The following is a 72,089-nucleotide window of genomic DNA, read 5'->3' on the forward strand; positions in this document are numbered from 1 at the left end:
TGGAGAACCCGGAGGACAGCCACACCGAACAAGCACAGGGAGAACATGCAAACTGCACAGAGACAGGCAGGAATCAAACCCTCAACCCTGGAGGTTCGAGGCTGCTGTGCTAAAAAAAAAAAAAAAACACTATGCCAGCATGCTGCCCACTGCAAATCAATAAAAAGTTATTCTGACTGTTCCTGTTATAAACCAGTGATGAGAGGATAACTTCACCCCCAGACACAAAGCTCAAGGACAGACAGAATGGTTTAATGAGCATAAACATGATGTAACTTATATCCTATGGCCTTCACAGTTACAAGGTCTCAACCAAGTGGAACACCTGTGGGAGAGTCTGACATGATGTGTTAGACAGAACATGAATTATTAAACATGAATCAATGCAATATTTTTGGAAGATAGTTTTTAAACATATTATTGATTTTTTATTTTATTTTTTCTTTAATTTTTAATTTAATTTTTTCTATTAAGCTTTTTAGTTTAAATGACATTGTACTGCCAATACAAAGGCAGCAATGTTTCGGTTATTGACCCTAAATTAGAGGGAGCTTAATTTAGACTATTATATGTACACAGAACTATAGCCAGTTACCATTATATTCTCACTGACAGCTATTTTCTATTTTATTTTTTACAATATACTGTAGGTCATCTTACAAAAAAAAATATGACTTAATTGACATTGACAACATACAATATTTGTTATATTGATATTATTCATTATGATGCTGGACATCTACTTTACAGGCTGTCCCCTACTACGAGTTCTGTTTCAGGAGCACGCTCGTAAGTTGGATCTGTTGGTAAGGCTGACAAAGTGAGTCTTATACTCCTTTGACATTAATATACAATATAAAGTATACCAATTCACTTAATGGAGTTATATCTAGCCCCTTTCCCAACACTGCCTTCATGTGGCCAAAAACTATAACCGCTATAGTTCATAAGGAAATGAATCTCACAGTAAAATGTTGTCTCTGCACCTTTAAATTACGAGGGGAATCCCAGACGCCATTTTGTCTCTGGGCTAATTTTCCCATGAGAAATAATGGAAACTTCAATGATGCGTTCCACAACCCAAAAATGTTCGTATAAAAATATTTAATAGAAAATATAAAGTAAAAATTAAACTAAACCTGCACTTTACCTGTTCACACACACATGCACGGACGTTGACTTTACTTAGACTGCAAAGTAAATTACTCGCAATGCAAGGTTTTACTGGTTTGTGAAATATAACAGTAATGTCTCTGCGTCCTTTAAATTGCGAGGGGAATCCCGGGCGCCATTCTCTTAGCTGTTTTTGTACAATAGCAAAGGTATTCATAACCCTTGAAATTTTCCACATTGCGTCAAATTACAACTGCAAATGTATTTTATTGGGAATTTATGTGATAGACCAACACAAAGTGGCACATAATTGTGAAGTAGGAAAAAATGATAAATGGTTTTAAAAAAAAAATTTACAAATAAAAATCTGAAAAATGTGGTGAAGTTTAAGAGGTATGAATGCTTTTACAAAGCACTGTAACTAAGCAAATAGATAAAATAATTCCATTGGATAATTACTGCAGTGATTAATATGTTTCAGCTGGGAACAAGTTATTTAACCCCAACTAATGGAGTAAGAAGTTTCTAATTTCTTAAACAACCATGTTAGAAAACATAACCAGTGGTTACAGCAAAGATGTTACTCTGTTTCAGACTAAAATTGGATTAAGAACTGTAAAACACATTAATAAAACCTGGAAGGATAGTGATGAACCATTAACTTCGAGGAAGAAACACAGTCAGGAAAAAAAAATCCTGAATAAGTGTGATGAGATATTACACAATTTTTAAGAGTGAAAGTAAAAGTATTCCCACACACACAATGTGAAGAGAACATATGGGATTGGGACTAAACAGCTGTGTAACCTTAAAAAAAACACTTACTGTATCAGTGAGGTAAATTGGAAACAAGGCTTCAATTTTATAGGGAGCATAAAGAATGGACTGTGGAGCCTTGGGGGAAAAAGTATTAGAACATTTACCCTGTTCCAAAGTGATGAGTGTATCCAGGTAAAAAGAGAGGCAGATGAAGTGATGCACACATCATGGTTAGTGCCTATCATACAAACCTGAGTATGACCAAGATTTTCCATCAGTGGATTTTTTTTCTTCAGTGGTGGCACAGGCATATTCATCATGACAATGTCAGGATTAATCTGACTGAAATTGTAAAAGAGTGGTTCAGTAAGCAAAAGACAATTTTCACACATGGATTGTCCACCACTGAGTCCAGACCTTAACCCCATTAAAAATCTTTGAAGGCTTTATGCAGCTGTCTGACTCTCCCATCATCAATACAGTAGCCTATATAATCTTGGAGAAAGATTAATACGACTCTGGACTGAAATAAATGTTATGACACTGCTTAAGCTAATTAAAAAGATTCCACGGCTGCATCAAAGCAACAGGTGGTCTAACAAACTATTACAGTATTTTGCAGTGTATTTATCAGTATGATTCTATAGGGAAAATTCGGACCAACATTAACTGTCCATTAATACGAATGTGATATGCGCTGCACACACTGGTATTTAATTTGGATGCAATTTTCCCAGTTGCAAATCATTTCTTTGCATCACAATTCATGCCTTTCTGCCCTGTAAAGTATATTATTTGGGCAAAAAGGAATATATAGTGCTAAAAATAGGACACAGTATAGCATATGAGCAGTTTGGCAGGAGAATAGGTATGAAGAAGGTGTTTGAGGACAAGCCAGAGGTATGTACTTACGTGATCTTGCCAGTGAGCTGTGCATGTAAGGAGTGTGTAAGATGAATTGAACAGAAGATGAGCAACAGGGGTGGAAACAAAGCTGGAATTTCATATTTTTTTGTTATACTTGAAGAGTCTGCTTAAATGTCTACACATGTTCCATGCTGGTCACTATGGGCCGGGAATGTCCATACACACTCATCATGCAATTTCGAAGAGGACGTTTATCTAACAAACAAGGACCTACTCCATGATCATTATTATCGGTGGGTTCGGTGCATTTATGTTGGACCAAAATCATCTAAGTCAAACAATTTCTTGGTTATGAAATTGCAGTTAGTTTTACTTTGCAGGCATTTCACAGTTAATTAATGTGATGTTCACAGCAGCTCACCACCCTTTTTACACTTGTTACACTTGCTGAACTGCCTACACAAACACACCTAAAGGGCTTTTTTTAAGAAGTAGAAATGCCAAGAGGATGTCAACAAGGGCCTATTGAAGTATTTTTTTTTTTTTAAATATAAAAAATAAATAAATCAGAAAACAGCCTTTAGTGGAAAACAAAACCATCTGGTTTCCATAGTAAATTTAGACATAGGTTTTAATATTTGAGAAAGTTTTTTTTTTTTTTTACATTTTTGTGGATCTAGATTGTAACCAAAGGCAGTTCAAATAGCTACATTCAGAGATTGCAATGTTGACGTTAAAGGCTCAGAGGCTCTTCCGCCCATCCATCCATGTAATAACCTTTGTAATCCAACTAGCGTCCATAGAGGCCAAAGGTGACCATTGTATTTATTCCCATTTTACGACCTCTGGTCAACATTCACACACATATTTACACACTTTGGGCAATTCGGGAACAGCAATTAGCCTAATCTACATGGCTTTGGACTGTGGGAGTAAACCGGAGCAGCTGGAGAAACCCACCAAGCTCAGACCCTTGAGGTGCTAGGCGAAAAGTGCTAACCACTAAGCCACCATGCTTCCTCCGAGGCTGTTATCTAGAGTAATCACAATAAGTTGAAAAGGTGTCAGGACTTCTTGAGTTTTAAAGCAAGGGGTGTGAACAACAGCCAGGGTGTGATTGAAGACATGAATACAAAATGTGCAATTATTTTTAATGAGCTTTTTAAAGGGCAACCATTTTTTTATTTATCAAACTAAATACAAACATCCTCTTCACAGTTTTTTTTTCTTTTGCAAATGCTCACTTGTGAATTTTTGTTTTGTGAATCTCAAACCAATTTAACCCCTTGATCTTATTTCTACCAATAGAAATAAAATGTGGGTGTGCTTTACAAAAAGGTGAATAGATAGAAATTGTATGTCATGTACGTTATGCTCATTATTTCACTCACAGTGGGGCTTGGAGCATATCCCAGGAGACTTAGGGCATGAGGCACCAATCCATCTCACTGCGCACACACATACACACATACACATTCACACGCTATGGCAATTTGGGAATGCAAATTAGCCTAATCTGCTTGTCTTTAGACTGTGGGAGAAAACTGGAATACCCTAAGGAAACCAACCAAGCATGGAGAGAACATGCAAACTTCATCCACACTGACCCCAGATTTGTTCAAAAACACGTCCAAGAACAGAAAAATGCTGCTACGCTATTAGTAATTATAGTATATTTAATCCCATATAAGAATAGTGTAAATATAACAACTAACTTCACATCTGGCCAATGGTACGAGGTGTTATCAACACAAGGCTGGACGCACAGTCATAGGGAGAACCGACTTTGTTTGCCAAAAGACATCATTCTGCATACATCATAAATCTGGTGCTATTCTGACTACGTGCATTACCACATCTGCTAATTTATCATGAAAAGCACGTTTGAACAAAAAGTGAATATGAAATTCTGCATAAAACTGGGCAAATCTCTCACAGAGTTGTTTAAAAAGATTCTGCATGTTTTACGGCGATGCTGCAATGAGTCGTTCAATGTGTTTTGAGTGCCACACGCGCTTCAAGAGCGAAAGAACATCACTGGAACATGACGAGAGATCAGGAGGACCTTCGACATGCTCAATACCTGGAAATGTCAAAACCATTCACTTTTGTGAATAATGATCGGCAGAGAGCAATACACAACATTGCTGCTGTTGTCAGTGTGTCGGAACAGTCCAGGCAATACTCACACATGATATGAACATGCCCCGTGCTGCTGCCAAGCTCATCCCCAGGCTGCTGACCCAGGAGCGGAAGGAACATCACATCGAAGTCTACCAAGAACTTTATTAGCGTCCTTGATGTCCTTGATGTCGGGGGTGTATGGGTACGAAGCAACATTCTTCACAGTGGAAGAGCCCATCATCTCCATGAATGAAAAAGTCGAGGCAGGTTTGTCCAAGTGCACGCTCACTGTCTTTTTTAACATTTGCGGCATTGTGCTCCGATAATTCGTCCCCAGGGGAAAAAACATCAATAGCGAATTCTACTGCCCGAAAAACAAAAGTGACCAAATTGGTGGCATCCGAATAACTGATATTCGGCACCCCTCATATTCTGACTGATTAAAAAAAAACTATTTTTAATCAAACTCCTTAAACCTGAAAGAAGAATAACACATTTTTCTTCTTGTCATTTGAGAAAGTAGTAATTTCACCAATTGTAATCATGAATTCACTCCACCCTCTTTCCCCAGTAGTACTGTTCCCAAATTTGCCAAGCAGCACCTTTTATTCAAACGCCAAATGAAATGTGACAGAACTTCACAAGGGAAAAGAGAAACCTGACATTTGAGAAATCCTCAATGACATGGCATTTTAGCAATGTGCATCACCAAACATACCTAATGTCAATCACGACTTTCTTACACTTCAACAGAACAAAATACCGGAAATTTGAGAACTTTGAGAACAGTTTTCTCTTGAGTGTGTGTAAAATAATGATTAAATATAATAAGGAACACAAATTTTAGAAATAAAACTGAAACACAAAAAAAGCCCAAGGTTCAATTATGGTGCATGTCATGAATCAACATGATTTGATTTTTAACCCTGACCTCAGGACAAATTCGAAACAAACTAGCCATGCTTATTCTTCCTCTTCATTCTTAGAGTATGCTACGTCTCTTCCTAACATTGAGTTAATAGTAAAAAACAGTGTTGCAGCGTTTGATTTTGTAATAACCTACCTTTTCATCTCCAAAGCTAAACCCCACATGAATTCGGTTGTGTCTAGATAAACATTAACAAGTGCATTAATGAGGCAAACAATAAAGCAGCATCATTAAGCATGATGAAGCTTGCTTGTTCACAAACAGTGCTGTGAAATAAAATAGTGTTTTCCCTCTTGAGCATTTCTTTGTTCGGTTTTCCAGATGTGATTTCCATGACGAAGATTCTTAAACGAAGCCAACAGTGACACCAGCTGAATGAAAGGCTGCATTGCAGAAGGTGTAGGATTAATAAAGCAGGTTAAATAAAGTGTAAACATTATGCATAATGTTTTAATATAGAACACTACACTAGCATAAGTAAAGAGTTTGTTGAAATAGGTAAAAGGTTAAAGATAAAAATAAGCTGTTCACATAACTGCTCATAATTTCCCTGTTACTGAACATTTTATTTTCATTTATGGTACAAGGTTCAGTTTTTATAGTTTACATACCATTTTGATCACAATCAAAAGTTCCAATTGATCAATATCTTCATCCAATATACATACATACATACATATACATACATATGTATATGTATATATTTATATATATATATATACACACACAATTGTTATATCTTTAATAGTGATCAATATTAAAATTGTAAAACGAATAATAAGACATCTACTGTTGTCTGTTTTTATCTTTATTACCAGTAACAGTGTACTCTACTATTACACTTTTTATAAGTATTTGTCAAGCGCGATCACAAAATTAATCCATGTTCTAGGAAGGATTTTGTTCCAATGCAATGCAAGTCATCATGTAGTTTAAAATTCAATCTATTTAATATACTCAAGTAAAACAATCTTATTGTTCTTATTGTTCAGCTCTTATACTCTTGTCACTACAGAAATAACACTTTTTTGACCAAAAGAGAGAATAAATCTAAGAAGAGATCAGCACCAAAAAAAAAAAAAAGACAAATATCACAGAGACATGAAGCATCTCGCACATTTATTCGCCTACAGAAAATATTCTGAACAGAGTGATTGGACAAAGTAATGAGGGAATCACATACATTACATTTTCTTGATTGTGATTAAATCTTTAAATATGGATGTATAAATGTTTTGTGCCTCAGATAGTACGTGACAAAGGCACTGGGTATTCTTGCGACAAGCTGGACAAGCAGATAAAGCAGACAGATCAGAGGATTTTGTGTGTTTTCTGAAGACACTCAAGGCCTGCATCGCTGGATGAAGCGCGGGTAGAGGCACACATCTCGAATGTGGTTACGATTGAGCAGCCAGGTAAGAAAACGCTCCAGGCCAAGCCCGTATCCACCATGAGGACATGTACCATACTTTCTCTGAAATTCACAAAAAAAGCAGGTATATAAGCTTAAGAATCTTATGGTCATGGTAAAATATATTAATGCCATGGAAACACAACATTTTTTAAAGTGCAATAGCAGTTTAACTGTCTAACAGCATGAATAAATGTATTAAACACATAGACAAAATTGTTGGTACACTTCAGTCAATAAAAGAAAAACTCAATGGTTACAGAAATAACTTTAAACTGACAAAACTAAAAATAAATAAAAATTCTATGAATGTTAACCAATGAAAGTCAGACATTGCTTTTCAACCATGCTTCAACGGAATTATTAAAAAAAAATTAACTCATGGAACAGGCCTAGACAAAAATGATGGTACCCGTAACTTAATAGTTTGTTGCACAACCTTTGTACAATCAAACGACTCCTGTGACTGTCAACGAGATTTCTGCACCTCTCAGCAGGTTTTTTGGCCCACTCCTTATGAGCACACTGCTCCAGTTGTTTCCGGTTTGAAGGGCACCTTTTCCAGACGGCATGTTTCAGCTCCTTCCAAAGATGCTCAATAGAATTGAGGTCAGGGCTTATAAAAGGCCATTGTTTTCCTCTTAGCCATTCTTGGGTGTTTGTCCTGTTGCAAGACCCATGACCTGCGACTGAGACCAAACTTTCTGACACTGGCCAGCACATTTCTCTCCAGAATCCCTTGATAGTCTTAAGATTTTACTGTTTTCTGCACAGATTCAAGACACCCTGTGCCAGATGCAGCAAAGCAGCTTCAGAACATAACAGAGCCTCCACCATGTTTCACAGTAGGGACAGTGTTCTTTTCTTGATATGCTTCATTTTTCCGTCTCTGAACATACAGCTAATGTGCCTTGGCAAAAATTTTCATTTTTGTCTCATCTGTCCATAGGACATTCTCCAAGAAGCTTTAAGGCTTGTCAACATGTAGTAGTTTGGCATATTCCAGTCTGGCTTTTTTATAATTTGTTTTCAACAATGGTGTCCTCCTTTGTCGTCTCCCATTTAGTCCACTTTGGCTCAAACAATGATGGATGGTGCGATCTGACACTGATGTTCCTTGAGCATGAAGTTCACCTTGGATCTTTTTAGAAGACTTTGTGGGCTCTTTTGTTATCATTCGGATTATCCGCCTCTTTGATTTGCAATCAATTTTCCTCCTGCAGCCACGTCCAGGGAGGCTACAGTCCCATAGAGCTTAAATTTCGAAATAATATGTGCAACTGTAGTCACAGGAACATCTAGCTGCTTGAAGATGGTCTTATAGCCTTTACCTTTAACATGCTTGTCTATAATTTTCTTTCGAATCTCCTGAGAACTTTTTCCATCATTTCCTCCGGTTCAGGTTGAGTGTGGTTAGGGATGGGAATCGAAAACCGGTTCTTGTTGAGAACCGGTTCCCAGTGTTTCAATTCCTCGGAATCGTTTGCAAAATTTGCAAACGATTCCCTTAACGATTCCAGTGGGCACGAATGACGTCATCACGCGCATTGCGTAACTTACGCTCAGTCAATAGTAAGCATGGCGCCCAAGCAGAACAAAGTCTGGTTGTATTTCACCAAAAAATGTTGGACATTCTTGTAGAATTGCCACAAAATAATTTGTTGTATTTTGTTAATTTTACAGAAGAATATTTATTTTATTATTTAATAATTTTTTTCACTGGTGATGCTAATCAACAATTTGTTGTCCCTTTTCTTCCAAATGAGAATCGATAAGGGAATCGATAAAGAATCGAATCGTTAAGCCGAATCGAAAATGGAATTGGAATCGTAAAAATCTTATCCCATCCCTAAGTGTGGTACACGCCATGTCACCAAATAACACAATAACTACCTGGAGTCCTATATATAGACCCACTGACTGATTACAAGATTGTAGACACCTTAACACTGGTTACAATTCATAGAATTTGTATTTATTATTACTTTTATCAGTTTAAAGTCATTTCTGTGACCATTGTGAGTTTTTCTTTCATTGACCGAAGGGTACCAACAATTTTGTCCATGTGTGAACTTGTCATATCTTTTTTCATTTTAATGCATGTTACTCCATTTTAAAAATATGCAGTCATGTTTAAGCATGCAAATGATGATGTTATTTAAAACAAGTCAAGACAAAGACACTTAAGTAGAGTAGTCATTTAAAGGCTTGCTACAGCTGAGTTAATTGTAAAGTTCTGGTTGCAACTCTGCAATGGGAAAACACTTTGTTTGCTATAGAATAAAAATATAAGAAATAAACAGTCAAACATGCAAGATGCATGGACACGCCATCTACGTTTACATGGGCAATATTTCTTAAATCCGATTGAATTTATTCCAATTAAATTTCATTTTACCAATTTTACATGAATGCATATTAGATAAGAATTCCGTTTACATACACAGTGCTTTTACTCAGAATATAAACTTTGTTTTTAACATGCACAAGTGGTTCTGCCTGCTGTGAATCGTTAAATCTGACAAAAATCAAAGGAACAAAAAAAAGTATTTTTCTACAACCTTGTTAGTTTAGGCTTCCTAACTTGCGGTTTGAAGTTTACAAGAATCAGTCAGGCTACTAGTCTCATCATCTTTGACTGGTTAGATTCTATGCTATTTCTTTACAGACAGCATCACCACATCAGATCACAAGGCAAGTCCCTTTGTAAGGTGTTACCGTAGAATGTATTATCAACACCTTCTTAAAAGCATGTGTGTTGAGGCAGATTGGTATTCTCTAAGAGGAGTTAATATGCCTCACTCAAAGCATGTATCAAACACACTGGCTTAGAATATAATCGTGCAGATAGTGTGCACAGGCACACAAACACACCTGGTCAGTGTACCAGTAGTACGGAGTGGGGTCGATGCCTTCTCTCTTGTAGCCCTCGAGGAGCTCATCTGCATCCCAGATACGCATCGACCCTCCAACGATCTCACCAACGTTAGGCATCAGGACATCAACCTGCACACATGCGCGCACACACACACACAAAGCAGCAACATTTCCATTAGCAAAATACTGTGAATGCATTCATATACCGTATTATATTGCAGGTGTTGCCTGTTTGTCCGTAATATGTAATGTATAATTAAAAAGTAATATACGACGTATTATAAATTTATATATCTTGTGTTGCGACAATCCTTAAGACCACAAATAAGGCATGTCAATCATCATAATATTCATTTTATTATTTAGCATGTTTACAGCAATCGAAGTTAATCTAATACTCAGTCGGAAACATATGTGAACACCAACGATGGCTTTAATTTAATTTATACTGAAGTGTTATTTACGAATAATATAATCGAAAATAAACATGTTAGTGCTTGTTAACGCAATGCTGGACTGAATAAAACATTTGGTTTCTTCTATTGTTGCTGACCGATTCGGTGAGGCGTTGGTCCTCGGGACAGCGCTGCATGTAAAATGATTTAATCTCAGCTGGGAAGCGACACAGAAGGATGGTCTCATTAATGGTGTCAGTCATCAGTCTCTCCGGGGCTTCAGGGATATCCTACAACAGAATCACAGTGACAGTAAATACATGGATACCAAATTATGCCAGAGGTTAACAACATAACCTGCACGGGAAAATAAGAGGGTAATTGGATGACAGTCATGATTTTGACATCACACAATGAGAAAACAAAATCAATCATGATGAAGGAGATTTTCCAGATGTCTCTCTTTACAGAAGTTTAAAAGAATTAAAAGAATTTAAAATAAATCCTAAGCATTGTACTGTAGGTATTCTGTTTGTGTGTATTTATTCTATGTTGTTAAATGTGTTTGTTATCTTGCATTTTAGTCAGAAAATGTTCTTCAGCTTCTGTTAATGCTTTGAATCCAGATCTGACATTCACCGTTACAACAATTAGTTCCAACTGAGTAACCTGCTCATGGTTGCACAGTCCATGAGTGGTGATATAAGAGCATAAGAGCCCTGGGACGTTTAACTATATGTATCAGTACGCATCACAGGTGCTCTAACAGTGGTTAATTACATTAAATCCTGGGCACCAGTATGGGTAAAAAATGAGGTCAGTAAGGTCTGCAGGACTGGAAAGAGGAGAGAGCGGCTGCCTGCCAAAACCCACATTTAAAACCAGTCATGGAAGCACTTCCAGCAAGATAACGCTTTTGATAATGTTATGTCATCTTAAACAACAGTCCTTAGTATTTACATAAGGCTGACACATAAGGCTAAATCTCAACCAATTCTGTAACCCCTCATCAAGGATACTACTTGGTTTGTGGAACAAGGGATTGTACACCCTCGTGCACTAGCTTTCCATTTAATTTATTTTGGGATTCATTTACCCCAGAAGTGGTGAAACAAGGGGAAATCTAAAATTTCTCCGTGGTTTATTCTTCTATTTTTACCTTGTGGCTTCATAGTCCCATTAAGAGTACTAACGGTTAATTACATTAACTCTAGATCGCCGACTCTGCCAGTCGCGGTTAGTTACTTCTGCCAGACGCTGAAGGATATGCGATGACTGAGCAAAATAAACAGTTAAATAAACAAACAAATCATAATCTGTTAATAATAAATTGTGCTTGTAGAACTGCTGTATAAAAGCAATCTCACACTCCAAGTCATGCTGTTGTGCTAAATGCACTCCCTCTCATTTTACATTGCTTAATTATCTTTTGCTTTACTCAATGTATTATGCCTTTGCCATCTTTCATATTCAATCTTTCCTTGCCATTTTTTCTTAATGAATGCATGCTGAGTAGTTGGTTATACAAGCTCCCATGAAATTAAGTTTTGGTTTAAAGTGAAAGACAAACCTCTCCAAACTCATAATAAGTCCCATCATCTTTTTTAACGTCATGCTCCTTAAGCCATGTAATGGCATCAGTGTAGTTCATCCTCTTGAATGGTCTCTTGGGGGGCTTAAAGTCCTGCACACACACCAAAAACAGCTTGTTACTTATTTATGTGCAAGTAATGTACAGCAGTGTAAAATTACCACTAAAATTGATAATCATCACTGAGAGAACCTTTTATTTTTTTATGTAGTTTAAATTAGTACAGTCCTAATTAAGAAAAATGGAAGTTCAGTCAAATCTAAAACATAATTTGACAGACTTTTTTGTATCAAAATATATGCCGTAAGGGTGAGAAATCCAAGGTCTTACAGGGTTTAGTTCGTAGAGCAGCGCAGCAGCAGGAGACTTAAGGACCCGATCCACTACGTCACAAACGAGATCCTCCAACCTGCTCAGCAGATCTTCAAAAGTCATGAAGGGACACTCCGCCTCAATATGGGTATACCTGAGTTTTTTAAAGAAAATAAATTCAATCGAATTGTAGGTGACTAACGCAAATTCAGTGAAGTGTACTAATATTAAAATACTAGCAATCAGTTGTAAGTGTGTGATATTAGGACCGTATGTGTTTCAGTTTGAAGGACAAATTTCCCACAATATAGTGTGCGTAAACAGGATATTTGTACATATTCCATATAAATACACATAAAGCTGCCAGTGTCTATGTTTAACTTACTCAGACAGGTGTCTGCGGGTGCGAGACTGTTCAGCCCGATATGACTGGGCGATGCAGAACGTGTCTCCGAGCGCTGGGATGCACGTCTCCAGGTAAAGCTGAGACGACTGGGTTAGGTACGCCTGCTCTCCAAAATAATTCAGACTGAAGAGGGTGGAGCCACCTTCCACCTGAGTCTGCACTAGAGTTGGAGGAGTGATCTACAGAAACACGGAGACCCAAACATCTTAAGAAACTTAACACACATATTTTCGTATAGATGTCTCAGCTAGAGATAAGTGTGAATTTCAACCATAGGTCAATTATTCTTGTATTATTCCAATTTCGTAAATTTCGGGTTTAGTATTTTCTTGTTTTTTTTTTTGGCTCTTTAGACTAAATAAATGCGAAATAATATGCTGTGCTTGAACAAGTACTAATTTTAATATTATTGAATAATAAGGGTAGAAGCCGTATCGCTTAATTAAATCAAAATTTCAGTAATTACCATGATATATTGGCAGTTGACTATAATGTTTATGTCAGTGCTTGTCATATTCTCATTGGTTTATTGTTTTGTTTCATTTTAAACTGCTTCTTGCATTTATATTTTGGTACTTTATGTATCCTTATGAAAGCATAATTTAAACGTAATGTAATTCCCACACAGAAATTTTTTTTTTTATGGCCTCACCTCATAGTAGCCGCGACTAAAGAAGTGCTCTCTAAAGCAGTGCGTGACCGTGGAGCGCACTCGCAGGATCTTGGACACATTTTCTCCACGGATCATCATGTGCCTATTGTTAAGCTGAACATCAACATCCGACTCCTCGTTCAGCAGGTTGTCAGCGCCGCCGGCTGGAGCAAGACCGATTAGCTCCCAGAAGTCACAGTGTAGCTCATGACCTCCTGGAGCCTAAGAGACAGCACCAAATTCATTTATAATAGCAGTGACTAGAATATTTTACTGGGCACTTCAATTAAATCAACCTAATCAATGAGATTAATCGATCAAAATTGACAAACTACATATTATACACAAACATATGTACATACAAATGGCTAGCTTATTGCTATATAAATGAAGAAAGTAAATTTACATTTTTTAATTTTTGTCTAAGACAAAAACTTTGTTGGCACTGTTGACTTTACTGTTGAGGTGCATATATGTACATTACCATAAGTTTTGGCCGTGAAAAAAAAAAAAAAAAAAAAACTCTTTAATGAGATCAATGAATTATTGTTTCTATAGTAACAACTCGTTCACAGAAGATCGAATGGCTCCACAATAACAATAAAAAAAGACTGTTATATGTATAACTTGCTTAGGTTAAGAAATTTTTCAAAAGAATGTTTAGAACATGTATAGAACAGATTTTAAAAACGTAATTCAAACAAACTACTAAGAAGTATAATGTGTCATTCTAGAATTAAGGGAAAAAATACATTATAGCAGGCAAACTGTTCTGGCGTAATCAAGTAATCAAAATATTTATTTTTACCTTAATTAACAATAGTAATTTATTTCCTTTTATCTACAACATTAAAAAACAAACAAGCAGTACTGAATTGTTTTTAGTTCTTTGCATAAGAATGGTACCTGCTTTCCCTCAGGAACCTCTTTCACGGTTCCGTACAGAGCCACGGTGCTTTCAGTAGACAAAACCAGCCCGTTATAGCACTGACACTGAAACACACAAACCCAAACAGTCATATATACACACATAAGTGCAGCACATGAAATGCATACTCCAGAAAAACTGAGAAAGCTGAGGCAATTTATCATTTCTAGCTAACCAGTTAGGCTAGCTCGCTGACAACACTGAGTACTAGCAAAAAGCTTATTAGCAGCTAGCTTATTTATATGAACTCTCGCAACACATTTTATAATCATATAAGAGAAAGTATATAGCTCACAAGATTTTTCTCACATGACTATATGAATATATAGACATACATTTCACATGAATATATGTATTTATATTGACATTATAAGCATATTTTGCTTTACACGCGTGCACACACACGTGTGTTATAAGAAACAGTACACGTGCGGTGTACACAGGCGCTAACAAAACACAAAATAAAATGCGTTTTACGCACACACACGTGGCCACAGTGTTTAAGTGAACAGTACACGCATTCACGGATTTTGATTATACCAGAAAGAGACGCGCACTAAGACCCAGCTGGGGAGACAATTACCCACAATTCCGCAGCGCAAGAAAGAGAAAAACCATTGGCTCAGTTGTGATCATGTGACGCTCGGCGTCAAAACAAGAAGCGCATGCATACATGATACTCGGTATACCAAGACTTGCTCATTTTTTAAGTCAAAATTGATTAGAAATCTTTGCTTGTCTTGCATAACGCCCGCAAACCATGTTACTCGCAATCCGAGGTTCTACTGTATACCTTTTTCTGCAAAGGTCAAATTTCCATAGAAAATGTGTATATTGTGATTTAAGATTATAGAAAGATATCAAGGACCTTTACAATTCTACACCAATCAGCGATCACCCTATGACCACCTGCCCATTATTGACTATGTCCCCATTCTGCTGACAAAACAGCCCTGACCTGTCAAGGCTCCATTAGACAACTGAAAATGTGCTGTGGTATCTGGCCCTAAGCTGAATGGCACCAAGTTGCAAAGTGGAACCTCCATGGATCTGACCTGTTTTTTGTAGGACATTCCATAAATGCTTAATTCAATTAAGATCTGGAGAATCTGTAGACCAAGTCAACACCTTAAACTCGTTGTGTTCATCAAACCATTCTTGAACCTTTTTTGCAGCTTGGCACGCTACATTATAATGCTGAAAGATTCCAGTGCGTTAGGGAATACTGCTTCCATGAATGGGTATGACAAATCAGCAACATTTATGTAGGTGCGGGTCAAAGTAACATACATCTGAAAAACATCACAGTGCCTTCACTGGCTTGCGTTCTTCCCATAGTGCATTCTGGTATCAACTCTTCATATCAGTAAGCCTTGGTCGCCCTTGACCCTGTTACCAGTTCACTAGTTTTTCTTCCTTGAACCACTTTTGGTATGTCCAGACCAATGCAAACTGGGAACATCCAAAAGAGCTACAGTTTTGGAGATACTCTGGCTTAGCTGCCATTTTTATCTCCTCCCAACATATCAACTTCAAATCAAAATGATTATATGCTGCCTAATATATCCCACCAACTTCCAAGTGCCATTGATAAGATCATAAATGTTATTCACATCATCTGTCAGTGATCATAATGTTATGGCTGACTGATGTACATCATAAATCTTTTTTAGATTATTGTTTACCAGTTTATCGGTGAGTACACACTGCAGGAATCCAGTTCCATCTCTCAGCACAATGAACAGTAGATTCTTGCCTAACAGAAAACAATTACATTATTAACATATTCTGTTAATGGGCGATTTCATGAATAAAAAGGATGCCATAAAATCGCATTATCAAGCTCATATGATAGTATAAAAATTATAGTACACTATGATAGATAATATAAAGTATAGGCTGTATTTATTATTATTATTATTAATATTATTTATTATTTTCGGTTGGTTTATTTATTGGGCCTTGACTGGGCGGTTCCTGTCCATTACTGAACCACTCCAGTATAGTTTGGCAGGATGCTTAGGGTGGTTTTCTGCTTGATTATGTCTATCCACTACAAGTCACTTACAGATTAGAACACGTTTTTTTATTTAAGATTGCCCAAGTACTTGGTGCCCTCAGTGTTGACCAATTTCTCAGTCCCTTTAGATGAGAAGCCTCCTTACAATATTTTAAACACTTATGCTTTATTTTGAGAATGCCATTCTTAGGGTTATAAGACGTGTTGGGTTTCCACTAAATACTAGACTTCATGGAAGTTCAATTACTTTATCATCAGATAAAATATGCTTAAGTGCAAAAAACTTTTACAAATGTGTATCAGGTTTAGGCAGTTTAAGCAAGCAGAACTACATTTTAAAATGTACTACAAGGGGGGTTCAGATTAAACCAGGAGTTTGGATTGTGCAGAATAACAAAACACAGTTATAAGAAAATAAAACTCCTTTTATTTTTCTATTTAATCCCCTGCTTCACTAATCCCAGGGTTTCACTAGTGCTTAGATACCATCAAGTTTTCTCAGTCAGCAAAAGCCCTGCTGCCAGACTGCCTATTTTACTTCGGAAATACTGGCCTCCCAGGAACTCCTTTAATGGCCCAAATACTGTATGTGGAAATGGCTTAGGTTTAGACTGTATGTGACAGGGATGTGGCAATAACTTGGTAACAATCAAGTTACTGTAATGTGCAGGTGGTAATGATTGTGTTTACAGTTCCCACAGTCTCTTCTGCAAGTTGCAGAAGTTTTCAATGATTAGACTTTCCTCCCGCTGAATGTTTACGGACATACAGCCTTCTTTAAACTGTTTGCTCCATTCAAATGCTTCACTGCGGCTAAAAATCTCATCAACAACCTTTGCTTGAACTCTTTTCTATGATTTTTCACTTGAACACCCTTCATACACGTATTTGCTAATGGCATTAAAGAAAGCAAGGTCATTTGCCTATTTGCTCATAAAGGACAAACGTGTTTTCATATGTTACATTAGTAGATTTGTTTCGCGGCATACAAATATAGCCAAATGCTACAAGAGGCTTAAAACAACCTGATAATGTATAAAATCCTGACATATTATAACATTAACACATTTTGTAGAGCGGGCATGTCCGTGTTACCTTGACGTCGCAGCCTGTGCACCCAGCCGAACACTTTGACTCTCTGTTCCCTATAGGGCTCCAGATGCTGGATCTTAATCTGAAACATGCAAAGTAAACCATAATTAACACATACAGTTTAGGATTAACACAACCAGTTACAAGCTCACCAGCATTAATCACACAAACCACTGTTGTGGTGCACACATGAAATTGCCAATTGTTGTCATTTAACTTTATCCTCAACATATGTTCATACGCCCAAAACTCCTTTCTGCTCATTCATACTCAGTTCAGCTCAAACAAATACAAAAGGCTATTAAAACATTTTTAACATAACCAACCAGCCAACAAAACAAAAATTACAAAGAAAAGCAAATGTGTGTTAATGTTCATGTTGCATAATAAAGGCAAATTCTGGAGCACATATTAGGCGTGTCATCTTCAAATTCAAATAAGAGAAATTTTAAGTTCTTTAAGCAAAGTGTTTTTTTCATTAGTACACTGTTACAGTGTATTATTTAATCAACTAAAATGATGAGGTGTTTAACTAAATACTTTAATATTAACAATAGCACTGTGAATGTAGTTAAAAGACCTAATTTGGAGTGATGACAGAGCAAATACACATAAATGTCATGAATGAGTGGGCCTCTATGTCCTACCTCAGTAAGTCATATTCTTAAGCGGGACTATGCATTCATATTAATGCATGTACATACATTTGTATGTCTTTTCTACAGTTTAAAATAATCTTTAATTTGTGTAGCCTATAACAAATATCTACTTTCAAAAGATGAATAGATAGTATTTGGATGAATGTTCTCATGATACTGCATAGTTAGGGCAGGGTGGTACATCAATTTTATTTAAGGTATATCGATATTTTTTAAACAAGGTATCGAATGAAAATACTGTTTATATCAATATAATTTGAAGAGGTGTTTCAAGACCAACAACAACTACATGGCCCGTTTATTTTTTCTTTCACTTTCTGCACAGCCCTGCCCTCTCCCTCTGCCACTCAACATTGCCCCGCCCTGACTCTCCCTCTTGTCTCAAAATTGCCCCGCCCCGACTCTCCCTGTGTGTCTCAACATAGCCCCGTATTGACTCTGCCTCTCAGCATAGCCCCGTATTGACTCTGCCTCTCAGCATAGCCCCGTATTGACTCTGCCTCTCAGCATAGCCCCGTATTGACTCTGCCTCTCAGCAAAGCCCCGTCCTGACTCTGCCTCCACTCTGATTCTCTATCTGTCTCTAAACATAACTCTGCCCTGACTCTCACTCTTGCATGTCCACATAGCCCCGTCATGGCTGTCCTTCTGCCTCTTAACATGGCCACACCCTGATTCTTCCTCTGCCTCTCAACATAGCCCCACTCCAACTCTCCCTCCAACTCTCCACACAGCCCCGTTCCAAATCCCCCCCCCCCCCCCCAACCTCACCCCCACTCCGGCATAGTTGCTTTGGTTATATCCTGAAAAAAAATATAAGTACAGATCAATCATCTGGAGAATGTGATTAAACTGAGATTTCACTTTACCGTTTTGGGCTCTGGGAGGCTGGGGTCAATTTCAATAACAATCTTCTTGGCTTCTACTAGATTTTTCTCTCTCCTCTCGGCATCTTCCGCCTGTCCATGAACAAAGACATAACGGTTTAATTTTTCATTCTGCCAAGAGAGACCTTGGATATAACAAATTCACTTTTCTAATTTTTTTTTAAATGGAGGTGTATTTGAGATCACTGTTCTGGTACATAAAGCATTAGCACTATCTGAGAGAATACCTCTTTCTTTTCTTTCGAATCTGTCTTCATTTGTTCCCTGTGGAAGAGTTTTTTCACATTTTTCAGCTGGGTTTTAGAGATCACAGCCCAGCGCTAGATAGATGAAGAGAAAGAATGAGAACACAGATCAGACTGCAACTGTTGTGTAAAGGAGTAAGCATTTTTCCCCACTTCTTTCCCCTCTCTCACCTCTCCGTCATTCTGAGAATCCACATAGATGGTTGGGAATGGTTCTTTGCCAGCAAATAGCAGCGCCTAAAACAATTAATAATATTCCCTTCAATTCATTTCTATTTTATTCATACAGCGTTTTTAATAAATGTCATTGCCGCAAATCAGCTTTACACAATCAAAAGAAATTATGGAAGTTTATACACATTAGCCAACATTAGGCCAACGAAACTGCAAAACTACTACTACACATTACAAATGAATTCCATAAGGTTAAATTAAACACTAATTGCTAAATTGAATGTCCGAGTTATATTGTTTGACCTTAAGTGGTGTTTTGAAAGGTTTCAGTTCGGTCCCATCTCCGTCCTGATCGCTGCCCTGTTTATCAGAGACATACAGCTCTTCTGGAAAAAACAAAACAGATCACAACATCATAATCTGGTTTTACACTGAGATTTCAACAATCTCTAGACCAAAACTCAACCCCCCTGAAGGAGATAATCTGAATAAAATCTTTATTGACTTTTATAAAGTTTTCTCCATGTCAATTTATATTCTAAACTTTCTCATTAATGTCTAACAACAGACAAGGGATTAATGATTTCTTCTACGTTGCATAATTGCCAGTGCTGTTGTTACAGCTGGTGTAAGGGCCATATTTCATTCTTGTAATTTGTTGTTGTGTTTATTTCATTTCATGTCTATTGGTTAAGCATTAAGCATTAGGTATCATACTCATAATTTGTATCGTGACATAATTTCATGAGTTGTTCTGTGACATCATCTCACAGTTATGTAGCTGCATGTCTATCACGCACATTAGTTGTTCAGTTGTTGTTAAGACACGGAAGGATACAAAAAGATGTGGAGAACACATGCTTTTGACCGTGAGACAGTAAGCCAAAAGGATACAGTAAAACAACCGTTGTACTTTGATGGTGAAAATAAACAAGAGACAAAGAAATCAACGAAACGTCTGGAGTCGTGAGTGACACTGTGTAACAATAAAGACACGCGTCAGAACTTGTGAATAACATGCATGTACATGTAAAGAGAAGGCTTGCAAGTCCTTCTTGACCAAGCATCATATCACTAGGGCTGCAACAACGAATCGATAAACAACGATTACTAAAAGCGTTGGCAACGAATTTCATAAGCAATTCATTGTGTCACAGGACGTGGAGACATTTGATTATTTGCAGAACTGGCAGAACTTTGACACCAGCAAACTTTGGTCACATCACATTCTGCCTTTGAAAACTACCAAAGAATTTTTAGGCATTTTGTTCCTAAGACATTTGCACAGTGCGGTAAGTAAAACAGCTGTTAGGTTTTACTGAGCATGCTGGAGAATATGCCAGAGTTGTTCTAGTAACTTTGTCAAGCTTGTCTCTTTCTATTTTCATACAGAACCCAGGAGCCTACAATAGGGTTTTTTGTTTCTATCAGAAAATTAATTACTTGACTCTGTCAAGTACAATTTTGCCTTCTTAACAGGAATGGGGGGATTCTTTGTGTGACGATTCATGTATCGCCATACTGATTCAAATATTTATATTTTAAAAACTACTTTTATATTTATAATAGAGATTAACCAGTCAACATCCAGTGACCAGAATTGGGATTAGCCTCAGATATGAACAATTCTGCACTGAGCGCAAAAGCGTCTGAATGGAGCAACAGAAACACATTTTTATGGCATGACATTATCAAAAATCCTGCGTGTTAAAAGCCCCCTATCTGCCTTTTATCCAGACTCTCCAAAAGTCTCAAAACACCATGAGTAATTATTAGTTAAAAACCGTGTGTGTTAGAAGCCCCATATGCTCACTTTAGGAACTGCACACGCCCATGTCAAGCTTTTAGAGTTTTGAGACTTCGGAGGCATTTGAGGAGGTAAAACATCTCACTTTCTTCAAAATCCTACCAGTGGTAGTCTGAACTATTGAACCATTTTCATCCCAAGTGGTAGGAGTGAATTACTTGCTAAATTTGTTTTAAAAAGATAATTAGGGATGCACCGAAATGAAAATTCTGGGCCGAAAACGAAACCGAAATTTTTGGATGCACTTGGCCGAAAACCGATACCGAAACCGAAAATGCCTTCATTAAAAAACATGTTTAAAATATTTTCTTTTTGTTTGTATTAAAAAAACTACAAATTAATTAAGCAATCAAACTTTTATTGATAATAAATAACAGTAATAAGGCTGTTTAACAAAAACAAAACTTGCTTCCAAGTGCTTCCAAACCGCCGACATACTCCGTGTTTGATGCGTAATGACAGTGCGAACGAGACGGGAGAATGGGAGAGGCGTGGCGACAATTTCGGCTTTTATTTTCGGCGCTTTTTTACGTTTCGGCCGAAACCGATAATGCTATTTCGGCCGAAAATTTTCGGCGGCCGAAATTTCGGTGCATCCCTAAAGATAATTATAGCGGATGACGGATTACCGTACGTACTGCACAGTAAATTCTTTTTTACTTAATTTAATTTTAAAGTTAAATGTTAAATTTTTGCATATGAAATAGGTATTGTGTAAATAATTGCTTGTTTTTTGTGAGAAAACTAATGTTATAAGGAACAGGCTACGTTTAATTAATCGTTAAACTTTTTAAAGGCATGGATCAAAAAAAAATGTAATATCGGATCGGGTTATTTATAAAATCGTGATTTTTTTTTTTATATATAAAACAATTTATGATATGTACTGAATGGTAGAGCCGTGAGCACTTGTATATTCTATCATGGTATTTCCAAATGGTAAGCCATTTCTTGAGTCATATTCTGTTTCAAGTTCATGTTTTAAAATTGGATGTCACAACTATCATTTTACTGCAAAAGAAATGTATCTTAACCTAACTTAATACTCAAGAATCGCAATTAGGTATCCTGATGATACCCTATCGAGAGGTGACTGGTGAGTTCCATAACTACTGTACTTGTATGTATATTTACATATTCAATTTTTGTTAGGTAATAACCAGTGCACTGGAAATACCCTATGAGACCTGCTCCAACACAGCCATTTAGCACAATTTGAACATTGACAAGTGATTTAGATTGTAATGCATGCCAAATTTTTCCTTACTTTGACACATCAGCTTCTAGACCTCCCTCCTCACTTGCTGTCTAACACATCCCACATGTGACAGATGTCATTCACATCAGGCGTTTTAATATTATGGATGATCTGGGTACAAGGATACACAGCACTTTCCTACGTAGTGCACCCCATGATGAGATCCATTACTGTGACATCATAGTGGGTGACACCAAGAAGAAAGGATCTAGGATTCTATTTGTTCTTCAACACCCTACATTTATATCCTCATGTTAATGCTACAACATATGGCTAATTATTTAATGAGTTTTAGTTTTAGTCAATCATGTTGGAGATGCTTTATAATGACTCATATGTCGTCCTACACATGAACCTCTGGGCAAAGTGATGAAGCTGTTATTTAATGTGAAAGTATAACCACGGAAGTGCACCCGTGCTAAGCTAACGCTAATGCTACGGCGATCTGATGCAACACGCTGCGCAATTTGCTGCAATAGCACAGATTTGAGTGTCTTTATTTAAGAAGCCATACTTACTTAAGGACATTTGTTCTGCGCCCTTGGTTGCTTCGTCCGCCATATATTATGTGTCCGGTCCGGAGATAAATCTCACACACAAACCGTCAATTAAAAGCACACGATAAACTTCTGGTTTTGGTCGAACGTCAAGGCTCCCGGTGCTCCGTCTTTCTCACTCACCCGTTCAATGGGTAAAACGGCGCATGCGCGGGGTGACAGAGTCGCTGACACGCTGCTCTGAGTGGCAGGATGCTGCGCTTACTGGTTGGTTAATCTCAAATCAGAAGGCGGGATTTAAAAAATCCCATAGCTGATTGGCTGTTTCATAATGTCACTCTAACTTGAGTAATAGAAATAGTAACTGTCGTTTTCAACCTTTATAGATTATGTGATTTTTGTTTTGTTGATTTGTTTGTTTGTTTTTGTTTAATATCATTGATTCACTCATCATCTATACCGCTTTATCCTGTGCACAGGGTCGCAGGGGCCTGGAACCTATCTCAGGAGGACAGGGCAGGGTACACCCTGGATACGGTGCCAATTTATCGCAGGGCACACACACACACATACACACTCATTCACACACAACGGGCAATTTGGTAACGCCAACTATCTGAACCTGCATGTCTTTGGACTGTGGGAGAAATCCGGTGTATCTGGAGAGAAAACCCTCTATGTCTGCAGACCCCGGGAATGTGCACTGCCTTCTGCCCTAAGCCTCCTGGGACAGGCTCCAGGCCCCCCATGACCAAGAGCCTTATAACTTATAATTTTTCATTACGCTTAGGAGACCTGGCCAAACGTTTCCATATAAGTTTTATGGAAGCACATGCAAAATTCTAGGTGATTTGACTGGCCAGTTCTAAATAAGAAAAACAGCAAGTTTTAGGATACTGTCAGTCGGATTATTTATAAAAGTAATAGCAAGCAATGGCTATGATCCACATTAATGCACATTAATTGTCAAAATTTTCCCACTTCAAAAATAACTATAGCAGTTGTAGAAGTATGTGTTCAGCTGTCCCAAACTTCTGGACAGCATTGTATTGTAAATTTACATTTACATTTACATTTAGGCATTTGGCAGACACTCTTATCCAGAGCGACTACAATTTCATCTCATTACACATCTGGGCAGTTGAGCTATGAGCAAGCTCAATTAAACTGTGTGATGTGGATGAGGAATACAGGAAATGTAGACAAAACATTTTACAAATGACCAACCTATTGTATACAAAGCACAATATTTTAAAACCCTGAATAAGTCATAGCATTTGCATTATTATGTGAATACACCCAGGTTCTTAAATATAGCATTGTGTGAACTTGCAATCAAATATTATTGTTAATGAATAATTACTACTATAGAGTATGTGCATAGAAGACTACATCAGACAGTCATCAGACAAGGCTTTCACTTAAAAGAAATTTAACTAAGTGCAGCTTTAAAACTTTAATACATTTAACAGAGGTAAATAATAAGAGGTTTATATGGTGAAATAATATGAAATGTGTAAAAATCACAATCAATTAATAATTTGAATTATCAATATAAAAAACAAAAATCATATTTATCACCTAAAGAATGTCTGTTCAAAATGTTCTGCTGCAAAATTACAACCAACTCTTTTCTGTTAGCAACATTTAGAGAAAGGTTGTTGTTTTTACACTAGTTCATTAGCCTATGCCCTTGCTCTTTGTATGTTGACTCTTTCTGAGGGACCCACCACGGTCATGTCATCGGCAAACTTGATGATGTGGTTGAATCTGTGTGTCGCTAGACTGTTGTGAGTCTGCAGTGTGAACAGCAGGGGACTGAGCACACAGCCCTGCGGGGCCCCAGTATGCAGAGTGGTGGTGCTGAACGTCCATATCCCACAGGCCACTCGAAGAAATTCATGATGACGGGTGTGAGTGCAACAGGACAGTAGTCATTGAGAAAGGACACAAAAGACTTCTTCGGCATAAAGACTATGGTGGTGTACTTGAAGCACGTAGGAATGATGGCGCTGCTCTGAGAGATGTTGAAGATGTTGGTAAGAACATCTGCCAGCTGTTCAGCACATTCTCTGAGCACTCAGGGATATTGTCTAGTCCAGCAGCAGGACCAGACACTGTGGGTTGACTCTGTGTAGCCATGGTGAGACACAGCACCTTGTCGGCAGGTTGATGTCCTGTAGTTGGTGATGCGCCATGTGACCCCCCTGTCCCGGATGTGGTTGTGGATTCTTTGGGCATGTGTGCACTTCACTTTCTGATGGCCCGGGACAGTTTGGCCCTTGCTGTTCTTACAGTAGGACCACCTTGTCCCCTGCTCTGAAGGCAGAGTCTCGGATCTTCAGAAGTGCATGCACTTACACAGTAATCCACGGTTTCTGGTTGGAGCATGAGATGCTGTTCTTGAAGACAGTGGCGTTATCTGTGCACTTGTTGATATAGCTGCTCACTGATGACGTGTTCTCCTCCAAGTCTATGAAGTCGCTGTAAGTTGCAGCTTCCCTGTTCCAGTCAGTGTTCTCAAAACAGTCCTAAAGAGCAGAGATGGCTCCTGCTGGCCAGGTTTTCATTTGCTTCAGAACCGGAACTGTACGAATACCGGAATGTTGTTAAACTGAGTTGAGCCAAATGTAAAAAAAAATTCTCATCATTTTGCTGGTTAAAAGGAATATTTCGAAGAACATATATATATATTTCAAACTAGAGTCACAGTTCTCCAGAGATGCTGTAATGTTGATGATGATGATGATAAAGAACAGCTGAGCTACAGTGATGGTGAAAGTACCGAGGTAAATGATGATGAAGAAGATACAGAGCCACCTGATATAAAAGACAATCTGAGGCAATGGGTACTTTGTTTGTAGCCATTTATTTTTATCCACCTTGCTGAGAGAAAAAGTGGTTTTACTAGGAGTTTATTTTGTAGTTTATCATCATAATGGTTACATATATTTTCTTAGTTTGTAATAATTTTATCACAAATAAAATTAATTAAGTAATTTCTCGAGATATAAATGTGTTTTGTTATTACTGGCGATAATGAAAAGAGTCTAATTTAATTTTCTAACTTCCAACGTTGCCATCGTCTACTGAACCAACGTTGTGCCAACAAATGGGCGAAACCTTGCCATTATCTACTGAACCAATGTTGCGCCACCCATGTGATTGTGCCAACGTTGGGCCAACCTAACTTTGACCCGACCAATGGGCCTACGGACAAACTGACGATGGGCCAACCAATGATGCCAACATTGGCCCAACATATGGACTGCTATTAACCCTTCAGTGGTGTGCTATCAGGGACACACACTCATACAATCACTTAGAGAAACTCAACTACCTCAAAACATTGGGACAGAACTGATAAACACCTGCGCAAACACACTGATCAACAACCATTTAACAATTCTTCACACCAACCTGTAACTGCTCTTTTGCACAAAATTTATTGCTTGTTATTTGCACAAAATTCTTTTTTGATCTTCGCTGCTACTAAAAAGAAATGTTTACTGTTAACTTCATCCTTAACTTGATGAAGGAGGAAAATCTTGAGAGGGACAAGACTCAAAAGGAAACCCAGCAGAGACTTTCAGAGCAATTGACTGTATTATATGATTTTTTGAAAGTCTTTTAACGAATAATATTTTAAATTCTATCTTTAAACCGAAATGGTGGCAGAGAAAGATAAAGAATAGAGCAATGCTTTATAAAGTAGAAGTGAAATCTATAGATGTTTTATTTACACACAGGAGACTCATAATGACATAGACAACACAGTAGACTGGAACAGGGAATGGCCACAGAAGGTAGTGTTAAGCCACAACACTGCTGGGATGGGCTTCATATTTTCTACAGCGTATACTATAACTCCTATTATTATACAGCAGATGAAGTAATGTAAGGGAGTTTTCTTTGAGGCAAAGCTTGGCTTGAAACACATTTGAACCTGTCTAACCAGAGTATTGTGTAACAAGCTTGTGTAACAAGCTTCAAGTAACCCTGAGGTTTATTATTATTATTATTATTATTGTAATTATTACTATTAAATGATTTAAATTAATACTTTTTTTCTATATTTTTCTTATTTAGTTTTACACTAAACTTCTATATTCTATATTTTCTATATATATATTTTTCTAAAAGGTTGTACAAAATGTCTTTATTTATACAGAATATTTTTATTTTTTATCCTATTTAAATTTATTTTCTTTTGTATTTTTTATTCATATTTATCTCTTATCTATAAGCTTTTATTTTTAAGGTCACAGGTGGTCATAAAAGCATATCACTGCATATCATACTGTGTATGACTGTGTACGTGACAAATAAAATTTAAAATTGAATTTGAATTCTAATACTGGACAATAGTTTAGACAAAAACCACAGGGAGCCCCATCCAGCTTGTCGGCTGCTCCCATCAAGGGGTCGCCAGAGTAGACCATGCGATCTGGTTCTACGCCGGATGTCCTTTCCGGTATTCCCAAACTGCCTGTAGATGGATTGGCACCATGTCCAGGGTGTAGCCCACCTCGTCCTCTAAGTCTCCTAGTATAAACTTCTGGGACTGCAAATGTGTTTTGTTCAATGATTCCAAACGTGGATTTTTTTTTTTATTAATATTATATACAAAGAATATTGTTCTATTATATATATATAACTAATTTATATTAGTTTTTTATGTTGATGTTTATAATTGCTTTTAAGTGAGAAATGAAAAAAGAAAGAAAAGAAAGAAAGAAAAGGACTTTCCTCTTTTGTTCTTCACATTTAGGCATTTGGCAGACGCTCTTATCCAGAACGACTTACATTTTTTGTCTTATTATACATCTGAGCAGTTGAGAGTTAAGGGCCTTGTTTAAGGGCCCAACAGTGGCAACTTGGTGGTTGTGGGGTTTGAACCTGGGATCTTCCAAACCGTAGTCCAATGCCTTAACCACTGAGCTTCCCCTGGCCATAAAATGGTCATGGCTCACTGTGCCTCTTAATCTTGATGTTTACATTTAGGCATTTGGCAGACACTCTTATCCAGAACAACTTACATTTATCTCATTATACATTACATCTAAGCAGTTGAGGGTTAAGGGCCTTGCTTAATGGCAACTTGGTGGTTGTGGGGCTTGAACTTGGGATCTTCTGAACCTTTTTTCTTCACTTAATTTTCAAAGATTCCAAGATGGTGGTTATGTGCATAAACATTTTTTTCCCAAGAAAGTGATTTTTTAAACAACAACAAATACACACACTAATCAACTGTAGTCAATGATGATTCCAATATTATTTGCAGCAACATGTCCATATTAACTGTGATGCCAAATATGTCCGCTAGATGTCAGTACAACTTAAACTATGCTTCATGAAATTAACCTTTCGGTGAAACTATTGGCTGAGAACACTAAATGGGGCTTCATCTCACCATCACTACTGTTATGTCATACTCTGAGCTAGGATTAGTTTTAGTCCTAAATGAATTTTAAGCGCGATTCCTATGAGTGATTCTGTGGCGCTTCGTAAATAAGGGTCCAGACCCACGCGACCGAGTACACAGGACAACGGTATAAACGATGAATTAAATGAATAATAATAATAATAAAAAACCACTAGGAGGCGTAAATAAATCCCTGTTAAAACAAAGTTAACGACTTAATCGCTCATAAAACATGGGTCTGATATTATTTTATAAAGCATGTGTTACTTGACTATCGTTTTTTAATATCAGTTTTCTTAACAACCACGAACCAACATCGTCAATGTAAGCGTGCATCACACGTATTTATATTTACGACACTGTTGTTTCACTTTCTGAATCATTCACGACCTCTCGGCACACTTTCGGCCGTTCTTTGCCGTGGCAACGCAGCAGTCGGGAGTTTCTCTGATTCTGATTGGCTTACGTGTCGGATGTCGTCACGAGCACGCAGGAAAACGCGTACGATTCGAGATCAGCGGTTTTTGTTGTACTGTTAACTGTAGGATTTTTTTGTGTATTCTGTCCGTGTTCGTTTAAACAGTTAGAATATATTTTGTTTTTAACATGGTCGGGGTGAAAGTAATCGGAAGCGACCCGGAATTCCAGCCAGAGTTGACTGGTGCCGGGTCCAGACTGGCCGTCGTGAAGTTCACCATGGCCGGGTGAGGAGGAGCCGGAGCCCCGCTCTGGGCCTTTAGCTTAGCTAGCCGCACACACACACACAGTAGGACTAGGGTTATATAGCACCGGCGTTTATATTGTCTTAGCATTAGCACCTGTGTTAATGCTATTCGTATTGGAAACACCCTCGGCTAAGTGTGTTAGCCAGCCTAGCCACACACTGCCACCGGGTTTAGTACAGAATGACTTGGCAAAAAACAGCAGTGATTAGCCTAGTTAGCCAAATTAGCTCTCTAGTATCGAGTTAGCCAAGTCAACCAGAGAAATGAAAGAAACGCAGCTTAGTTGTAACGATTTAGTTGAGTGAAAATACAAATAAGGTAACTTTTATTAGGTTAGTTACGGTCTACTAGCATGACTTCACATTCTAGTCGAAAGCTATTACTGTGCTAGTGATGGAGGCAGTCGAGCTATAACATTTAATCCCAGACCTGTCTTCTGTATTTAATCTGCCTTTCTTTCTGTTTTGTTTTTTTTGTTCGTTTGTTTTGATTGTGTAAATGAACAGGTGTCGCCCGTGTGTCAGAATAGCCCCAGCGTTCAACATGCTGAGCAACAAGTACCCACATGTTGTTTTTCTTGAAGTCGATGTCCATGTTTGTCAGGTGAGGTTCATCATTATCTTAATGGAAGTGCTTTAATGCTGTAGATCTATCATGTTTATGAATCAGGTCTGCCCATTATATCTGTGTAGCATTTAAATATTTTACAGTACTGAGGTTCTGCATCAACACCACACATTCATCTGTTTTAATGAAGAAATATGCCTGATTCATAAGAGTTAAAAAATGATACACACTCCGGTTATATTACAACTTCTGTTTGCTGCACTGTCTCATCAGCGCTTTCTGTTCAAGGCTACTGTCTCACAAATCACTGCTGTGCAGGTGTTAATGTGTTAAATCAGTTCAGGTGTAAGTAAAAATTGGTGCCCACTTGTGATTTGCATGAAAGAAGAGCAGTTTGCAGTGATTTTTAAAAAGGTAGTATGAGGGTCTAACTTGTGCCAAAACGACTCAATGAAGAGCATCAATAGGAGTGTTTTAAAATCTGCAAACAAAAATTTGGACTGATACTTTAAGGAAGGTGAAAATTTATTAAAGAGAATCATTGCCAATCCATTAGACATGGATTCATCACTAAAAGCCTGAAAGTATGGAATGGAAACATCCTTAATTGCGACCGAGGAAAAAGTTCAAAAGTCACCTATCAGCGTGAAAATTTATGCTTACAGTTCTCTGGGATTCTGAAGTGCCAGAATTGGAACATTATGAGGAAAAAGGGTAAACAATCAACAGTGCTTGTTACAATGGAATGTTTATTGAAGACTTAGGATTAAATGCACAGGACTTTGATCCTAGGGCATTCTAATCTTGCACAATGATGCACATCCATAAACTTCTGCCCATACTCTCAAAAATTGCCCTCCCAAATTATTATTTTTTTTTAAACGAAAGCTTGTTGACAAATGGGCAAAGTGTATTGAAAAGCAAAGAGATCATGTCGAAAAATTATGTGTTTCTTCTTTAAAAGTTAATTAAAATAAAGTCTACAGCTAGAGTGAGGGTATTTTTGATTCACCCTAGTACATTACAACAGAAATTTAACTAGGTTACTCGGCCCAGATTAGGCTTAAAGACATAAAGCTTCAACGATGGTCATCTCATTGTTTTATTTTCATTTCTCTATGTAACTATTTAATCTCCTGGTTTATGTAGCGTGACTGTAAATTTGATATATATTTCTGTAAATAATCCCAGTGCTTTCACAATAAAAGTTGACTTAGTTTTCCTTCTAGACAATTTACCAGCTCTCAGACACTCTCTTATTGTTCACCTCACGACTTCTTTACACATCAGAGCCCAGCTGTGCCTTACTGAATTATGGATGAATTCAATTCAAACTTGTTTAAGCATATAACAGTCTGGAGACAAAGAGGAAAGGGAATTTTGGTGCAGAACGACAGATATGAATCATTAGTCCTGTTGCCACGTAACCCTGATAATGCTGATGTGAGACCACACAATCCCACATTTACACCATATAGAGTATTTTTTCCACTTTATTTTTTCATCTGCGAGGTGATGGTAAACTGCCGCTACTGATTTAATTATCAAGCCTCACATTTTTGGCCCAAAAAGCTAGGACAAAATTTGGAGCTGAATTGCTGTCACGGCATTCAGTCTATGCTAGATTTGTGTGTGCGCGTGTGTGTGCGGGTGCATGTGCCATATATAATTTCTTTTTAATGTTTAGTGTGTTGTGTCTTAAAGGGAACAGCGGCAGCCAACAACATCTCTGCCACGCCAACATTCCTGTTTTTCCGAAACAAAGTGCGTGTGGATCAGTATCAGGGAGCGGACGCCTCAGGTCTCGAGGACAAAATCAAACAGCATGTGGAGAATGACCCGGGGAGTAACGAGGACTCGGACATTCCCAAAGGATATGTAAGTGCAGCAAAGAGAATATTAATAATTAAACATGTTTCTGTAGTGCTTTTCAGTAAACCAAGTAGCATCATCATTTAGTATGGAAGCTAATTATTTAATATGACTGGTTAAATTATTAACAAAATCTGGCCCTTTTACTTTAATATTGCTTGTTCAAATTTATTGCAATTAGATGTAAAGCAGGCCTCATGTAAATTCTTGTTGTGTGTGTGTGTAGATGGATCTTATGCCATTTGTGAATAAAGCCGGATGTGAGTGTCTTAACGAAAGTGATGACTGCGGCTTTGACAATTGCTTAAGCAAAGACTCGTCCTACCTAGAGTCAGACTGCGATGAACAGGTAAGATACGCACTTACCCCCGAGAACTTAAAGACCTTTATGATAATTTATGAACAGTGTCAATAATTTGTAGCCTTCAGCTGTTTTTTTTTTTTTATTCTTATTTGAATCCCATTTGGTGTCCAGTTTCAATACAATGTCAACCACCTGTAGCCATAATAAATTTGTGACATGAGTTAAGGACCTGTCAGCGCTGTGATGAGAAAGATGTGCCTGATATCTTGCACGATTCTGATGATGTTTTTCTAGCGGTGCATTTGTTATTAACTGTTGGATCTGGTGTAATACTCTCCTCATGTTGCATCACCTCCATTCAGCCCCGGCTGCCCTTAAAGCACAGCATGTGTCTTTGCTTTTCACCTAACTTTGGGTTTAAAACAAAGACCGTCAGTGATCATAGGAATTTCTTGTTTGTGTAATCAAAGTTAACCTTCATAAGTGTTCCCTTTCACTTTGTGCTACTTACACCGGTTTCATCTTTATGCAGAACGACTCATAATTATAGACCTATTGAGTTAGCAGTATAAAACTTTGACACCAAACAGAATAGTTACCATAACACCTCATGTTAAAATATCACTTACTGGTATTGGTATTACATTCTTTTTTTTTTTTTTTTTGCTATTACAGTTCTCACATTTCCTAACCATGTGGACTTTATTCAGCCGTGAGCATGTCAGGATGTCTATACTGAGAATTAGTGTGTGAGCGAAATAGAAGTGAAAGTAAAACTGTAATTTGAAGCATAAAGTTTCTCTTCACTTGGAATGCTTCTAGGATTTACTAATAATAGCTGATACCTAAAATTTTGTATAATCCATGTAAATCAATGCTTAGCTGAGATGTGCATGATGCAAACACTAATGCAATGTGTATCTGTTCCTGATCTTTTACATTTACCTGTCTGTAAAGAAGTGAGATTATTTTGTTTCCTCTAAATGAGTAATCTATGAAAAGCGGATGATTAAAAAAAAAATTTTAGCTCTTTTGGCAGCCTTGTAAATGTACTGTATGTTGCTCTTGTTTTATGCATATTGTGTAATTGCATATAGAAATGAGAAGCGCCAATCAAATTGTGGCTTTCAGAGTTGCCTTCCATCACAATGTTGTTCACAGAAGCATACTCCCCATAAAAATACAAAATTTTCTGTTCTGTCTTTGATTGCAGCTTCTCATCACAATCGCCTTCAATCAGCCTGTAAAGCTCTTCTCCATGAAGCTGCAGGCAACCGATTTGGGTAAGCCTCTCGGTTCATCTTAAGCATTTTGTACATTTTATGATTCTCAGTATGCGCCACTTTAGTATAATTCAGTCTCATATTCACAAGCACAAGCAGCATCAGTTTAGTGAGAAGATGTCCCAGACTACACACCCTGCATAAGACGACACTGCAAACTGCTCTAATGCCTCAGAAACCTGTCTGCACACTTCATTTACTGGATTTCCTTTTTTACACACTGTTCAGATTTGAATCTTTGATTACGATTTTCAGCCTTACTGTTAATAAAGGCTCGAGGCTTTAGTATCACCTACACTATGTTAGTGTTGTCTTACATCAGAGTATTATTATTATTATTACATATTTATCTTTTTAGCCTTTGATTACTGTAGGAAAATGCTTCTAAAATCCAAAGCAATGCTGACTCAATATTTTTCCTCATCATGAAATGAGCTGTTTATTTCAACTTCTAATCAGATTTAGACTGGCACTGAAGAAAATACAGGAGGCAGAGCTAGAGGTAGCAGAATGAAGAAAGGACAGGATCAAGAATGAGTCTATCAGAGGGACAACTATGTTCAATGTTTTGGAGATAAAGTCAGAGATGCCAGATTGAGGTGGTTTGGACATGTTCAGAGAAGAGATTGTGAATATATTGATAGAAGGATGCTGAGGTTGGAACTGCCAGGCAGAAGGTCATAAAGTTAGTTGATGTAGAGGAGAGGACGTTAGGTTATCATGGGGTTAGATGATTCGCTGTGGTGCCCCCTGGAAGGGGATAGCCGAAAGACAAAGATGATTTTTTTTTTAACGTCTAAACAGATTTTATACAACTGTGATAGACTTAAGTAAGAGGAACTAGAAAAAGATATCTAAAAAGATCCACTCAATCAGTATTGAAACAGCAGTCTAGTAAATTATCTAGCATCTTTTTTTCACAAAAGTTGTGTATTCTATTAAAGCACCATTGTGTTGTTTTAAAGTTTACTTATGTGAAGTGTTCATGTCTGTCTCTCTCTTGCTGTCTCTGTTTTTCTCTGGCTCTTTGTCTGTTCTTTATTTCCTTCATAACTTCCTCAGCTCAGGCGCCAAAGTGTGTGAAGATCTTCATCAATCTCCCCCGCTCCATGGATTTTGACGACGCTGAGAGGAGTGAGCCAACGCAGGCTCTCGAGCTTTCGGAGGAAGACTATAAAGATGAAGGCCTTATCTCTCTCAGATACGTCAAATTTCAGAACGTCAACAGTGTCACCGTATGTTTATTTTTCTCGTAGTTCTGTATAAGCTGAGTTTTTATGTTTGCGCTCGTTCTGTTTTGTTGTATTTTACATATAAGTTGTTAGGGAATCTCATCTTCAGACATTCCTCAAGATCGCACAGATTCTTTCATTCATTAAATGGAAATATTGAGGGGGTAAAAAAATCCAACATCAGAACACTGTGTGTGACTATATGGGAATTTGAATGTGCTTCACTTTACTAGCAAAAAAAAGAGAGATTTTTCTTGCTCAACTTAAAGCTTAAAAGAGTAGGTTTTAAAAATAAACAACATAAGCAAGGCAGAGCTTGCATGCACACACACCTTTAGTCTCCCTTGTTTATACCCCTTTCTCTCTCTCTCTCTTTTTCTCTCTCACACACACACACACACACCTTGTGAGCATTGTTCTGTGTATTTGAAATGCACCCAGAGTTACAGCTTAAATATTCTGGAGGTTAGAAACAACCTTATTTATTTTTTCCATTACCTGCACTTGTCACATTTTTAACCCCATGATGAAAATAAAGGATGTTAATGTGTAAACCAGGCCAATCAGGCAACACGAAATGTGACTTTACCATGTCATTGTCAAGATAGCCAGGACTGGTTGGTTCACTTCATATAACCACATTATGTGGTCAGTGCGTCATAATCATATCTATGCATATCCGTAATTGTTTAGTGCAATCAGATGACTTTTGGGTAGTAAAGTTATCCATAATCTGACTTCTTAAATTTTAGTAAAAGTTATACAAATAGTTTATTTGTGGGAAAAGGCTTAAGAAAATGTTGTCCCATAGTGGCGAAATGCTGAACACATCGTTTTTAGACTAGTTACATACAATAGCATTTGTTTGACCATCTTTCACTTGTATATTTCTAGATGTTCATTAGGTCAAACCTAGGAGATGAGGAAACGACAAAAGTGAACTACCTGACGTTTATAGGAACCCCAGTGCAGGCCACCAACATGAACGACTTCAAACGGGTAACACAGCCTCATACTTTCAATGATGTATCAGTTAATCAGTGTGATGCTGGGTCTATCCATGTCTCTGTATGTAGTGATCTAGTGACAGCAGCAGCATTTTACATTAATTTTGTTTTGTTTTGTCAAATATAGGTTGTAGGGAAGAAAGGAGAGAGCCATTAAGGAAGACTGGACAAATACAAGTGCGCTGGAACTGTTTCACAGCTCTCAACAGAGAGTTAAAAAAAATAAGGGTGAAGAATGATGGTCTGAATCTGCAAATTTTTATCTAGCATACACCCAAAACCTGTAAATAAAGTGAATCCTTTTTCAAAGGCATCATGGCTATTCGATTCTATTAAGGAATTCTGTTCACTCACAAATTGTTTAAACGTCTACCAAGAAAACATGACTTTGAATAAATATCAGTACAACATCCGCACATCCAACCATCTTGACTGGAGTATAAGGTTTAACAATGTTTTGCTGAGAATAATTGTAATTATTAAGGGACAGAGTACAAAGTACTAGAAACGGTGCTGACTGGAAAAGGAAGTCGGAAGTTTACATACACATTAAAACTAATTATTATTTGTTTATTATTCAGTCAGTTAGGTTATCTACTTTATGCATGACAAAGTAATTTTTCCAACAAAAATGTAAAAAAAAAAAATCTGTCATGGCTTTAGAAGCTTTTGATGGGTCAACTGACATTTGAGTCAGTTGCAGTGTACTTCCAAACTCACTGCTTTTTTTTTTTTTCACTTTTTTTTTCTTTGACATCTTGGACAAATCAAACGAAATCAGCCAAGACACCAGAAAAAAAATGTGGACCTCAACATGTCTGGTTCGCACTAGATTGTCTAGCATGGTAGAAGACACTGTTCGAAAAATCACCATAAGAAATCCAGACTATGGTTTGCAGCTGCACATGGGTACAAAGATCTAAATTTGATGAAACAAAAATGAAACTGTTTGGCTATACTGACCATTGTCTGGAGGCTTGTGAGCCCAAGAACACCATCCCATTTGTGAAGCACAGGGTTGGCAGCATCATGCTGTGGAGGTGCTTCGCTCCAGGAGGGACTGGTGCACTTCACAGTGGTGCACTTGCATCATAAGGAAGGAAGGTTATATGGCTATCATAGCAAGAATACTTGCAAAGTCAAATGTATTAAAGTGGTGCGGACCATAATCCAATTATTTTGAAGCGTGGGCTAAATTTCCGGGCAACTTAATTTAAGAAGCTTGTTGCAGGTTGCCTGACCAGGTTGCCTTGGATCATTTGACCCAATTTACAGGCAATATTATTAAATACTAAGTGTGTGTTAACTTCTGGGCCCGTATTCACAAAGCTTCTTAAGTCTAAAAGTTGCTCCTAGTGACGGGATTCTAAGAAAAGTCTTAGAATTATGACATTTTCTTAGAATTTCACTTAAAATTTGTGACTAAATCTTAATAAAGATAAAAATGCTTTATAAAACTTCTAAGCCCTAAAATAGCTCCTAAGATAAAAATTGTTAAAAGTAGAGAGAAGGACTTAGGGTTTTTTTTATAGCAGAAGACAAAATGGTGGACAGAAGAAATATTCTCCAATCATTGAACATAAGTTAAAAGTAAACACTGTTTTTCTTTCCAATTTCAAATTCTCGTTGTTTTACTTCCTTCCATCTCTCTTATGAAATTGGTAAAAGCTGAGCCATTTCGCTCTTATCAATCTGAAATGGATTACGAGTAATAAAATCAGTATGTTAAATAAACGTAAGAACTTAAATATAGTAACTACTGTGCTTCATACCCAGCGACTTATCACATGCCTTGTTCCACTGTTACGTTGCCATAGTCCATTTGCTCTTAACTTCCTAAAGGGAACTTTTTCCAATAGGGAAACATTTTTTGCGGGGTTCTCCACTGGAACTTTACATTTTCTTTGAGTGGAACGTTAAGTTCACATAAGAATTTTAGGTTTAAAACGTGAAACATTAATTAAAAAAAATGTCCTTTTGTAGGAAAAGCATTTAGACAGTTGAACACCGGGAAAAAAAGTTTCCTGGTCTGATGAATCTCAGTTTCTACTGCAAGTTGTGGTTGATGGGGACAAAATGTGCTGTTAATGGCAGCATCCATGGACCTACCTCGTCAGGATTTCAGATGGAGGGAAGGCGTGTGAAACTGATCAGAATTTGTACTGATCATAAAATGTAAAACTGATCATAAGTCATTAACTGATCATAATTTGATTGCCATAGCCAGATTTTTGTTCCTGACTAATCTCTGACACATTGCTTTAACTATTCACATCTAGAGTGATTACTTCTAGTCTAGTATCTCAGACTGATTCCATGAGAACGACAAAGGGTTCAATGTAATTCAATGGCCTCCCAGTTCTCAAAATGTACATCAATCATACCGATCAGCCACAATACTAACACCACTACCTGGTTAATTAAATAACATTAACAATCAATGTAAAGTAAACTCGTGAAAGGATCATTGGCACCCGAGTCTCAACTATGCATCACAGCTTTAGCAGGCTTGTTGTTGACCCGGCTTCCAAAATCCCCAGATCTCGATCTGATCGAGCATCCATGGAATGTTCCGGACATACAAGTGCAGTCCGTGAAGGCCACACTCCGCAACCCACAGCTCCCAAATTATCCCGGTGCCAGATACCACAGTACATACCCAGAATTCTTGCAGTGTCATGCCATGAGGGCCTGAGCTGCCCCGGTGGCACAAGGGGAACCTAGGGGTATTGGGTTTAATGTTTAGGGTTTTAATATTATGGCTGATTGGTGTTTCTGATACATTCACAGCCACATGGACTAGAATCTCAAAGAAATGGTTCTCAACACCTTGTGGAGTTCATGCCATTGAGGCTGTTCTAAGAGCAAAGCAGATGGAGCTACTACTCAGTATGAGTAGTAATAACATGCGTATGGTGTATGACGTGGGCTATGTGACTCGCCTTTTTAAAAGAACTGGATGATATTTTTCATTTTATTTATTGATACGTTCCTTAACGTTTGTACATTTAAATTAAGAAATCCACACTGTAACGATTTAGAGTTGATATGGTGTTTATATACTGCATAGTTTTAGCGTATTAGTCAAACTTGAAAAGGTATTGATCAGAAGACAATAATTATCCTGATGCCAACTATAATATGAAAGAAATGCTAAGTCTATCTGATAAGACTGATGGGCAAGATCATTTCTAGTGCATTTATCAGAGCATTGTTTTCTGTAATTATTTCTGTAGTTTTTTTTTCTCGATGACTAAAAACACAGCAGTTTCTCTATTAGCCACATGGTGGCAGCAAAGTGCTAAAGTATACTCAATGTTATATATATTTTTTTAAATTAGCATGTCTTATCCATCACTACATTTTCCTTCTCAGTAAAAGTGTTAAACTCATGTCCTGGAGGCTCACACCCCAGCTTTGTGCTTTCTCTTTTTTAACTAGCCAACTTCAGACTATGAAAACCTTTGAGTGATTTAATTTATCAAGCGGAATCAGGTGTTATTCCCTCAAATAAATAAATAAATAAATAAATAAATATTTACTGTAAATTTAAAATGTTTACAATTTAAAAAATCAAATAAATATATAATATTTATTCGTTGAATTTATTAAATTTTATAATGAGGATAAAACTCTAGGCTTATCATTTACCTTCTTTTCTTCTGGAGTTATTGTTATCTATTATTTGCATTTGCAGTTACTATGAATGTATGGTTTTGATTTAATAATAGTCATTTTAGGCAGTGACTATTTTATAATTTAGTGTTAATATGTCATGTTACTCGAAAGTAAGAACAAAATAAAAGCAACCTTTAAACTCAACTTTTGCTGATTTTCTTGTTTGTTTGTTTAATTAACCAAGTCTAGCTTATTTTTATCCAAAATTCACACCTAAAAAAGAATTTCACTAACTAGAACAAAGACATATGAGAGAGACTAGCCTGATGATTTCCTCCTGGCTGTAGAAGAAATTAAATCATTTATAGCTACTTTCTTTCATTCTATTAATTACATATAAAGTGTCAGTCGCTAAACGCCAGTCGCCAACATCACCAGTCAAGGCAGGATATGTCTCGGTGGATTAAAATAACTGGTTAAAAAAGGAAACAGATCATAATCTGTTGATAATAAAAGGTGTTTGTGGAACTGTTGTATAAAAAGCAATATCACCCCCAAGGTCATGCTGTATTGCTGGATATAGCACGGCAGTGATGCTGTCGGCACTCGGGCAGAACCCTTGAGCACTATGACCACATCTGTGCTATATCCAGCTGTGCAGCTGAGAAAGATTTTTACCAAAGGTAAGTCATGGGTTTGGGAGATCTTCACAATGTCTTTAGAAAAAGAGCTTCCCTAATATCACGCCACTCCTGAGCCAGAGACAATGTCAGCAGTGGTTTAACTGTACTAAAGAGAAAATAACTGGATCGTTACTAAGTGGTCCAAAGGCCTCTTTTCAGGGGAAAGTACATTTTAAATATTCTCTTTTTGCATTTTTTTTTTTTTTTTGCAAAGTCTTATATCCTGGTGGAAGAGTGGAGGAGGACAGAATATAAGTTGCTTAATGTCCGATGTGAAGTTTCCACAGTCAATGATGATCTGGCATGCCATGCCATCTACTGCATGGCTCCAAGTTCAAAGTCCATGGAGCCATGTACCATGAGTTGGAAGACTTTTGTCTGCTGACAAGCTTAATGGAGATGCTGAGTTCCTTTTCCAGTAGGACTTAACCTGACCACAGTGCCAAAACTTACACTAACTGGTTTGCTGACAATAATATTACGGTGCTTGACTGCCAGCCAACCTGCCTGACTCCATGGGCTATTGTTAAGAGCAAGATAAGAAACAACCGACCCAACCAACCCAACACAGATGAGCTGAATGCTGCTATTAAAACAACCTGATCATTAATAATGTTACAGGCTGATTACCTCCATGCCATGCCACATTGAAGTTCAGGTGTTGACGCAGTAATTCATGGTAACGGAGCCCCAACCAACCAAACACTGCATGCATAAATTACCATACTTTACTGTATCTGTAATTACCGTACTGTAAATCATTTTTAACTGACCTTAGGAAATTTTCTAATATTCCAAGGTGCTGGCTTTTTGATTTCTATGAGCTGTGATAATAACATTACCTGAGCTGTAATGCCATAATAATCAAAATGCAAACAAAAAATGCTTGAAAAATTTTACTTGTTATTTTACATGCAACACATCTAGTATTACAGTACACGAGATTTTCATGTTTGGAATTAAATGAAAAAGGAAAACCAACATTTTCACAATATTACAGTTTTTCCAAGATGCACTGTATGTGATAACCTACAGTAAGACAACACAGAACACGTCTTCACAGCCTATTAGTCCTTTACAGTATGTACAGTACACAAGCCTTCGTATGGCATATTTAGAGTATGCAGAACCCAAACTGCTTTCATTGCAGGCATCCAATGTCATTTTGCTCCTAGGGGGTGTTGTAGACACTGCAAATGTCCTCTTTTTGTTTTTCATCTGTTATCTGTGTCTAGGAAAACATGACTCAAATACAAATTATGATGTATCATAACCAAAACTTTAATATTTTACAAGAATTTAGTGCATCCCACATCTATAATCAGACCCAAAATTTGTTGATGGATGCAGAGCGCTGTGTGTGCACGCCTCTGCATTTGTCATAAGAGCTGTCTGAGTTGGTTTGAACACAAATGCATCTGCACACTGATGCTCAGGCTGAAAGAAAATCCCTAAAATACACAGTGTAATTTGCACCCTGCCTACAGGTGTTGGGGATGTCAAATACGCCAATGGTCACAACTCCGCCTCCTGCTGTCCCCTCTATTCTTTCGCCTGTTTGGTGCCACCTAATGGTAACACCCTGCAAATGAATGAATGGGGCTTTAATGGGTAGGTTCATGGTGAAATGTACCCCCGTGTGTGTGTGTGTGTGTGTCCTGGTTTACTTTAGTATTTTGTTGAGACTTTTAAATCATTTTATGCTTTTGTCGTAAGTGAAAAGTTTATTATTATTATTATATAATTTTTAATTTCCCTGGTTGAAGCTGTATACCCTTAGATCTGTTAATTTGATTTTAATTTCTGGAGTTCCATCTGTTTACTTTTGGTTACGTCATAAGTAACCATCATAAGCTTTTTTGAACCTGCAAAAATAGTACAAAAACAGCTGCAAGACAAAGACCGTAGACTAGGCTCAGGTTTAAATGAGGACACTATTCAAGACAATATGGGACACCATGGGGTTATCCTAGGACACTTACAGGTGGGGTACACCCTGGACGAGGTGCCAATCCATTGCAGGACACACACACACACACACACACACACACACACACACACACACACACACACACACACACACTACAGACGATTTGGAAACAACCTCCCTGATCTGCTTGTCTTTGGAGGAAACCGGAGTACACGGAGGAAACCCACTATGCACAGGAACAACATGCATACACACAGATCCAAAATCGTAGATGTTTAAGTACATATAGCTGGTCATCCAACTCATCATGGAGCAGATCACACTCTCACACACAGAGCAGGTTCCCCCATTCTACACTGAACTTTGGCGTGTCTACACTTGGTCCGACAAGTCAGACTTCTTTGCCTTCACCTGAACAATGGACTTTTCATGCTTCTCCTCAGCATCTGCCAGGGAAAACCGGACAACAATTGGCTCTGTTCATATCTACACACATTCAGACACTTTTAATAACTGACTGATCAGTAATAGGAAATGACTGAAATGTGCTTGGGGTAGAAAAGAAAAATGTCCCCAAAATGTGAGACAAGAAAGGGCACACACACACACACACACACACATACATGCATGCACACACAGACACAGAGTTCACAACATCAGTTAAAGATTAATAAGAAAAGTGGTTTACCTTAGTAAGTCCTCTTAGTGAAACAGAGTTTTCCTGAACTCACCGCTCTGTCGTTCTGTCAGGATGCTGTGAGCCTCCGGCTCCTGTTTACACACTTAGAGCAAAGGAGGTTTAAACTTGAGTGCTTAATGTTTACCTATGTGATTAGACAGTTCTTTTCAGTTATAGTGCTAGCAAGTCAAATACAATAATAAAGCATAATAATACTATACATTTGAATTATTAAGTACCTATAGGCACCAATGATAATATATAAAACAATAGACATAAAGAAAAAAATGTATTAACACTACACATAAACATACACAAAAATAAAATGGAATAAAATAAAATGTTATTAAAGATATTAAGATCACATAATTCAACACATCATGGTAAAATCAAAGAAGTTTTTCAATCACAATATCTATGTGAATATAATGAGCGTCAGAGCACGCTCTTTTAATTATACCTTAACATGTCATACATTGGAGGACCGAAACCAGTTTTAGAAAATATTTTGTCTGTATGTAAGTATGTCTGTCCAACCAATTTCTTTCAGCATCACACAGAACTGGGGGGACAGAATTTAATGAAACTTTGGCACTACGTTGGTATTTGACTGCTGCATAAATGAAACCAAAACATTGAGAAATTTTATGCCAGATTAATTTGAAAGTGACAGTCTTGACAGCGTACTGTAGGTGCATCTTAGATCAAACTCTGAACAAAATTGAATGCCATTTTTGCTGTACAATCAAACCTTGGATTGCGAGCATAATTCATTTCAGAATAGTCTCTGGTTACTGGAATCGTCTTCTTTGCACAACTTGGACGTCGCATTGTCGTTAAACAGATTGATCTCCCACTTTTTTTTCTTCACAAGGGCCATTGTTGCAGTACAGTTACTAAAGTACAGTAACTTGGACACAAAATGAAAAAAAAAATGCTTTACGCGCACACACACACACACATGGTCACAATGTTATGGTAAACAGTCCACTCACACACGGATGTTGACTATACGAGTGACGCACGTGCACTGAGACCAAGGATGTGGAGCAATTACCCACAATCCCACAGCGCGATAGAGAGAAGAACCATCGGCTTAGTTGTGATCACGTGTCGCTTGGCAGACAGAGCGTATACGTACTAAATTATGGTACTTGTATATAGATATCTGATCATTTTGATTCATGCACACTTACATTCCATACAGACTTAAATAATTCTTTTGATTGTGTAAAGCTGCTTTGCGACAATGACAATTGTTAAATCACTATACAAATAAAATTTAATTTAATTGAATTATAGAGACCTTGCTCATTTAACAAGTCAAAATTTATTTTTAAATTTTGCTTATCTTACAAAACCCTCACAGACCAAGTTACTCACAATCCAAGGTTTCACTGTACTTAGATATCTGCACTGTAAGTGAAATCAAAATGTTGAGTAAAAGTGATTTTATGAACAGTTATGTGCCGGATTTAATCATCTACTTTAAAATAAGCTAATAATAAACTACTTGCAATGTAAATAAACACCTGCACCAATAAATATGAATTAGAAAAGCTAAACAGAATATTTTAACTGGGATCATTTCATATTTTCATCGCTGAAATAACAGCGCTGAAGTTGTATAAGTAATTTTCACCACAGTGGAGCCTCTTTTAAGACATCTTTATTCGATCTCCTTTTTTCATTTCTTATCTGTGATTCACTCTCCTATTACTTCTAGAAGAAGTACAACTTCTAAACCTAACCTAACCTAGTTTGGCAGAGAGTTCTCCAGTACAGAAAGATAGGCAGACATGTGCATGGCCAGAAATATAACACCAAGGCTCCTAACCCAAGTGGAAAGATCAGACTTTGGAGCAATAGAGAAAACTCATGTGGTCTGATGATTGAGATTTAGCCTATTCTAGAGCTACGAGTGCATTAGGGAAAGAATGGTGATAAGCATAAGGGAATCATTACACCTGAACTGTCCACTAGATTATGTGCTGTAATCAAAGATAATAGTGATTGAATGAGTGCGTTACTTTGTTTCAGCCAGGCAGTGTACTGTATAAGTTTCCTTTTGCTTCAGTATGTATGGCCTGTCATAATGCATCAAAAACAACAAAACATAAAAAATCCTTATACATTTAAAGAAGCTGCTTTTTTCCCCTTACCTCTTTTAGCTCATCACACTCCCTTTGACTGAGCAGGGTCTTCATGTTTTGGATTCAGTCTTGTAGGATCTTTTATTTCTTTGACTTCTCATGTTTCTCTTCAGCGACTTCCATCCATCCATCTACTGTAAGAACTTCTGTAGTCCAACTAGAGACCATGGAGTTCTCTATGGGCATATACAAACTCCTGTTGTGCCTCATAAGCTCAGTGACTAGACTAGTCATAAGACTACCTTCCCAGATGTCCAACCAGGACTGCATGCTCCTAGATTGACACAGTGAATTCTACCTAGTAAAACCGGGCAAATGACAGTGGTGAAGCCCAGATTGTTGCCACACAAATTTCTTCTATACTTTTACCAGGGCCCACGAATTTGCCATTCGCCTGGTGGAATAAGACCTACAGTAATTGATTTTGCATCCAATCAACCATGATCAAATGGGAAAAGCCCTGTTTAGTAATGGATTTACCCAGATAAGGTTTGGCCCATAAAATAAACAACTGATTTAATATAGTAAAGGAGTCTATTTTTGAAGCAGAGTCAACCTTAGCTGCTATTCACAGAAAGAAGTTCAGTTTCAGCAACTTTAGCATTGATAACTGCAGAAAAATGTTGGTTTGGGTCTGTGAATCTGTAACTCTAAAAACATGAAGGTTGGTCAAAGATGAGGGTTGTTCAATTAAACACAGTCTAATTAAAACCCCTTGATACTTGACAGTTGTAACAGAACAGAAACTCATTACAGTGTACTTACTGTACAAACATTTTGCAGATACAGGCTTTGTGATTATATTGCTGCACATTATGATTTAATAAGGTTTACACTGTATACAAAGAGGTACAGTTTCCCAGCAAACATTTGGACATTTGATGTATATAAAAGTCCCTATTATGAAATAAATGGTTAAAAAAAAAGTCAAACATCAGTCCAGTCAGACCTCATCTATAAAACGTTTAATCGACATTAACATTGCAAAACACTTTGTATTAAACAAATTATATATATATATATATATATATATATATATATATATATATATATATATATATATATATATATATATAAATTTATATATACATATAAATATACAAATATATATATATGTATATATATATATATATATATATATATATACAAATATTAAATTATATATCATTTTTAAACAAAGGCTAAATATATAGTACAACTGTAACAGAGTTACATTACATTTACATCAGTTAAACAAAAACAAAAAACACATGAACAAGAACACTCGAATTATTGCTGTCAGCTGTTAATGGCTCATTTCTTATATCCACCATCCCCAGCTCTTCCTGAAGCATGTTTTAAAATCGATTTTCTATACCGCTTATCCTGTGTAGGGTCCTGGAGAGCTTGGAGTCTATCAGGGAGCTCAGCGTACAAGGTGGGGCACATTGTGGATAGGGTGCCAGCCCAATGTGAGGCACAAGCAAAAACAATCACACACTATAGGCAATTGCCACCATGTAACCTTCCATGTAACCTACACCAGACTGACAACAATTCCTAAGTCACATGAAGAGTGATGTTTATTTTTAGGGAAAATCTATTTATAATATTAATAATATTAATAATAATAATAATAATTTTCACCTTATTGTTAAACATAATTGTAAGAGCTGTAGTACTGTTATTTAGGCATGTTCCTGCTTTGCTAGTGCAACTTGAAGATGTTAAAGATTATATTACAGTTTATGTATTATAGTATAGTAGAATTATAATAATTATATATGCCAACATTGCAACATTCAATGAAACAGCTAAACTTACTGCGGCATGTTTCCTCAGGTTAGAAGTTGAGATTCCTAGAATTCCTAGAAGCCTAGAATTCCTAGAAGCCTAGATTCCTACCTGTCTGTGTCCATGGAGTTTGCATGGTCTTCCCATGCTTGGTGGGTTTTCTCCGTGCACTCCGGTCACCTTCCACAGTCCAAAGACATGCAGATTAGGCTTACTGCCATTTCCAGATTAACCTTAGTGTGTGAATATGAGTGTGTGTGTGCCCTGCAATGGATTGGCCTGTCTCCTGGGATAGGCTCCCGGCTTCCTGTATACAGGATAAAGCGGCATATCACTTAAGCATTAATATTGCAGTGACCTATCAACTAGTACCATCAGGGGATTCATCCTTAAAACAATTGTGATTAATGTAAGACTAACAACAGGACCTGGAGGTAACATTGGACCAAAAACCTTGCATTACTTGGCATTCCTAAGACCACCTTACAACTTTTACCCCTAAGTTAAAGCCAGGTTTTCTCCCACCGTGCCCAAGTTTCAAAACGTGAACTTTCCTCTATCACTCACTCTAGGAATTACTGGACCCTACAGTAGCCATGCGTTCTCCGCAAGAATCTAACATCGCAGTGTAAGAAGTTGTATGTCATGCTGTATACCAGTGGTTCTTAGCCGTGGTCCTGAAGGACCCCCTGACCACTTTACCACACCCACTTCAGCTGTTAATCATTTGATTAGTTGAATCAGGTGTGCTGGGAGCAGAGAAAACTGTAAAATGTGACCTAATGACGCAGGGTTGCTCAGGCTTAGAAACTTCCAAGAAGCTCCCAAAGAACCATCCATGAACACCTCCTGCCTACAAAACACTGTCAATGCCGTCACTCCAACACTTACCAGCACATAAATCATTGTCGGTTTGCCTGTGCCAAGGATTGGCCTCTGTCAGTTTCTTCTTGTATTGTGGTTTCCATGGCAATGAGTTTATGCACTTGGCTCCCATCTCATCAAGCTACAAACTACGAACATTGTTTAAAATAATATTTAAAAGAATCAGAGAAAGCGCCTTTTCATTCAGTTTTGTTAATTCTTTCGAATCTCTTAAATAAATGTTTAAATGTGTGTTACTAATTGTGTTAAATAAATTAGTTTTTAATGGTCAGTCCTTTCAACAACAATGTAATGTTTGGATTACTGAAAATATTCCCACTATCTGGCTCAAAGGAACACCCCACCCCACTCCATTGAAGACTGGATCCAGCCATCTGCTACTATGCAGCTCATCTGTGATATCAATCAGAAGCTTTTTTAAAAAAAAATCATAATGTTGGCATTTTAGAACAATTTACACCAATGCACCATACATTCCATTTTCTACACTAATCACAGTCATTGATGTTACAATAATAACATCAATTGTGCTTTCACTTCCTCCATTCATGGTGGAAAAACAGAACAGCACCGTGTGTTCTGAATGGCAGTAATCCAGCTAGCATTTACGGATAGTTAAAAATGTTCGTTGTCATAGTACAGTGGCATGAATTCAAAATCATTTGCTATGCAACTGCCTTTCTCCATTTCCAGAGCAAATCCATTTATGAAGCAACCCCCAAACTGTAATTTCTTTATTTGAATTTTGTAAAGCTGTGCTGCAACTAAGTAGTATTACTAACATATTTGTATCTGTGCTGAGCTTCTATTGACATACCTATTCCAAATTCAGGAAGCCAATTAATGAACCAACATCTATTTTTTTTTAAATGAGGAATAACTACTGTATGTGTCAATACTTCTTAATTTATTATACTACTGTACATTAGAAATGAATCTATTTAATTAATAACTACCTTATTACCTTATTGTAGTTTTTTTTATATAAAAACTTGTCTGCTACGTCAGTTCAACACATACACGATATCCATACAATTTTTAAAGAATCAGTTACAATGTTCAATGTTCTCCCACAGTACCTACAGAGCATTTATTTCAATTTATTGAAATTCTAGAGGATTTTGTTAGTTTTTTTTTTATTATTATTTGTTTGTTTAGTTGTTTGCATTATTGTGCCTAGTTCACATTTTTGGATTCTTGCTGATCAACTGACCTCTCCCACCTTTTTTCCCCATATTTATTTAAATAAATACATTTTATGCCAGATGACTTTCCATTACCCTTAATGCATCAGAAAAACAATACCGAAAAAACATTGTAACAGCCTAAAGTTGACTTCTTAAAGTCATCAACACTTGAGTGGAATCAGACAAGAACATTCCACTGCTGCTATCATGTTGGCAAGTTCACAAAGTTTCAGTCCCAAGAAATACACAGAAAAAGATCGGGACATGGCAGTACAGCTTTAATAAGTAGATTAACAGGGATACGGCCATTTTGTTGACTTGTTCCAAAATGTCTTTGACCATTAACATGAAGAAAAGCAAATTAATGAACATTTGCTCAATGTATCTCAATGCTCTAGAATATTAGCCACCTCATGCCTTCTCCATGATCTGAATTTATAAATCCCCAGGGAGGTGGCCTGCCAAGTATTTTGATTGTCTTGCGACAGGTCTCATCCATCTGCTTTGTAAGTGATGAAGTTTTGATGAATGGGAGAGTTCCTGGCAAGCCTCATGGCATCATGGCACCATGCCCCTTTTATGCAAAGCTTCAGGTAAACAAACCTTAAGGAGAGCACTGACATCTTCACCTGTCCCTTCACAGTGAGTGTATTACTGTACATTTGCTATCTCACTAATCATTTGCCCTACATGTGAGATTTCAACACTTAGATGTTGTCACTGCTTTGTCTGTCTTTCCTTTGATGATTGACTCAGGATCTGCAAGCAGTCTTACAGCTCAAGCAACCATTTCCTACTCAACCACTAGAACATCCTGCACACATCCAGATACTGACAGAATCTCCCTGAATCACTTGTGATATTACAGGTATCATCATGGTAATCAATTAACAGTTCCCAAAGTTATGATGCCTTTTCCCCCTTGCTTAGTTTACTCACAGGATTTCCATACTTTAGAATCCCAAAAAACAGTTTTAGGGTCAGGGACATACATCATGAATCTGGTCAAGCCTCACTGAAAATCTTCAGGTTGCTACTAACGAATGAATGGACATGTTTAAGGAGCCAACCACAAAACCAGAACCTTCTGTGGAGAGAACCAGGAGGACACGACCCAATTTCAACCATGGGCTAAAAACCTCGAGAATTCCCTAGGCCACTAAGTAACACAATAAACCTCTTTTCACAGTGTGCCAACCTGGAACGCCAACCCTACAGATTTACCAAAAGTGGATGAATAATTTAAATGGAGCAAGCAGGTTGGAGCAAACCTAGGCCTAGAACTATTGGCCCAATTAAATACAGAGAATGCAGATGGACGCCAAGTGGAAACAACCAAAAAACTGAGAATGGCTAGCCATAAAGGACTTTAGAAACATTTTAACCTGAACAAGCATCAGCATATATTGTTTTATCAGTACCCAACTCATGTCACAGGAATGAACAATTAAAATACCTAATTTAATATAAATTATGGTCTAGAAACACTGCTGAATCCTAATCCTGCCAAGAATTTCATGCCTGACTTCCAGAGCATCCAGGTCATCATCCTAGGGCTAGGCATTACTCATGGAGCGAGTCCTTTTGGGGTGACGGTGAAGGGGGGGTTGAAGGGAGGGGGTACTTGGCTCTGTCAGGTCAGAATTGGACAAGACACTGTGTTTCCCAGAATGCACCACATCCTACTAATATGCCTGCCAAGAGCTATACTTCCAAACACATACAAACTGTTTCACGTTCACAGTCACCAGACCTCTAATCACATACAGGACAAGCACACAAACCTGTTTCTAATTATCTCCACACAGTATATGGGTTAATATCATGATAAGGTGCCTTTGAGATTTTCACTGATATTTTCCATTTAATGTCTTGTTAATTTGATTAAATAGATGTTTAAATGTATCTTGATGAAGCTCCAGTACTCTTTATAAATTAACTGCAAGCAGACAATGTACAAGCAAATCACAAAATATGTCACCTTTCAATGACAAATTTAAAGTAAATACATTTCATTGCACAGTGATTATGAAATTTTAATATTTTTATATTTTCATATATATTTATATTTTTATATTATATAAAAATATAAAAATGGAAATAAAAATGAAAGGTAATAAAATCTATCCAAAATGTGGCAAAGAATATGAGCACATGTCCACCCAGTCACGGAAGAGTTGGTACCAGTATTTAACGATCACATGGTGGATCTTCATTTACTGAAGTTATCTATAGTATTGATAAATATTTTACTCTAAAAGAGTAGACGAGTTAAGCTTGACACCATCAAACTATAAACACAATATGATAAAAAAAAAATAGGAAAATAATTTTAAATACCCAATGTACTTATGTGATTAATATTTAATAGCAGTTGCTTAACCTCCATTGAAGAAAGACAAAATAGAGGTTGTAATGTTACTAATTACATCAGCCAGTTTCTTAACAGGACAGATCCCCCCAAACTGACAGAGTGGACGTCAATTTAAGGACAGATACAAAATATTTATGATTGTCATGAAAAAGGAACATAAAACAACAAAGTGACCTTGTTATTAAATAGTTTTGGGAACAATAAGAACAAATGAAAAGTAATACATTGATTTTGTTTTGTCATTTAACTACGTATTGAACTCATTAAAGTTAGCAGAGCAGTATGTGGGACATGACAAAATCACATATGCCCGATTAAAGAAAATAGGATAAAATAAGAGAAATAACTTTCATGCAATATGTAATTGAACAAATATGTGTCTAAATGTTTGTTCATTTATAATAAAACCTTAGAATTTTATTATTTTGTAATATGTGAAACTGGGTGATTCTGATGAGGACACTTAAAGTATACTTTGTCAATTTTGCAAAGTACTAGTCAGTGTGCCTGTACACAAACTTACCAAACATTTATTCTTATGAACTGTTATTTTGTTATTAGATAGATGACTATTGTTTTATTTTTTTAGTTTGTACTGTATCTAGTTTAAGAGTTTCGGTTCTACACTACCGTTCAAAAGTTTGAGGTCACTTTCTAACTCCATGATGGTTCCGGATTTTTATTTCTTTCTACATTGTAAAGGAATGCTGAAGGCGTCTAAAAAATGCATTAATCTCCTTTGAACAGTTAATGGTGAGATGTTTCTGCTACTTCTGCTCTGTAAAGACTTCATAACGCCTCTAATCTGAGGTGCTGTTAATTGGTCATTTTTCAGGCTGATAACTCTAAATGAACTTCTCGTCTGCGGCAGAGGTAGGTTTTGGTCTCGCCCTCCTGGGACGGCCTTCATGAGAGACAGTTTCATTATGGTGCTTGACGGATTTTGCAAATGCACTTGACAATACTGTTCTTGCAAGAACCATTACAGAAAGGGTGACCGGTGTCTTAAAATAACAACTAACTGTTGTTTTTCTTGTTGTTACGTAATTACCTAATCCCATACGTGTTATTTTATAGTTTTGAAATCCCCAGTATTGTTGTAGAATGTAAAAAATAAATCACTAAACAAAAACAAAGTAATTTGCAAGTGACCCCAAACTTTTGAACGGTAGTGTACTTCACTGTTGATTTCTGAATTTTTGCCTGTTTTTTGGCTTATTTCTCTTAAACTTTACTTACAGCTTCAGCCTTGTGTTCCATGGGACACACGCATTACTGTAAAACTGGCTTTATGAATAACATATCTCATGAGTCGCACCTCATATTAAAAAACAAAAAAATTCTTAACATGACTAGTATTTACTGAAACCACATTTAATATAATAAAGTTAGCTAACAATTACAGTATTTTGGCTAAATTTATATTACTAACCTAATAAACAGCAAAGAAGTAGTGAAACATAGAGACATTATTAAGTTTATTGTAGCTAGGAAGGAAAACCAGGAATCACAACATGAGACCTAATAATGCACAAGACATTACTGGCATGATTAATCTATCTAGCATAATCAAATATATTAATGCCTACATAGAGCTGAAAGTTAAATATCTAAATAAAAAACAAGTAAAAACACAAATGTTCACACATTTTAATTGTTGTCACACTAAGAGGTTAAACCGGCAATCATAGGCTACTAGATGAGTTGTTAATGAATCTGTAATAGCTTATATTATAAGAAACATCTTAAACTGTAGATTAAAATTAATATTATAATATAAGTAACATTTTAAATATAAGAATAATAAATCACAACATTGGTACAATATAACATCAAATCACTAGCACTCTACAGCATAAAATCGCTAGCTATAACACTTTAAGCCAGAAATTCAAATAAAGAATCATCATATGATGAATTAGCTTTTGACATGTGAGCCAATAAAGGTCATGTTAACCAAGGAAGAAATGTTTATTTCATTGTTTATTACAATTTGTGGGGAAATATTCTTTTCATAATTGAATCTCAAACATCACACAGAACATATGGCTCATATGTCATATGACATGATATGTTAGCGTTGCATTTCTTCCTGTGAATCGCACGTTAGCACCTATTCTTCAGTTAAACATTCAGAAAAGAAAGAACATAAATGCTTTTGGTGGGGGGGAAAATTCATTTATGTGAAATCTGACAGCTAGTTTGGTAACATTGTTATTGTGTCTCTGTATTCATTTCATTTTCTTTCTCAGATTTGTAAGTTGTCCCTTTTTGTGCCAGTCTCAAAGACCTTGAAGATGAGATGACTGTACACACATCAGTCAGCGACAAAACGCTATGCAGATGTGAGCCATGTGGCTCTTCTTCTGAAATGTTAGCCAGCTCTGTCATAAGATGCAAAAAAAAAAAAAAAAAAAAAAAGGTCCAGCTTTAGAAGCCTCTAAGATGTTTTGGTGAGCCCTACTTACTTTCCAGAAAAGGAAGATAAGCCATTTGGGTTAACAATGGCACAAATAGGTCAAAGTGTTTTTTAGGCCAAAAACTACAGGGGTCTTATGTGTGATTTTTTTTCCCCCTTTATTGCAGCTGTGCTTTGTGTGTTTGTTCATGTGTATATATATTGAAATGTTATACTCATCTTCAGCACTGTGTTGAAGGGAATGTAAAAGTACAATAAAAATTTTGTAATTTGTGACATTAAATCCATGATAAATTATTCCAATCTATATTTAATACTTTATAGGAAAAACATTAACAATTGGCATCATTGTTCTATCCATCAGCATATGTACATGGTCAGATCATTGAAAATCGGCAGGTAAAACAACCTGTCGCCACCTTGCGGAAGAGACCATCATTCACCAGCACCACTTGCACATTACAGGAATTCGGTTGTTATTGCCACATCCCCCTTTCCAAGCCATTTCCACATGTTTGGGAGTTCCTGGAAGGCCAGTTTCAGACATACGGCAAATAGTTAAATCCTGGAAAACTTTTTACCTTGATGGTATACAAGCACTATAGTGAAAGGCTGGGATAAGTGCATTAGAGTATTATTTAAAGACATAATTTTCTACACTCATACAATAACTGTAGTCCCACTTTGACTTGAACACCCCTTATGTATTGTTTGTTAAAAATGCACATCAGAGAGGATTATTATCATAGCTTTAGCAACTGAAGCTTTGCACTTTGTGTAGCTAAATCAACTGACTCCTAATTGTTGTAAGCCTTTGTATTCACAGACCTCCAAAATCCTGGTGTGTAACAGTGTTTAGGACATGTCCTATGGTTCTCTTTCCTACATGTACTGTATATACTTACTGAATAGATTGTAAAAGATGATTAGGATTCTGTGAACATTTACGCTAACAAAATAGCTCATCATGAAGTGCACTGCTGCCAATCAGGCCATTGAGACGCACTGACGAGACACACACATACACACACACACATACACACACACACACATACATACTGTATACACATGTAGCTATTTAATTCCTGCCAAGAAGGCAGTGGGCCAGAAGGAATACTGATTGGCCATTAAATTCAATGAATATCCCTGTAAGTTTTACAACGGGAGATTTTGGAAGACTCTACAGGCAATAATAAGACAAGTTGGAAAAACTACCCACTCTACGTATGTATCTGTACATACAACTACTACAGTACGTATATGCGAGTCTTGCCCTCCATATCAATATGGTTACTATGGAATTGATGGAACGGTGAGAAGGAATATTCAATCACTGTTTGCTTGAAATCACAGCCTATTCACTCTCTAGTGTCTTCTGGGTCACTTTAACATTTCTCCCGTCTCGACTGCACTTACTTACTGCATGAGTGTATCATTTGGTTGTGCAGAATACCCATAATTGCCATTGCAGATGCCCTCTCCCGCCCTCTCTCTAAAGGACTGTAGATGTCATCGCCTTCCAAAATATATGAGATGCTCTCACTTCTGAAGATCACGACACAGTCTGTCTCCCAAGGATCACAGACACTCCCACTCAACCTCCCTCACAGTGTGAAAAAAACATGAATGCTTCCATGAATGTGTGTGTTGTTTGATCTGTACTCAGTCAATACTGAATAGCATTAAAAAAAAAAGAAGCCAGGGGACAACAGTGTGTCACATTACTGAAAAGCTATCCAGCTAATGTTAGTGATAATTAATAATTTTGATGACTACCTTAGCTTTCATACAAAAATACTGCCTGTATGGCTGTAACAGTTCCCTTTGGATTAAGAAAGATTTATCTCAACTTTTTCAGAGATTAAGCCATAAGAAAGGACCTGGCAGTTGAATAGCCCAAGTCTTAACGAATTAAAAGCCAACGTTAAGAAGATCATGTTGGCTGCATTAAGCAGTTGTATGTAGGAAATTATAGCTTGCAATAACACCCCAAACACATTATTTCTCTAGCCACTTTATCCCACTATCTCCCATTCATTGCTCCCCAACCTGCTCCCTAATTCATCCCACTCTCTTCGCATCCATCCATTCATCTAGGAACCACTGTAGTCCAACTAGGGACAGTGGAGACCAATGGTGACCATTTTATTTATTGCCACTTTTACAACCATGGTAGGGCAGTCAACATTAACTCGCACATTCACACAATTAGGGAGCGCCAATTAGCCTGTAGAGGGACACTGAAGTACCCTGAGGAAACCCACCAAACACGGGGAGAACATGCAAACCCCATACACACAAAACCCAAGGAGGGAATCGAACTCGGACCCTGGAGGTACAAGGCGAGAGGGCTAACCACTAAGCCACCGTGCCATCATACTTAGCCCTACCTCACACATCCCACCTCTCTTCACTGATCCCAAAGTCATCCTTCTCTAGCATTTGTTCTTCCACAACATGCACCCACAGTAGAATAAAATCAAACATACACCACTACTCTAGTACACACTCTTATCCTGGTACAAGGCTCTTTATTCTACGCTATAGCCTTACTCTTACTCTTAACATCCAGGAGCCCACCAGGAGTTTTGAGCACCTAATTCATCTTCATCAATTAACCACTCAGCATGACTAACCTTTTTTTCTCTGCCCACACTCTAATATGTCACATTGGCAGCTAAAGCTATACTAAACCCAGCCATGATTAGAATTTTATCCTTTTTAACCACTTACCACTAACTGATAGCTAGAGGAGGTTGGCTTCCCCATGCTGAGCCTCACTTCCTCTCAAGATCTCTTACTCTTAGCTTTATACAAGGGAGGTTTTTACCTCCCATGTTAACTCATTGGGGTGTTAAGGCACTGTGATGATGTCTAGGATTTTTGTCCATTTTGTCTTATCTTTAAACGCCATGTTTTCTACCCAGACAATACCACCTAAAACATCTCTGCTTTTACTACGCAACAGGTCAATGTATAATAGATGCTCACACACGCTCACATACCTGTATACACACGCTCACATACCCATACACTAGGGGAAAAACCCTATTTAGCCTACAATGCAGGTATTATAAAATTCTAATTCAAATTCAAATTTTATTTGTCACATACACAGTCATACACAGTACGAAATGTAGTGAAATGCTTACACGACCGCCAGTGACCTTAAAAAGAGAATTAAAGCTTATAATAAGTAATAAATATCAATAGAAGAAATATGATAGAAAATTTTTATAAAAAAATTAAAATAAAATTTAACTAGAAAAAATAGAACTAAAAATAGAAACTGAAAATAGAAAATAGAAATATACTGTACACATAGAACTATAATGGTGATATATTTGGTCTGTGGAAGGAAACTAGAGTACCCAGATCAAACCCACAGAGCACAAGGGGAACATACCCCTCACTGTATAAGATACAGCAATCATCAGCATGCATTAACTTGTCCAGTTCCACAACTAAAACAATAATAATAGATGGTTCCAGTCTCTCCATGACATTGTATAATAATAAGCTTGTGTACTTTTAATCATGTCATTCTGGTAGCTTTTTTTATAGGACATTATTAAATAAGGGAATTTTGCAGGGAACGAGGCAGCACGTTGGCTTAGTGATTGGCACTGTTGCCTTGCACCTTCAGGGTCCGGGTTTGATTCCCGGCCAGGATCTATTCCCGCTTCAGTGTGCATGGAGTTTGCCTGTTCTTTTCATGCTTGGTTGGTTTCCTCTGAGTACCTCAGTTTCCTCCCAAGACATGCAGATTAGGCTAATTGGAATTCCCAAATTTCCGAATAAGTATGTGTATATGTCCGTGCCCTGCGATGGATTGACACCCCTTCCATAGTGTACCCTGTTGCAAGCCCTAAGTCTCTTTGTATAACAACCCCGTATACATGTTAACACGGTATAGACAATGAGTCAGTGAGTGCAAGCAACAAGTACTACAACTAACGTTCGGCCTTTGTCCTATGTAACTTCCTATACATTTCCAAAGTCATTGTTTAATGAATTCAATTCTGCTCCCACCACCACTACATCCTCTCCCTACAATTCAATAACATCTACCCTAGAGTCTTTACTGGCCTGGAAAAACAGAAGCTCAATTTTTTTACAGTTCCACAATCACTGTTCATGGAATTTAATTGAGTATGTGCTCTGCACTGATAAAATGACATTAGCATATAGTGTTATGCACACAGTAAAACGTGTAGAAGTTTGCATACTCAGGTGCCTAAAGTATCTAAACTGGTCATTTGTGCATCCTGATACACTAATAATAATAAAAAGAATATATATATTATAAAAACTAATTATTGTTTTACTTAGTTTTTGCTATAACTTCCATTCTTTTTCAGTGTTTTTTCTTCTCTCTCTTTATTGCTTTTTTTGACAAATCATCCTAAATCGGAGACAGAATCACAATTTCCATCCCAGATAAAGAAAGAATCAAGGTTGTGTGTGTGTGTGTGTGTGTGTGTGTGTGTGTGTGTGTGTGTGTGTGTGTGTGGCTATGAGTCTGTCTCTCAGCTGAAACTCTATAGTGTGTGTGTGTGTGTGTGTGTGTGTGTGTGTGTGTGTGTGTGTGTGTGTGTGTGTGTGTGCATGGTCGGTTATACAGTTTGTGTCCTTTAATGTTAGCATTATTTTTACTTCAACTTTTGCATTGCATAATTGTGATGCATGTTCAGTGTATTTACTGCTACTGGGATGTTGGCTCGTGTTAAATACAGTATGTTGCAAAAAAAGCATTTGTAATTTTGTGATATAATTTAGAAAAAACAAACAATTCTGAGAAAAAAAATATTTTGTAAAAAGTTAATAATGACATGGTATTATCATTGAAATGTTCTTTACATGTACTGTATACTGTAGTGTATAAAATATAAATCACAATGCGGTAATGTCTTTGGGGATTATGGGCCTTTTGGTTCTTTATTTGTTGGTGGTGGTCTTTTGGCTGCTCCTGTCAAGGTGTCACCACAGCGAACCATCTGATCTTAAATGCTCAAAATTATACTACATATGGATTTTATGTAGAAAACAGTCAAATTTAGTGATTTGGATAGCAGAGCATCCAGAGCCTATATTAGAATCTATGGTTATGGTACAGGAATACACCCTGGATGATGGTCTAGGGCTGGGCAACATACACACATTCACACAGGAGTCAGCATAGGGTGGCCAATCCACCTACTAGCAAAGCATTGGGAAGGGTTCAGTTTATTCATGATGCATACACTCAAATAAAAGTGGTTTTATATTCTTACTGATACAATGTTGCCCAAAGGTGTGGAGAATAAACCATGCAGGTGGTGAACACGCCTCCTTATGTCTCTCAGCTATTTAACTGTTCTTAGGTTCAATCCCAACTAGTGTGAAATGGAAAGCTAGTGCACTACGGAGGGTGTATACAAGTATGTATACAATGTAAGTATGTAAGTATGTATCCAATGTTGTAAACATTAAAGCACTTTTTGTAAGTTGCTTTGGATAAGAGCGTCTGCCAAATGCCTAAATGTAAATGTCTGCCAAATGCCTAAATGTGTAGAATCCCTTGTTCCAAGTAGGGCATTAATCAGAGGTTAGAGATGGATTTGGGATTCAGCCGTGTGTTATAATTAGGTAGCTTTGTACATCATGAATAGATCTTAGATAGATGTGTTATCTTGCTGAAAGTCCTTCAGGTACTGATTTTGATTGTGGGTTTTGGCAGGCGGCTCCTCTCTCCTCTTTTCAGTGCTGTGTACTGCCACTTAATCTTTTTTCAAATAATATTTCTTTAATTCAACCCTATCATTTTATTATTATTATTATTATTATTATTATTATTATTATTTTACGGACAGAAATCAGTAGGGAGTACTGATGCATACACTGTAATAACTGAGTCAATGTCTGTTCTTCGGACTGTATTCATAGTCAGCAAATTTACATTAGCTGTTTTATCAATATTTGTACTTTAAAAATGATACCGTATTCAGGGTATGTGTACGCAGAGAGTAAAGTAAATTAACCATAAGATGACCTCTTTGTGGTTCACGTCTCGGAGGTTGCCAGATTTTTTTCTTGAGAGAAAGTATCTGAGACAGGGGGTTCCTATTTTATCTAGACCAGTGCCTCTAAAAACTAGCACCTGCCTTTTAGCCCAAAAATAGACAATGCACACTGAAGAAACAGAAAAGGCTGCCAGCTGCAGTAAGATGTCATTTGTTAGAAAATGCTGTAATTATTGTTGCAATTTGCACCATGCCATTGCGATACAAAAATAATAGACACACCTCTGTCTTTGGTCTCCTCGTGTCCATTTACACAGCTCATGCACAACTATCCGAGATGTGTGTGTATCCACAGGTACGCATGAGGTCTGAATTGCAATGTGCACAATTTCAGTACTAATTCATCATTGCATCCGTGAAAATGGTTCATTGTGTAAATTTTCATCTACATGTCAATTCGTGAAATATGTCTCATTTTGCTAAATAATAACAATAATAAAAAAATAATAATAATACAAGCTTGAATGTTGATGACATGAATATTCATACTATTCATACATACAGTATATCTTATTTGCAAAAAGTACACAGATGCACACACATCTCTTATACATCTCTTCTTCACAAGTATCAGTTGCTTAGTCAGACACACATGAATCTCATATGCTTAGTCATTTCCAGTCTCGTCACATGGCTGTTCTGTGTGTTGTTTGTGTGGGCATGAGCATGGTTGTACATGTGCACAAGTACAGAATATGTAATAAATTTACATGTAACATTTTTTTTACATGTCAAAATTTAATTAACAATACAATAGCTACTGCGAAATCAATTTTTTGTAATTTAAAGAAACATTATATATATATATAATGTTTACATTTTTTATTCAAAAAAATGCAGTGCTTTTTACATTTTCATCATCATAACAATGTCCTATTACATAATATAGTTATTAGTATTATTAGTTATATAAATAACATATTCTAAAGAAAACAATTTCTAATACTGTGTGTGTGTGTGTGTGTGTGTGTGTGTGTGTGTGTGTGTGTGGCTATATGCATATTTAAAAAGTCTGATCAGGATATTTTGTAGCAAGGATGTTATTGAAGAAGCCACATTGCCTTCTGCCAGCTGAGACCAGCTCCTCTTTCATCGCTGTGCACTCTTCCTCTTATCCATGTCTCTGTCGCTTTTCCCACTTCACAGCTCCAGGGTTTGCATCTTTTTCCTTTCACGTTTTTGCATTGTTCTGACTTTCATCAGAGTGCGTGGTCTGATCCCTGCCTTCTCCCCTCTTTATCATGTTTTATTTTTTTTTTTTATTAGCAAAGCACTTATTTCAATCTGTAAGAGTTTCCTAAAAGCAAACAGTGTTGTTTTTCTTTTTTCTCTCCGGTCTGCCATCCACTGATTACATTAGAACTTTAATCTGTTCAGTGTGCCATACAGTATGTGAATCCAGTATAACCTAATACAGTTCTGCTGGATTCTATACTCAAGGACAAGAGAAATGTTGCACATATACATGTATGACAAAATTTATTTCTCCAACTTTATACAAAAATCAGCGTGTCCATCAGCACCAGTAATTAAGACCGTTCAGCTTCAGAGATCATGGAAATTCTGAGGTTGCCAGTGTAAAGTTGGCGTGTTCAACAATCATGTTTACAAATACCACATCGAGAGAATGAGCCTGTGTTATCAATCACAGCTTGAGAACGCAGGCAAAATTTTCTGCACGATTTTCCGAAATGACACCATCAAATTAGTATTGTCTTAGTAGTAATCTCGTCTTGGCGCTGTCGTTCTCGGCCCTCAAGACCTGCAGCGATCAGCAGTGGAACCACTTGTTCAGAATCTGTTTCATAGCCTGGAAATGGTATTGCTGGCAACTCCAAACCGTCTGGCGACGTCTGCATGTGTTGCACCAAGTTGAAACACTCTGACGGCGCTCTTGTTGCTAGCATTGTCTAAACGGGGCATGACAGTGTGAAGACAAAATGGACAATCGGAATGTTTTCCTTACATTTGATCCCACTGTCAGCCAATCACATGGCGTGCTTCATGCATGGACACAGTGCGCCTTGAGAAGACGTGAGTTACAGTAGGTACTCCATGATAAAGTAATGCAATACTGAACATGATGGAAACTTTTACCTTACCTGATTTCTTAGTGTGACAAAGCAGGGAAAATTGTGAATTAGATTTCGGATATTAAATATGATACAGTATATATATTTATTTATTTCTTGAACAGTATCAGGTATTAGTCATAACGTAAAGACAACAACAATTATCAGAGTGTGTTTGAATAATGGAAGCATGACTATTCGACAATTTGAAACAAATTATGTATGAACAGGATCTTTATTTATATTCAAGGATCTCTTCAAAAGCTTACAATGGACATGTCACAGTCCTAAGTATCATATTGCTAAATAATAAGTATCAGTTAAGGGGGGGACAAAAGAGAGTGCACACTTCTCTAGTACAGGAGAGGGGGAAAAAAAAGCCTTCATTAGTGTTTCCTTGATAAATGGCCAGCTGCTGATAGCCGATCCAGCTGATCCGGTCTATTAATTACCATGATTACACTTTACCATGAATACCTTTATTTTCTTCTTCTCCTCCTTTAAAACGTGAGGTGGAGGGAGTGTTTAAATAATAAATAATGCATTACGCAGGAGAGAGCGCTCCGTCTTCAGGAGCAAGATAATGAATATTTTCTGTAACACTTATCTCAGGCTGAGATTAATTGACTGCTGAACGAATCAGTATGGTGCGCAGGAAGGCCAAAAGACTGAGAGCTTCGTCTCAATGGCACAAAAGAGCTTTTTATAAAGGCCAGGTTGATCTACAGAAAAAAAAAAAAAAGAGGAAATCCTTAAAGAAATTCTCGAATCTGCTGGAAGTAATACCTTTTACTATTCTATAGAGATCGAACACACCGGAGCGGGAGAGTAAGTTCAACAACCGATGACTGATTTAATTACGTTGTCATTTAATTATACTTTTAAACACAGATTTTTCACTCGTATGGTATGATAACAAATTTCAATTCATGAGGCATAAAAGCTGTTATTTTTGAGTGAGGTTCATAAAATTGACCAAGCAAAATGTCAAAATTATTTTTAAAACAGTTCTTGGTAGTGGAATCATAGTACTAAAAAATAATCTCTGCATAATCATTTCTCTCTCACACACTTTCTCTCCCTCTTTCTCTCTCTCCTAATGCCTTTCAGAATCTCACCGGTGGAAAACAGACTCCGCATTTTGCAAAATGTAATGTAGATAATTAGGAAATCAGAGAGTGCATTAATTACGTGAACATACACAGCCAAGGTGCAGAGAGGCACTATTTGCTTACCTTGCCATTATGCAAAAAAATATATATTAGCTAATTATTTTGAATAATGCAATTAAGATATGCACATTTAGCATAATTTTTCAAAATGGAAACGTAGCATTCAGCAAAGACAAGAAGGAGCACATGTGATCAGCAGTGGAAATGAGAGAGAGAGAGAGGAACACATGCACACACATATGCATGCCTGCATACATGCACTGAGGCAAGCACACACACACACACCAGGTGCTGATGATAATGTGGTCAGATATTTTCTTTTTCATCACAGTCATGTTTGGTATAAAAACACAGCTGAAAAATGTCTTAATGTGTAAAGGTTCAAATCCAGGTGCCGTGTGTCAATTAAATACTTTGGACATGGGAAAAAATGTTGACGAGAAAGGTATTCCTATATGTATCCGTATTCTGTTCCCTTACTCTATAATGTATTCTGAACTCAATGGAAAACAGACGTAGAGGAGGAACAAGTACCATATTACTGAATACATGTTTACATGTTTTATACACACACACACACACACACACACACACACGCTCACACACACACAGAACTGAGCATAGTGCAGTGCAGGTGTCCCAGAGGTGGGTTTGTCCCTCCTCTTGAGTCTGACAGTGCCATCCATAACTGCCAACCTAATGAGCTGCAGCTGTCTACTGCACTAAAGAGAGTCAGAGTGACTGGGACGAGGATCAAGACAGATATTTATAACGTATCCTGTTAGAGTCTCAAGCTTGTCAAAATAAGCAACACTGATCAGAAGCCAAGTGCAAGTCCACTACTGCTATCGAACACTACAGCAAAGCACTAGACTCAAATTGTGCTGTTTAAGATGAAGGTGGAATTTACAACAAAAAACATGTGACAATATGTAAGTGCACATGGAAAAATGAAATCACATGAAATAATAATGTGTATTAATCAGATGTGATTATAAATTATTATTTAAAAAAATCATGTGACTATAAATTATTATTAAAAATGTAAATTATTATAATTAAAAAATTGTCAAATAAATGACAATAAATAAATTGCTTGTTACAAATCACATGTGAAAATAATGAAGCTATGTTTTTTAAACAAATGAAAATAAAAAGATTCTGTTTTAATGAGTAAATGTGTAAATAAACATTTTTTTTAAATCATATATAGTTTTTTTTTAAAACTGTTTTGTAAATCACAGAAAAAAAATGAATTTACCTTTTTTCTATTACATGTGAATTTTGAAAATGAGTTTTTTTCATAATCAAATTTAAATTAATTCCTTTTTTTTTACCGAAAAAAAATTGCTATCAAAAATAAAAACATTTTGTGTTTTTAATCTTGTATAAAAACAAATAAATTAAAATTTGTAAAAACAAATGAATTCAGGGTTTTATAATTACAGGTAAAATATAGTTTAAATAGTAAATATAGTTTAAATCATTCGTGAAAATGAATGCATTCTGTTTTTAAAAATCATGTGAAAGGAAACCAGTTGTGTTTAAAAATGACATGTAAATAAGTGGTTCCTGTGTTATAAAAAAGTTAAAATCAATTTATTCAGTTTTATTTTTTAATCTCACTATGAAAAATATGCTATGCTATGAAAAAACAAATTGATGATAAACTAAATTAATTGTTTAAAAATCACAAACAAATAACAAGTTGTAAATAAAAATAAATCAAGCATAACTTAAAAAATTAAATAAAATTGCATTTTAAAAAATCCAATTAAAAATAAAATAACTGTTTTATAGTTGTAAACCTGAATCTCAATAAAACAAACAAACAAACAAACATGAAATACATGTTGAAGTATATATGTGAACGATACCATGAGAAATGTCTAAATGAGTGTCTAGATGTTCGATGTTACGATCACTATGTGAAACGCCTATGTCATTCCTAAGGGACGTACGCTCCACTTTTGCTGTCATCTGTAAACACCTCATACTGACTCAGCAGCTCTCTGTGCATGCATTATTATTCCTGTTGCGTTGTCAGTAAAAACGTATTTGTATTTTTAGTTAAAAAAAAAACGATGAAGGCGTATCTCGTGATGATGCCTCACAGTTTCTATATTCTTCCTAACTCACCTCAATTTAGCATCAAAATCTGTTCCAGCGCCACGGCAGCCATCTTAGCTCATCGTTTAACGAATCTTCCAATCAGACGTCTTTATCTTGTTTAAGGTGGATGGCTCTGTCCTGTTATTCTTTCCAACAGCCTGATGGCTCGGTGCTACCTTAACAGCGAAGCGGGCTCTTGCTCGAACTGACAGGAATTGGCAGGCAGCCATTTTGTTTTACGCATTTACATAAACGCCAAATGGCACCCTGCTTCCTGTGGCTTCTTCCAGCTCTTTCTTTTGAGCTTTTCGGATTCGTTACAAGCCACTACGCTGATGAACCCGACGCAAACACTTGCAATCTCAAGAGTATCTTGCCATACCTTCATTTAGCCGATTACTGCTAAATGAAGCACTTCCATATAGAGAATAAAAAGGCAACTTCCAGTGCACTTCCTTTTTTTTTCCTCCTTCTTTCATTATACCACCACAGGCAAAACATATGTGTGGTGAGAAAGCTTTTAATAGAGAGAAAGGAACTGCATGTTCGCTCTTCTCGCTTTTCAGACAGTTAAATGTCACTTTTATGGAGTCAACTTATTATTTAAAGAATATAACGGACACAAATAGGTACAAATATGAAAAAAAAAAGGGTCTGGAAATAAAGAGCATGGTCAATAGACCCCAAAAAGTATTGATCATTTAGTTCATCCAGCCTCTGCTTTCATTACTCTAAAGATAGATTGAAGTGCACCGGGTTCTTCTTTTATGGACATAAGAGCAGATACTGTATAGACATACTGTATAGACATACTGTATAGACATACAGTGTCCAAGCTAACGTAATCAACAGAAATATCTGATTCTACTGACCACGTACTTCTTCTTCTTTTTCATTTTCGAAATTGTTTCGGAAATGCCTTATATTTAATTCAACAGTATAATACTTTCATGTTTATTACATTGCACTTAAAATGTTCATTAAATCCTACCATCTGATATGTATTCACTAGAGGATTTTTTTAATAGGCATTCATATAAAAATCTGTATTTAAAATGTACCCATTAAATTTATTATCCACTTTAATAAAGCAATATTTAATATTCACTGCATTTTAAATAGTAATAGTTAGTTAAATATATAATATTTGATTTTCTGAGTGGGAATTTTGTCTGCTAATAAATATTTAATAAAGCAATATTCACTACATTTTAATAACAGATACAAAAATAATATATAATAATATCTTGTTTAATTCTTGCTTTATTCTATCCACTTTTTTCTCTGTATATGTTTTTACTCTTAGCTTTCGTTTTCTTACTATTTCTCCACTTAAATAGAATTAAGCTGTAGTGCAGATGAGCACAGTAATCAATGATTAATAATAGTAAATAAGTATGGGTGCTTATTAAGCAGTTATTAAGTAGTTGTATATAATTATTAATCAGTAAATAATATACAATGATATACATTAAGTAATATTTGAATGGATACTTACCCAATACTATTTGGGACTTTGTGCCTAAATAAAGTCTCAAATAGTTGTGTCCTTCTATAGAAGGACAATTGAGACTATTATTATTATTATTATTATTATTATTATTATTATTATTATAGTGTACAGATAATATGGTTTCAACAAGTTCTCATTGTCTAATACCTTCTTATTCTGTCCTATCAGATACAGTATAATTTTTCCTCATCTTTCTTTTCTGTCTGTGTGTGTGTGTGTGTGTGTGTGTGTGTGTGTGTGTGTGTGTGTGTGTGTGTGTGTGTGTGTGTGTGTGTGTGTGTGTGTGTGTGTGTGTGTGTGTGCGTGCATGCGTGCGTGTGTGTGTGTTTGTGTGTGTGTGTGTGTGTGTGTGAGAGAGAGAGAGAGAGAGAGAGAGAGAGAACAGGTCCCAGAGGGTGAGATTTTGCAGCTGCAGACAGAGAGTGTGACGGCTGGCATCTGCTGGCCTAACAGCTGTAGAGTGGGCCTTATACTCTCTCTCTCTCACTCTCTCTCTCACTCTATCTCCCCTATCTCTGTCTGTCGCTCAGGTGGTGAGTTTGTGCTTCTGTTTTCTGCTTTTGGCAGATGATGTATGAAGCAGCAGTGAAAATATTGCGCATGGTAACATGGTAGCAGCACCATAATTCTCTGGTTGTGTGTGTGTGTGTGTGTGTGTGTGTGTGTGTGTGTGTGTGTGTGTGTGTGTGTGTGTGTGTGTGTGTGTGTGTGTGTGTGTGTGCGGGCGTGCGCACACATGCAGGTGTCATTCGTGTCGTTCATGGTAATTTGAAATGACATCCTGTTTTAAAAGTTGCCAACTTTGGTCGATATCAATATTTACATAGAGAACGTTCCACATATGCACAGTCCTCTTACCGATTTTCTTAACGCAGGTTACTCTTATTATAGAAATAACCTGTGTGTATCATGATATTTGCCACATTTTTTTTTTTTCAGGACAAGCATCCAATGTAGGCCTTTTCAATACTGTTTTGCTTTTACATTTTAAATAGCACTTGATGCAGCATTTGATAAGCTGTCAAATTTAAACAGTTTACTTTGCTTTTTGATTTGTCAGACTCTTACAAATTACAGTAGTAATACAGGTCCAAATGTAAAGAAAATGTTTTTTTTGTACAAAAAACAAAATCTACTCTTAAGCAATATTTCCGATTAAGATGAAGAGACCTTAATTGTTTGTAAAATCAGTCATATCCGTTATCAATATCAATAATGGCAGCATTAACACTGCGTTGAGCCTACTGTACATGGTTAGGGGTTTGAATCTCACATCTGGTCTGTGTGTGTAGGACTCTACCAGTGCATGGTTGGTTTCCTCCAGGTACTCCAGTTTCCTCCCACAGTCCAAAGGCATGTAGGCAGTGGTGGAAAATGATAACATGTTACTGTAATATATTACTTTTATCAGTAACTAGTAATATAACGTCTTACTTTTCAATAAATCGCAGTCTTAGTAGTGTATTACATTTTTTTTTTTTTACTTTTCCATTACTTTTGCTTAAATGGTGCATTTTTTCGCCCACTGTTTCAGATTTGTACATACAAAAACAAAATGACTCTATCAAAAAAATCTTGCAATTTGAGTGTCATTTATTAGTTCATTTATTTATTTTTCATTATAAAAACCAAAAATCTAAAAAACATTCATTTTTATACAAATTTTAATTTTATATATATATATGAAAAAACAAACAACGGCTCATTTTCCGTTTTCTAATTTCGATTTATTCTGAGAACTGACATTCACTACACACATTACTATTGATATACTGTACAGAATGCAACTCTTTTTTCTCTACAATGTGTCTCAATATAGTCTCTCCATTCTGTCTCTCTCTCCCAAAGAGATGGACACCTATCAGTCAGAAAACACAGAAGGTGTGTATTTGGTGTGTGTGTGTGTGTGTGTGTGTGTGTGTGTGTGTGTGTGTGTGTGTGTGTGTGTTTAGATCTCTTTTCCCTCCGGCTTCAGAGGAAGAAGGCAGGAGTAATCAGGCAGCAAACCACTTCTGACAAACATTTCATAGCGCCCTGCTAATTTTATTTAGCTTGCAGGGAAAGTAGAGTGTATGTGCGTATGTGTGTTTGTATGAGTGGTTGCGAGAGAGAGAGAGATAGAGAGAGAGAAAGAAAGAGAGTGAGCGAGAGAGAGAGAAAATTACACAAATCATCAAGCCCAAGGTCACATATTGCACTTAGTTATATATCTGATTACACACTTAAAGTCAATTAATGAAGAAAAGGGTATGAAAAGAAAAAAAGAGTGTGATTTTAGTGAAGTGTACAAAGAGGAAGAGGGTACACTGATGCAAACACCAAAACAAACAAATCAATCTATTAATGTCAGTATATTAAGTGGGTAGAAGATTAAATATGAAAAAATTAACTAAGAATGCTATTAATTATATACCACAAGAATAATTTAGTAAAGTAAATTAACCACATAAGCAGATTTGAGAGAGAGAGAGAGCGAGAGAGAGAGAGAGAGCGATGTCGATGTGGATTATTTTACATTAATCTAATGAGGGCAGTAATCAGACTGATTAACCAGTAATTAAATTAAACTTCTGAAAATGGAAAGTAACGAGACTTTCCAAGCTAATCCTACTTCACTGTAGTGGCGTATGAACTTTATTCTAAAATTACATTCTGAGATCATTTATATGTTAAATCCCCTATCTGTAAAAGCTTTGCTGATGAGGCAATATGTGTTGCCATTAATACAAATTAAGTTGATTGGGATTTTGGGGGGGAGGGGGGCGGGGCACAAACAAACATAAAAAGTGACTGAATTAATTGCTGATCAGATTTACGGCTCAGTTTCTTGTCAATACACTGTAATAACCTGACCGTACTATCCATTTTTGAATAAAATTAAGCAGATGAACCCATTTCCTCATTTGAAATTGCGCTAGTGGAAAGTGTGATGGAGTACATCAATGAACCAAATGAATAAATGGGGAAAATGAGGGTGAACCCAGACCAAGGTTGGAATGAAGGGATGAGGGATAAACGAATGAAAGGTGATGACAAGTGACACCAGTTTCTCTGGCATCTGTGAAGGTGTGTGTTGAGGTGTCAGTGTGAATAAGAGGTGTGCGTGCGTTAGCAGGAATGAAAGTGTGTGTAAAGAGGAAAGACTAGCAAGACAGACAGAATCCCTAAACCCCTTTGTGTTAAAAATGTGTAAAAGTTAGTACCCCCTATATTAATTCTATGTTTTTGTATAAATATCATCTGATCGTAGAGGGTCTAAGGTTATGAACAATTTGGAGTTCAAACGTTGTACATGTGAAAGATTTTTCGGAAGTGGAAAGCATTCAAGACAGTCAATCTTTTTTTAGAATTTGGACATTCCAGTACATTCACCTCAAGGTCAGTCAAAGCTGAGTTACATCTCAGACCCTACAGGCCTAAGTCCATGACAGCACAATTATAGGAAGACTGAACAAGTATGATTTGTTTGGAAGAGTTGTCAGGAGAAAGCCTCTTCAGTCTAAAAAGGCATGACTGAGGTTCACAAAAATGCATTTAAAAGCACAGAAGACTTTTGGAACAATGTTCTATGGATAAATGAGACCAAAGTGGAGTTGTTTGGAGTAAATGCCCAGTACCATGTTTGGAAAAAACCAAACAGCATTTCAGCAAAAACACTTTATACCGTTGTCAAGCACGGACGTGTAGGGGTGATGTCTTTGCAGCGACAGGACATGGGCACCTTGCAGTCAGTGAGTTGACCATGAAAACCAGTGTATTGTGGAAGCAAATCTGTCCGACAGCTAAGGCTTTTTCAACATTTTGTTATGCAACATGACAATGATCTAAAGCAGACCAGTAAATCTACATCAGAATGGCTGAAAAATGAAAAGAATCAAAGTTTTGGAATGATCTAGTCCAGACCTCAGCCCAGCTAAAATGCTGTGATGGGACCTTAAGAGAGCTGTGCATAAGTGAATTCCTCAAAACTTTAATCAACTGAAGTAATGTTGTAAAAAAGAATTGGCCAAAACAATGTAAGAAACTGATAAAGTCATACAGAAAACAATTACTTTCAGTTATTGCTGCTAAAGGTGGATCTACAAGCCACTGAAAACAGAAAAAAGCACATGATACAAATGTTATGAATTATTTTGCATTTCAACGAGGGAAATAAGTATTTGATCCTCAAGCAAAACATGACTTAGTACTTGGTAGAGAAACCCTTGCTGGAAAGCACAGTGGGAAGACGTTTCTTGTAGTTGTTTACCAGATTTGCACACTTCTTGGGATGCATTTTGATCCACTATTCTTTACAGATTTTCTCTAAATGTTTAAGGTTTCTTGCCTGTTGCTTAGCAACTTGAAGTTACAGCTCTCTCTGTAAATTTTCTATTGGATTAAGGTCTAACGACTGGCTAGACCTCTCCATGACCTTAGTCTGCTTATTCTTGAGCCACTTCTTAGTTGCTTTGGCAGTATGTTTGGGGTCTTTTTCATGCTGGAAGACCCATCCACAACCCATCTTCAGGAGGTTCTCATCCAAAATTTTACAACACATGGCCTTATCCATTGGCCCCCTCAATGCAGCAAAGTCACTCTGTACCTTTAGCAGAGAAACAGCCCCAAAGAATAATGTTTCCACCTCCGTGCTTGACTGTAGGGACTGTGGTGTTCTTAGTGTCATAGTCAGCATTTTATCTTCCCCTGAAAACAGCAAGTCGAGTTGATGACAAAGAGCTCAATTGACAACTCATCTGACCACAGCAGTTTATCCAAATCTTTCGCTGTTCATTGAGAAACCTCAGATGGGTCTGTACATGTGTCTTTTTGGGTAGGGGAAGCCTTGCTGCTCTGAAGGATTTCAATCCATGCAGGCGTATTGTGTTACCAATGGTTTGTTTGGTGACTGTGCTACCAACTGCCTTGAGATCATTCACAAGCTCCTCCTGTGTAGTCCTGAGCTGGTCCCTCATTTTTCTCATAATTATTCTTACTCCATGAGGTGAAATCTTGCATATAGGGCCATTAATGGTTACTTTGTATTTCTTTTATTTGTAAATAATCGCTCCAGCAGTTGCCTCCTTCTCACCAAGCTTCTAGATGGTGGTCATGTAGCCCATTCCAGCCTTGTGCAGGTCTAAAATCTTGTTTCTGACTTGCTTTGACAGCTCTTTGGTCTTGCCGATGGTGGTGATGTTTGAATGGAAGATAGAGATTTTGTGAACAGGTGGCTTTTATACACATACCACATTGTTGTCAGGAGCACCTTCTTAAATGAATATGTGTACCATAAGAGCACATAACCAGTCTGTGAAAGGAAGAATTATTGTTGGATGGTAGGGGATTAAATACTTATTTTCCTCTTATTGAAATTCAACTTAATTCCTAGCATTTGTATCATGTGCTTTTTCTGGATTTTTGGTTAATATTCTGTCTCAATCCTTTACCATAAACCTTTGATAAAAATTAAAGACCCTTCATTTCTTTTTACGTTTACATCTACATTTCCTGAAACCCCCTGCCAGGAGCCAGGACTATTTTCTCAAGCTCTCCCATATTCTACTCACACACAACCACATTTATCCACATTTGGTCCATTTATCAGTTCTTTCTGCTTTGGTAAAGCCTGTTTTGGTCTTTTTAGTTTTTACCAATCATAGCTTGCTAAAACTTGTTAATACTGTTCCAGGAACACTTTGCTACTAAGGTCCATATACAGTATGCAGCAAGCACATGAATTCATACATGTACCATGCTATAAGAGTATCGGAAATCAATAAAACATATTCATTAGGTTTGCTGATGACACGACCGTGGTGGGTCTCATCAGCAAGAATGATGAGTCAGCATACTAAGAGGAAGTGCAGAGGCTAATGGACTGCTAAAAAGACAACAACCTATCTCTGAAAACAAAAGAGATGGTTGTTGACTTCAGGAGGACATGGAGTGACCACTTTTACCTAAACATCAATGGCTCCTCAGTAGAGCACCAAATTTCTGGCTGTCCACCTTTTCTTTCTAAGAAGGCTGAGGAAGGCCCAGCTTCCACCACCAATCC

The 72,089-nt window shown here is 37.0% G+C and overlaps 2 protein-coding genes across 2 annotated transcripts; one reads left to right on the forward strand and one right to left on the reverse strand.

Moving 5' to 3' along the window:
- Positions 1-6,893: 6,893 nt before the first annotated feature.
- nars1 (asparaginyl-tRNA synthetase 1) lies at positions 6,894-23,203 on the reverse strand. The gene is made up of 15 exons (XM_053478495.1): positions 23,024-23,203; positions 19,744-19,826; positions 19,438-19,503; positions 19,249-19,341; positions 19,004-19,093; positions 17,479-17,557; positions 16,049-16,119; positions 14,342-14,428; positions 13,436-13,657; positions 12,763-12,962; positions 12,396-12,531; positions 12,045-12,158; positions 10,633-10,764; positions 10,077-10,208; positions 6,894-7,265 (listed from the first exon to the last, which is right to left on the reverse strand). Exons 1-15 carry the CDS (start codon positions 23,064-23,066, stop codon positions 7,134-7,136), a joined length of 1,680 nt encoding a protein of 559 aa, XP_053334470.1. The 5' UTR covers positions 23,067-23,203; the 3' UTR covers positions 6,894-7,133.
- A 5,689-nt stretch (positions 23,204-28,892) lies between these two features.
- On the forward strand, positions 28,893-35,730 carry txnl1 (thioredoxin-like 1). The gene is made up of 8 exons (XM_053478496.1): positions 28,893-29,131; positions 29,659-29,755; positions 31,424-31,597; positions 31,818-31,940; positions 33,109-33,178; positions 34,241-34,413; positions 35,305-35,409; positions 35,545-35,730. Exons 1-8 carry the CDS (start codon positions 29,034-29,036, stop codon positions 35,572-35,574), a joined length of 870 nt encoding a protein of 289 aa, XP_053334471.1. The 5' UTR covers positions 28,893-29,033; the 3' UTR covers positions 35,575-35,730.
- Positions 35,731-72,089: the final 36,359 nt, after the last annotated feature.

This window comes from Clarias gariepinus, chromosome 19 (genome assembly GCF_024256425.1).
Source record: "Clarias gariepinus isolate MV-2021 ecotype Netherlands chromosome 19, CGAR_prim_01v2, whole genome shotgun sequence".
In the NCBI taxonomy this organism is placed as follows: Eukaryota; Metazoa; Chordata; class Actinopteri; order Siluriformes; family Clariidae; genus Clarias; species Clarias gariepinus.

What these genes read in the sequence shown, in the direction of transcription:
- nars1 (XM_053478495.1), bottom strand. Translation starts at nt 23,066, where the DNA reads ATGGCGGACGAAGCAACCAAGGGCGCAGAACAAATGTCCTTAA. An exon ending in ATTCGAAAGAAAAGAAAGAG is followed by an intron (nt 19,094 to 19,248) that starts GTATTCTCTCAG and finishes GTTCATGGACAG; the next exon opens with GCGGAAGATGCCGAGAGGAG. An exon ending in ACCCGCAGACACCTGTCTGA is followed by an intron (nt 12,532 to 12,762) that starts GTAAGTTAAACA and finishes TAAAAAACTCAG; the next exon opens with GTATACCCATATTGAGGCGG.
- txnl1 (XM_053478496.1), top strand. Translation starts at nt 29,034, where the DNA reads ATGGTCGGGGTGAAAGTAATCGGAAGCGACCCGGAATTCCAGCCAGAG. An exon ending in AGAACGTCAACAGTGTCACC is followed by an intron (nt 34,414 to 35,304) that starts GTATGTTTATTT and finishes GTATATTTCTAG; the next exon opens with ATGTTCATTAGGTCAAACCT. An exon ending in ACATGAACGACTTCAAACGG is followed by an intron (nt 35,410 to 35,544) that starts GTAACACAGCCT and finishes TGTCAAATATAG; the next exon opens with GTTGTAGGGAAGAAAGGAGA.